The 51,423-nt window shown below is 49.4% G+C and overlaps 3 protein-coding genes across 7 annotated transcripts; 1 reads left to right on the top strand and 2 right to left on the bottom strand.

Moving 5' to 3' along the window:
* Window positions 1–5,848: 5,848 nt before the first annotated feature.
* On the bottom strand, window positions 5,849–10,225 carry ZNF22 (zinc finger protein 22). Its single transcript, XM_046026233.1, has 2 exons — window positions 10,072–10,225; window positions 5,849–7,863 (listed from the first exon to the last, which is right to left on the bottom strand). The coding sequence occupies exon 2, from the start codon at window positions 7,776–7,778 to the stop codon at window positions 7,101–7,103; it is 678 nt and encodes a 225-aa protein (XP_045882189.1). The 5' UTR covers window positions 7,779–7,863; window positions 10,072–10,225; the 3' UTR covers window positions 5,849–7,100.
* A 3,594-nt stretch (window positions 10,226–13,819) lies between these two features.
* On the bottom strand, window positions 13,820–45,640 carry RASSF4 (Ras association domain family member 4). 5 transcript variants are annotated; one of them, XM_046027248.1, is made up of 12 exons: window positions 45,537–45,629; window positions 40,420–40,681; window positions 35,943–36,036; window positions 33,958–34,033; window positions 24,762–24,904; window positions 23,320–23,411; window positions 22,253–22,410; window positions 18,592–18,693; window positions 18,257–18,308; window positions 17,593–17,714; window positions 16,646–16,743; window positions 13,820–15,315 (listed from the first exon to the last, which is right to left on the bottom strand). In XM_046027248.1, the coding sequence occupies exons 3-12, from the start codon at window positions 36,002–36,004 to the stop codon at window positions 15,255–15,257; spliced, it is 966 nt and encodes a 321-aa protein (XP_045883204.1). In that variant the 5' UTR covers window positions 36,005–36,036; window positions 40,420–40,681; window positions 45,537–45,629; the 3' UTR covers window positions 13,820–15,254. The 5 variants fall into 5 exon arrangements, with proteins under 5 accessions (XP_045883204.1, XP_045883202.1, XP_045883205.1 ...); XM_046027246.1 differs by having other exon boundaries at window positions 35,943–36,039; XM_046027249.1 differs by lacking the exon at window positions 40,420–40,681 and having other exon boundaries at window positions 45,537–45,640.
* DEPP1 (DEPP1 autophagy regulator) lies at window positions 27,318–28,842 on the top strand. The gene is made up of 2 exons (XM_046027251.1): window positions 27,318–27,583; window positions 28,163–28,842. Exon 2 carries the CDS (start codon window positions 28,189–28,191, stop codon window positions 28,813–28,815), a length of 627 nt encoding a protein of 208 aa, XP_045883207.1. The 5' UTR covers window positions 27,318–27,583; window positions 28,163–28,188; the 3' UTR covers window positions 28,816–28,842.
* Window positions 45,641–51,423: the final 5,783 nt, after the last annotated feature.

Raw genomic sequence — 51,423 nt, forward strand, 5'->3', positions numbered from 1 at the left:
GGGGGAGAACAAGCACAGGCAGATCTTCCAAGAGCAGAGGCAGATGAGAGCAGAGAAAGCAGCTGTGATTTGCTCAGCCAACACTTCAGATGAACTCTTTTCCTCTTCTACCAGGATAAGAAAGGGATTTACTTATCCCTCTGTGCCTTAGAAGTTACTTAATATCTAAATTACTATAGAAATGGAATGACAATCAGGTAACTTGGATGCAATGTGTCTGATTTTGAAAATTATGCTTTCATTCCCAAAGACATTTTACTGAATCCCAGCTGACTGTAGAGACTAGCCCCAAGTTTTCAACATTTTGAGTAAGGTATTTTCAAAGGAAAATACAAGTTGAATGTGGATCAACAACAGTCTGGTTTCCATTATATCTCCTTTGCTGCCATGCAGTGACAGTTCTATAAACTACAAGAATCCCAGTGTCCTAGAACAATGAAAACTTTGGTGACTGAGTACTTTGTATTTTCTTTGCCCATGTGGTGCCTTCATTGGATGGAGATACTTCTGAGCCTAGGGATTTAATCTGCTGATTTGCATCCGTGGTGACAATCTCCTCGAGAGCACTTACTAAACATGTTTCTGGGTCCTGTACAAAGCGAGGCAAGCAGACCCCTGCAAATGACATGTGGTCCTTCTATAGCTCAAACAAAAAGCCATGAGGACATCATGAAAAATAAGCCCATCCCTGAACACTTGGCTTGTTTCCATATCTGAGAGCTTGTAAATAATACTCACCCTTGTCCCCTTTGTTCTGGAACACTTTACATGGCATACAGGCTTTAACCTGCATTAATAAACTATACAGCTTTCAACATTAGAGAAAACAAGGGAGGGCTTATTGAATGAAAGGAGGAAAGAGGACTGGTATTTGTAATCCTGTCCCTCTGCTGGCTGGTCTCCTGTTGGCCTATGAGGAGACCCAGCCAATAGAGGGCAGCAACATTTTGTTTTTGCTCACTTCCCGACTGAATGCTTTGTCTACAGCCAAGAGCGAGGCCAGACCTGATTGATTAGACCTTAGGTCCCACTGAAATACTTTGCTACAGATGATCTCACAATGCTCTGAGCAGATAGAGGGCAGCCCTTTGCCTCTCCCCAGACCACCATTCATTTTTATCAAGTCTTCAGGAAAAACCATAGGTCAAGACTTGTAAAATTGTCCTTGGAACAGCAGTGTTGAACACTGAGGTCTACATGTAACAGAACATAGGTTTAGATTCCTTTGGTTCTCAAGGGGCAAATAAATCCAAATTTATGGGTGTCTACACAACTAAGATAGACCCAGGCATGGAGCCAGAGGAGATGGAGGCTGTGTGTAGTAGAATCAGCATTCATTCTGTCATTCTATTCTGGCAAGTCTCTTCTCTCTTTGAGGTCAAGGGGGTTTAGGACTGTTACTTTTATTTTTGATAGCCATAAAGATGCATTCATCTCACATGATCTAGGATGGGGTAACAAGATTTTTAAAAGAGACAACCAAAAGGCCATGGATCTTTTTGACCTGTTTGACCTTGAGTAAGTTACCTGAACTCTCTCAGTCTGTTTCTTTATCCAGACAATGGGAATAATATCTGTTGTGAACTGAACTATGTCCTCCCAAAATTCATTATGTAGAAGCCCTAACCTCCAATGTATTAGTATACAGGGCTTTTAAGGAGGGAATTAATGTTAAATGAAGTCATAAGGGTGACACCCTAATGCAATAAGACTATTATCTTTATAAGAAGAGGAAGAGATACAGGGAGGATCCTTTTCTCTCTCTCTCTCTCTGTGCATGCATAAGGGAGAAGCCATGCAAAACACAGTGAGAAGATGGCTGCCTGGAAGTAAGGAAGAGAAAAACAGAAAACAACCCTGCCAGGACCTTGATCATGGACTTCTGGCCTCCAAAATAGGGAGAAAATGTCTTCTGTTTAATATACCCAGTCTGGTATCTCATTATGGTAGCCCAAGCACACTCATACAATATCTGATGTTGCCACAGGATGGTGCAAATATTAATTTCCTTCTTGAGTATCTTCCTTGCTTAGAAATAGATATTCAATTTCCTGTTACACTTGTTCACTCAGATACTACCATAAACATCTCAAGATCAGCATTTCTTAAAACAAATTCATCAACGTCTCCCTCAGGCCTCCTAGTTACCTAGGCTGGAAACCACTAGTGTTTCTCTCTTGCTTGTACCTCAAATATGATGTGTCTCCAGGCCTGTCCATTATGTCATCACAGTATCTCTTACTTCTCTCCTCTTCAGCATTTGCCATTCCAGAACCCCACTTTAATTTCTTCCCACATGGACTATTCTGAGTCCTCTTAACTCTCAGTGATAGCAAGTGGTTTCCTTGCCCCACATCTCTATGTCTCAAATCATCTAAAAAACATTCTCTCCAAATTAGCAACTTAAAATCTCTTCCAAAAACTTTCCAGACTTTCCAATTTTGGAGGGTGTGGTAATGCTGGGCCACAAAACCGATACTAAGAAAATGTGTGTGTGTGTGTGTGTGTGTGTGTGTGTTTTAAAGTCACAAAGTCCTTAAAATGCTCTAGATCTGGCTTTCAGGTGAAAAACACAATATTGGCTCATTTAAAAGTGGAAATGACAGTTGTTTAAAATGATACAGACTCTGTGTATGTGTATTTTATAATTGAAAGAGCATTAGAGAATTGGGTCATTAAAAAATAATCATCCAATTTAAGAGCAGGTGAGGCAAGTGGCCTTCCAGGTCCTGTCAGACCATGAGAATCTCTAATTCTTTAAAGGTCGATGCCATTTTATACATTTGTTCTTTCTTTCATTCATTCACTCACTCAACAAGTGTTAAGTGTGTACCCTGTGCATGGCTAAAGAATAAATTATACAATGAGTAATGACCTCCAAGAGAACAGAAAGATTGAAGAAGAGGGATAAGATGGCAGATGGGGGAAGAGAAGTTCTAGGTGGGACTCTCCAGTTAGGTAGATATGGTAGTTGCCAGCCAGGCTAGAAACTCCCCAAAGCTAACTCCTTACGTCTTTCTTTAACCTTCTTTCTGTACTTCCCTCTTGGCCATTCTTCATTAAAACTTTGACTTGAATGACTACTATTAGCCAGGAGCTCACAGTCTAGTAGGAGAGAGGAAGAATGAGAGATTGAAACATGGATCATTACAATTCAGTTTAAAGGAAGCACATCTAGGGAAGATTCAAGGCTGACTTTATGGAGGCCTCTCAGAGTAGTTAATGGTCAAAGCAGGATAAACAGAGTTACAAAGCAGTTTGGAGATGCTGTCACTCAGTGTGGAGCACGGAATGCAAGATGAGACTTCAGGCCCAAGACAGGAAGTGAAGCTCTGTAGGTCCAATTAGCCAAGTGGGTCTCTCCTGGGGGAGTTTTTCTTCTAGCAACATGGTTGTTCTGTTTCATGGGATGACTGCCTTCCAACCCATGCCCTAAAAACCTTTATGCAACTCATCTTAACAAACTGTTTTACTCCTAAGCTGATATTTAAGTCTCTCCCAGAGGCCCATTCCAGCCTACATTTCTTGGATGAAACTGGACTGTCAATAAAGCAGCTACTGGCTGTTCCCTGAGCATTCTTCTGTGCTTCGAAGCTTCCACTCCATCATGTAGCTCTGCCTCTCCCCTCCTTGCTCCCTCACCCCGTCATACACCGAGGTTTTACTCCTTAAAACTGTAGTCCAAGTGTGGCAAGCTGGAAAGGTTGTGACTTAAAATTTGGATTTTTGGTGTCTCTTGGAAAATTAGGAGCTGGTATGCCTGCGCCTGAATCTCTGCATGGCAACAAGTGGCTGAAATGGAGTCGGGTTATCTTTCAGAGGAGCACATGCCCTGCAGTTTACAGCATGGATCTCTCTGGCTTAGCTGCCTGGTCTCCACAGCCTTTGGGTTTGGGTTTCCATTCCTTAACCTAATAAATGTCATCCCTTTTGTGATCTAAGAATTATAGAACTAATAATGAGGACATGTGCAGCTATATAAGCAAAAAAGTAATGGGAAGAGTCAATGTCCCTCATTATTTAAAAGCAAAACTAATCATCCCTTTCACTGGTCCTTGTAATACTTGTTTTATCTACAAGAACCAAGTTAGGAGTAATACTTTTGTCATGACAATTTTTGATTCCATATAATAGCTTCTCTGCCTCTGGCAACCTAATAAGCTAATCAGTAAATTCGAAACAATGTCCCAGGCTCCATGCTAAGCTCTCTACCTGCATTAGTTCATTTAATTTCCTCCACAACTCAACTACCCGTATCTTCTCCAATTTACCCAAGAGCAATTATTCAAATTGCCCAGTTGTGAGGTAATTAAGATGTAAACCTAAGTAGGCTGACCCCAGGGCTGTCTTCCTCATTAAACCCTGCCCACCCTTACCAAGGAACAATACCCTGTATCTGACGTAGACACAGGGTAGTTATTAAATACTGCCCTCCCTTACCAAGGAACAATACCCTGTATCTGATGTAGACCATTTTATTCAAGCACATCACACCTCCAGTAATGGGTTATAGCAGCAGCTCTCAAATGTGTCCTGGACCAGCATTATCAGCATCATCTAGGAACCTGTTAGAAAGGTAAATTATCTGGCTATAGCCCAGATCTGATGAATCAGCAATTCTGGGAACGGGCCCAGAAATGTGTTAAGAAGCCCCCCGGGTGATGCTGAGGCACCCTGAAATTGAGAACCACAGCTTTCCGAGTTTCTCGTTCCTCTATTGACTACTCATTTAACCAAGTTCCTTAAACTAAGGCCGCCTTGATCAGTTTTATCTCTACCATACTTACGAAATGACTGAATGAATGAATGTGGCAGGCAAAGATATTTAACAACACCCCTCACTCATTAGTGTAGGGTGAATGAGATTTCAGCAACACTTAAAACAAAACAAAACAAAACAAAAAAACCCTGGAGCTTTTTTTTTTAACTCGCCAAGTAAAAACATCCAGAGATTGCCTAAGGAGCCTGTCAGTGGAATAAAAGGATTCAGCTTAGTAAACCTGAGTGATACTGGAAATTTAGCAGAATAGTGAGGGGCAGCATATTTTCAAAGGAGACTGTACTCAGAGGCAGTGCCTCTCAGATTCACATTCTCCTGTAACTCAATTTCCAGTAGCAGAACACATCTTTTAATACTCTGACTTAAAACAGTTATGGTATTTCCCTTGTTAATATGCTCATTAAAGGAGATGAAGGCTGCTGCAGTGCATTAGTTACCACAGAAGGCTACCATGTTACCTACTGGCTTCTAGTTTTAGGACTCTGAAGAACAAATGCATACCACAAACTGGGAATACATAAAAATCTGGAGTATTTGCTTTACTTTATAAAATATGGAAGTCATTCTGGGTAAAAATATAAAACTATGAAATCTAACAATATACAGAGGTCTTTCTGTTGCAGGATGCTGTCAAAATTGGCAAATTCTTCAACTGGTGTTGGTCCCAGTCGGAAGTTGCTCCAGACACAAAACTTCTATACAACTGATGACAGATCCTCAAAATGGCCCTACAGCCATGCCCCTGCTACAAAGTGACTTGCTTGTGATTAAAAGGACACTTGGTAAGTGGTCAAAGATCAAGTCTTTTGTAAAAGATAACTGCAATCACCTCGTACTCACAGAACACTTTGTGGATATTCTTTTGGATGGAACTGTTGTCAGCGAGACTATCTTCTGTGACTTGCACTCAAATGCAAGGCCAGAAGGGAGGCAAAGTTCAAGCTTGAGGAAATAAAAAATAGGCATATCAAGTGATTCTTCCAAAAGCTGTGATTTTAGGGGTTGTCTATATCATTAAAACCATTTCCCAGGAACAGAATAAACAGAAGATAGTAGTATGCAAAATAATCCATTTTGTTTTATTTTTATGGATAACTGTCATTAATACAGCAGGAACTGGTATGATTATAAAAGATACAAAAAAAAAAATCAGAAGAATGTTAGCATTCAATAGAAATTAAAACCTGAGCTGAAGGCTGATAAGAAAGTCTGACACTTGGCACTGTTCTGATGAAAGTGAAGAAACATGTATGCTAGACTCCATAAGTAATTCATATGAACTCAGAGAAAGTTAGCTTACATTTCAAAATCTACACATGGAACTACAAATGCACCAACATTTGAATTAAATGACTTTCGCTACTGGTTTAAACATTTGTTTAAGATAACCAGTGTTACCTAAAACTCTCAAAGGGGGAAAGCAGGGAAGCGTGTAAATTGTAGATTTCTAATTAACAAGCTGAGGTGTGTTGGTGTATGGTTTAATTATTTATTCATGTAGATCTAAAAGGCTAGCTCATTTTGTCAGAGCATAAGAGAATGTCAAAAGACAAAGGCATGGGGATGGATCAACACAACTCCACCCCAACTTCTGGAAAACAAGAGACAGTCTAACACCACTTCAAACAACCATGCTTCTAAGAGTAGACTTGCAGTCTAATTCAGTTCTCACTTTGGCTTCTAGAATATCTCTAAGAATTTAGTGGAAAAGAGGGAAATTCAATTCTTTAATTAATAAGTGTCCATTAGCAGAAGGGGAAACAAAACAAAAAAAGCCAACGAGGGATGGGCTTTGTTGATTAAAGATCTGTGAACATGAATACATGTTAATATGTTGAGTCTTGAGTCATACTTACAAACCAATGGTTAATATACTACAAAACTTTACAAACATAAAATCTCCTCATCAGTTGCAGAACTTCCAACCTAATGGCATTAACTTCTCCCTTTTAACTACTCCTTCCACAGAAAGTCCTAAAGCTGAGGAGTCATCAGAATACCTATACTTTTACATGTGTCATCAAAACATGGTTGTTTTTGTCAAAATGATGCAGGAAGCAATATCATATGAGGTCAAGGATCTTATATTCTCTTAAAACATAGTTTCAGTTTTTTGTATTCCAAGTTACAGTAAAAAAAAAAAAAAAAAAAAAAAGATGAGAACAGTTGGACTCATAGTTTCTTTCAGCCCAATGTCATTACAATGTCTCCATGCTAGGAAAGGATATAGTATTTAAGAGCTCTATTACAAAATATCTCCAGTTCTAAAAGAGAGAGCTTTTATTTATTTATTTTTAAAGGCTGAAGCAGCCCCCTTTCCTTAGCGGAGACCAGCCACTGACTTCCTACCTGTACCAGCTTTCCAGGATGACACCAAGTGAGTTTTTGATCTAATATTTTTGCCCCGGGTTTTACGAGGTTTCTCTTCTTTGTGCACCTTCATGTGCTGCCTAAGATGAGAGCTCTGGCTGAAGCATTTGCCACATTCACTGCACTGGTAGGGCTTCTCCCCTGTGTGGGTTCTCTGATGCTGAATAAGGTGGGAACTCTGGCTGAAACATCGGCCACACTCATCACACTGATAGGGTTTTTCTCCAGTATGAATTCTCTGGTGCTGAATGAGATTTGAGCTCTGTTTAAACCTTTCTCCACACTCATCACATTTATAGGGTTTTTCCCCGGTATGGATCCGCCGATGCTGAATGAGGTTAGAGCTCTGAAAGAAACTTTTCCCACAATCGGCACATTTATGGGATTTCTTTCCAGTGTGAATCTTTTGGTGTTGAAAAAGAGTTGAGCTCTGACTGAAACTCTTTTCACATTCAGTACATTTATAAGGTTTCTCATCCAGGCTTCTTCTCAGTCTACTCAAGCTTGAGTCAAATCGAACGGTCATTCCCCATCTTTGCCGTTGCCGGCCTGTTTTGCGTGAGTTTTCATAGGCTTTTCCTTGGCTCGAGCTCCGAGAAATACTTCCCTTTGGTTTTCCTAACCGCATGGTGATGAGCCAAATATATTCTTAAGAGTCTGCTCTCTTCTTCTGAACTGAAGTTTCACTTCCTAGAGCTACGGAGCTCAATTTTCTGTGTAAAAGAAAAAAATAAAAGCCAAAGTAGATCACTCTCTATTGTTATTATTCAACTTGAACCCAATTATTCAATCTTCAACCCACGGTAACTGCATCCCTGTGTAAACTAAAAATGTATCTGATACATATGAAAACAAGAACAATTCTGGGGGGGGGAATACTTGCAAAATAATTCTAATAATTCCCAGGGTTTCAATTTAATAAATATCCCCAAATTTTGACCAAATTTACCTATGGAGTTTTTGTCTGTCAGGACAGGATAGAAGTGATAAATGGGAAATATAAATTTTTATTAGGCATTATCAAATGAGTACATAACTGAAGGATTAAAAGGTGGAGACACCATAATATCCTAAGAAGAAATAACTCTGAAAGACAATCAAAATTTGGGGATTAGACTATCATTAAATTTTAATATTTACTTCCATGTTAAAATTCTACTTACTTACTGGTGACTATTTAAGTCATCCAAATTAGAAAGAGATGACAAATTATACTACTTTATTAATTAATTTTGTTTATCCTTTCTTGTTTCACCATTCTACTGTCATAGCATGGATATGACTTGGCTCTAACTTTGTAGCATTGTTTTGAAAGTAGGAACTACCCTATAAGGAATGACAACTTTCCATGAGTCAGTTTGGTAATACTGGATGAGAAAAACGTAAATGAAAAGATGCCTTATTGTATTTTTTTCCCCTTTAGATTCTAATGACCCAAGAAAGAGGACAATTCTTTGAAAATGTGAAATAAGTAAATTGTTTCTGGAGAAGAAAAAAATTCAGAAGAATTTTTACTGGAAAATAGAATGAAACTGAGTAGAAACAAAGGGTGGTGAGTAGAACACAAGAAAATAAGCTGACATGCAAAAACAGAAGTTTTAAAATACTCAAATGCTGCAAAATTCAAATAAAATAATTTCATTTATTTATTTATAAGGTTATTTAAAATAATGGCCATAAACAAATAAGTCATAAACTCTAAACAGGTGACAATGTGGGATAAGCTAGGTTGAGAAAGTAATGAAATGACTGAAACTATTTTTCATATCTTGTGTCAGGAAATAGACTTTAAAATGGGAATAATTACCCTGAGTCTTTGCATAAAAGCTTATAAAGCAAATAACTGAAAATACAAATGACATCATTGTTCTTGCCTTTCCTTCATCTTTTTATGTAATTCAGACTCCAGGCATGGTAGTACTGAGGACTTTATTTGGATATTTAATAATTATCTCTGTTGTAATTACAGTTAAGTATCAGAAAGAGCAAACTGAATATAATACCAATCACCGAAGGAGCTCCACTCATTAACTTTGATCAATATTTTCAGAGTATCTATTACAGAATATTTACCTATTTACAGAATATCTGTTTCAAGGAGACATTTGTTAGGTACATAGCGTTGATGTTCAAAACACAGCTATAATGGGAAGTACGCACTGAAAAAAATTTATTTTTTCATGCTGTAGAAGTCAGATCTGATAGGAAACTCTGAGACTATGCAATCCACCTAGAACACTACAGTGAAGAAATCATATTGAGAGGTAGGTACGCCAGACACTGTTCTATAACCTTTAACTCTCACAGCAGCTTTATGCGATGCTTTCCACTTTACAGCTAAGAAAAGGCAGGCCGACTTTGGCCAGGTCCCCAACCCCTAGCAGCCTGATTCTAGAGCCTGTCCTCTTAGTGGTCGAACTGATGTCCAGCGCCCAGACCGGTGCTCAGCATAATTCCTCCGCAGGTGCGGATATTACGGTAAACCTGAGCGATGGAGCTGCAGTCGTGCGAACGCGCATACCCGGAATGGACCTGCTTTTTCTCCTACATAAAACCGGGAGGACAACAAAACTGCGACACCGTCGCGGTGTCAGAGATGTAAAGGAGTCCGTATCTGCGGCTCGCTCCTAACAGCCCTGTACTACCCCAGCATCCGATCCAAGGATTTAGTCCTGAAAAGCGCCGGCGATAGCCGTCGTGGGGACTGCGGCCCGAACCACAGGCGCTCCCATGCAGGCCTCCGCCCTCCCCAGGCCTCCGCCGGCCGCTCCTCGCAGGCCAGGCCCGCCCAGCTCCCTCCGCCCTCACCCCCGCCCGGCGCCGAGCCTTCCTAGCGGACCCGGGTCTGCGCCGCCCGGCGGCTGCTAAGCGACGCCTGAGCCGCCTCCGAGCACGGGGCCGCGCACCCCCAGCCCACTCACCGCTCAGCGGGCCGCCCGCCGCCACCCTGGCTCGCTTGCTAGCTGGGCGCCCCTCGCGCCGCCGGAAGTGCGGGCCTTGCCGTCAGTCTGCGCCGCGCGGCCGCTCTAGGAACGTGGCGGGGGCGACCCTCTATGGTGCTGGGCCCACCGGAAAGAAGAACCCTTTGCTTCCTCCAGTTAGTTTTCTTTTCCCGCCATGCTGAAGTCCTCCGGAGGGCCCGAGGAGCGCGAGACCTGTGGCTGGGTCCCTTTGTGTGCGCGCCGTGGCCTCCGGGGTCGGCTGAGTGCAGCCCGGTCAGTGGGGGCTTTTGAAAGGCGGCACCGGCCTGACCAATCCCTAGACCTCATTCTGCCCATAAGTATTGAGCATTTACTAATTGTAAAGTGGTACTCTGGAGATCCGAAATTGTTACTGATACTGTCCCCCGTGCTTTTAAAAGGTGGTTTGTTGTTGTTGTTTTTTAACCAAGTAAATGTCAAGATTTTTTTTAAATTCCAGTATAGTTAACTTACAGTGTTATATTAGTTTCAGGTAAATTTTAAGATCTCAGTTGGCTTTCCTAAGCAATTCGTGAATGGGTAGCATCCCATCTAGGAAGTAAAGATGTTCCAAGGAGTTGTACAAAATGAAAAGTTTTTATAGGAAGGAGGGTAGAACAAAGAGTTATTAGCGAAAGAAAAAAAAATTGTTATATTTTGGTGGGGAGGGAAGGAAAGGCAGTTTTTGTCATAAGGGTGAACTCAATAGTGCCCCTAAGGAACTTTCAAATATTACAAGACCACATTCCTGGGATAGGTTGAAACTGTAACTAAGTCTTGGTTTCCTATGGGCAGAGGCGGGAGGGGTGGGGGCAAATGACTCCATTTTGTGCTTAACTCCTTAATTATCACCAGAAAGCCTCTGGAAGATGGGAATGATCATACTCTATAGATAAGGAAACCAAGTCTTAGAGAAGTTTGCTCAAGTTCCCACAGTGTGTTAAATGGAAGAGCAAGGGTTGGGAGGGCTCTTTTTGGCACCAGAGTCTCCTGATTTTCAGTATAACCCTCATTTCTCTTTAAGCATGATCTCTCCTGGTTCTCCTCTCTTAAAAGCTCCTCCTCCTCCATCAGCCTGGCAGGGGCTAGGTCATCTAACCTCTCCTCCTTTCTCTTTGCCCTCATTCCCCTGTAGAGCTGCTCCAGTCTGATGGCTTTCAATACCATCTGTTTACCTAAAGACTCCTGACTTGATAACTCTAGTCTGACCCTGGGATGCAAACAGTATTAAACTCCAGACCTGTATATATCCAATTGTTTACTCAGCTGCCATTTGCATGTGTGCCAGACATCCTGAACCTATCCTGCACCACAGAGGAATTGCTGACATTCACCCAACCTGTTCCTTCAACAGTCTTCATCCCAGCAATTGATGGCAACTCCTTCTTTCTAGTTGCTCAGGCCAAAAATCTGTCTTTGTGTCTTTTTTCATCACAAATCCAAACCCAATCCAACCCTGAATTCTGGTGTCTCTGTCTTCAAATATATCCTGAATTGAACTGCTTTCAGCACCTTCACTGCTAACCTCCACCAAGCTGAGGCTTCTCTGAGAAACCACCCCACAGGGACCAGTGTGCCCTTGAGCCTAGTTGTATTTGAAGAGCTCGTTCTAAGCAGAAGGGTGTACACACATGACGTGGAAAAGCCCCTTTTTAGCAGGGAGCACTGCTGCTTTTGCAAAGACCACAAGACAGGCCGGTCACAAGTGCAGTAACAGCCCTGGTCCATCTCCCACAAAGGGACCCCGACAATGGCTCTGTCCACCAAGCCCGAGACTTTGCTTTCTGTTTCTTTTGGTTTCCCTGGGAAAGGAAACTCTGGGGATTCCCATTCCTGGGTTTGCAGAAAACATCTCTATTAAAAGCATGGCCAGGAGGGAGCAGAGCCCCACCCTGCATGCTGTGAGTCCAGGGGCAGGTCAACAGCTGGCTTTCTTCCAGGCAATCTCAGCTTGTGGGGCCAAAGTACAGCATGTGTACACGTGCTGTTTTTATACTTAGAACAGTTTGGCTCTGACTGCACTTCCTGCTTGATCATAGTTGAGGGACTGAGGCAGGGGGGGCTGCTGCCCACCCGGGCACCTGGGAAGGATATCCCGCTCCTTCTCCACAGCTGCAGAGTGCCTGCCTCCTGGCCCACGGTGGCACACATTGTGCTTTGCTGGCTCCTTGGCAAATCACCTGGTCAGAAGGTTGATAAGCCTTGTGCTTTGTTTCCCTGGGACTAAAGGACCAGATGTATCTTGGGTGAACACATGGCTTTATTGTGACAGTGGGAAGGCCTTTAATCCATTTTCTGGTAAACATTCCTGCAGGTGGCATATGGTTATCACATGAGAAAAACAAGCTGTTTTGTGGTTTTTTTTTTTGGTTCCTTCTGATGATTTGTTCTGGGCAAACCACCCTGTTTTCCCTGAGTCCAGTCCTTCTTTTGCAATCCTGTTGATTTCATCCTGTGCTTATTATTATTCTCCGGTTCCTGAGACCTGACCTGGGAAGACAGTCCTGTTCTAGGAGAGGACATTCACTCATACGAATCTGTACTTTGTTTTTGGATACTTTTGTTGTCTGAGATACTAGTTAGTGAGGGAGCACATGAGAAATACCGTAAGCTCTATGGAGAGAAGAAGAGAGTTCCCACACAAACCAGCAGGAAGCCACAGAGCTAGCAGAGAAAGTCTGAAGCGGTGGCCGCACAGTGAGCTGAGTTAGCAGCTTTTCAAATTGCCTCTGAAAAACAAACACACTGTTGGTGAAAAGATTGGCTAACTAACCCCTTGGATGACTGTAGAAATGTGCATTTTTCCCTTTCCTGTGCAACTTACTAGTGATTTTTCTTAGCTATGTTTTGATAATGTCTAGTTCAAAAGTGGTATCTATCTAGGCAGGCCTTAAATAATATTGTAACAATTGCCAAAAAAAAAAAAATCCTAAAATGAGAAAAACTATAAAACAAAACCAGCAAGTGCTTTTGGAGGGCCTCTGATGGCTTCCCATGTGCAGGGCCCTGTCTTGCTCCTAAACCAGCAGGTGTTTCTCAGGTTGGAAAGCCACCTACCCCAACCTGGGCTCAGCCTCTAGGCCTCCTTCCAGGGACCTACACCAGCTCTATCATCTGTTGGTCCCCTGACCCTCCTGGATATCTAGCCTGCTTCTCCAGTTGAGGATAACACCAAACACCTCCTAGTGAGATGAACCGTGGCTCCGTCTTTGTCCCTCCTGAACTGAGCACAAGCCTGGCACAATTACTCCTGAACAGTGGATTGGCAGTTGAACTAGACCTGAGCTTGTAACTATGGATTGAGGAGTAAAACAGCCTGGAGAAGGCTGTTTGATTTGTTTTCTACCCTCCCTGAGGTACTACTGCTGTCCCATCGGAGCCCCTGCCTGGAAGATTCCTATGGTCCTCCTGATGCTGAGATTCTGTGAATCAGGGCGATTCGATTGTTCACCCTCCAGGCCGCCCACAGACCCCCACAAGTGATTCTTCCTCTGTGCCTTTTGGGTGCCTTTGTCCTCAGGCCCACACTAGTCCTCAGGCTATGCACTGAAATGAATGAGTCACATTGGGGTCCAGAGCACCAGGATGTGGCTCAGCTTTGGCTCTTTTGCCAAATTTGGCCACACATATTGTAGGATCAAAGTTTCAGAGGTTAGATCTGGGAGTCAGGATAGACACATACACAGAAAGAAGGCTTGGTCCGAATTCCTTCAGTTCAGTACAGTGCACCTTTATTGAGCACCTAGGAAACTAGGAAAGGAAGGGAGAGCAGAGATGACAGATACGGCAGGTCGTCTCCCTAGGGCACTTCTGGGTGTCTCCATGATGATGGAGCTAGGCCGGGGAAGTCCTGGCATGAAGCTCACCTGGAACTGTGAGTCCACACAGCGTGGCTGTTCCCAGACTCTGCTCTTTCTGGGTGGCAAGAAGGAGCCAGTGCATGGAGCAGAGCTAGACTGTCTCTTTTATTTGGAAGACTTTATAGTTCTTTCCTTTAAATCCACTATCCACAGGCCCCAGTGGGAAAAGAATACGGTCTTTAACTTGCTCTGTTTTGGACAAACACTTCACATGACCAATGTAAACTGTTGCATAGTTTTGCAAAGGCCTTCCAGTTCATTCCAGAAATTCTCCATCAGCTGACAAATCCAAATTGTTCTGCCCTCAGGGAATTCAAAGCCCTTTCTCCTCAAATAGACATTTCTCCTCATTGTGCCCCTTTGATGGGAAGTGTAGAGAGTGAAGGAATAAGTCCAGAAAGGGCAGGAGGCACGCAGGCATCCACGGGACAGTGGTGATGGGGACTAAGCATTGCCTTCCTGAGCCACTGCCTGAGACCTGGACTCTGCTGCACAAGGGCTGACCTCCTTCCAGTGCCATGGGGGCCACCTCCTTTATGGGATCAAAGCACCTTGTTTCCTGCAGCAAGCTCCTTATAAGAATTCTTCTGGTCCCAAGAAGAAGTTAAAAGCCAGTGCTTCGGAGAGAGGATGGGATGCTCATGGACTTGTCCAGGGTCTGAGCTCTGCTGCCAGCGTGCTAGGCTGTGTAATGCTCAGAGGGTGGCATCGAAGTCTTGGAGGCCAGGATTGCTACAGGGAAGCGAAGACCAGAAGCAAGGCACATTCCCTATCTGCTGGCAGCCCCTGCTTTTCCCAGCAGAGCCTTGAGCAGCAGCATGAGGTGAAGACAGACAGGGATCTCATGGTTCATGTGGATGAAGAGGTCAGGGGCTTGTGGCCAGGCAGAAACTCTGGGTCTAGGCCCTGGGAAAGCAAATAGAGCACACACCCCATGGGCTCGATCACATACTACTCTCCTGAGCAAGAGAGGGGTGGCAGGAATAGGACTGGCCATGCCATCCAGCCACATCATGTGGCCAGTGCCCCAGCTTCAGGGCTGCGTACTGCCTGGGCAAGCCTCAGACATAGACCGCACCGAGCAAAGTCGTGGCTCCTCAGGTCCTGGCTCTGGGCCCCGTGAGTGCTCAGCTTGGAGCCAAGAGCCAGGGACATGGTACACATGGCACTGAGGCAGACAGACACGTAGAAGCGCAGGGGCTGAAATTCCTCAGTCAGGGCCTGGCCACCCGCATGCAGGTGCACTGGCTGTGGGGGGCTTCAGAAGAGGCCGCTGCTAGCTGGCTACTTGGCCTCCACCAGCTGCTCCAGGCGCTGCAGCATCGTCAGACGCAGGGCTTGGAACCTGGAGGGAGACACAGCCAAGAGGCCTCACCGACACAGGAGGACACAAGGAGATGGGGACAGAGCAAGGGAGCGCACGGATAGCTCGGCCAGTAGACCTGAGGCTGCTCAGCGGCCACCATCTCTCCTCCGCTGAGGCTAGGGAAGAAGAGCCAGGCTCACGTCTTGCCAAACCAGCGGCTTAGAGGAGCCCGCACACAGGGCTGCAGATGCTGGCAAGCTTCAAACGCAGAATGTGCTGTTTCTATTCCAGGGATTCTCTACTATAAGACAGAGTGTGCTCGAGGGGACAGGGTGGCAGAGTGGGGATCAGGAAGCCTGCATTCAGGCCCAGTCTCGTCAGTGAACTGTGCTGCAACCTTCTGCACCTCAGGCCTCGGTTTCATCTCTGTGCTCTGACTGCACTAGCCAGGTGACCCCCCACGTCCCCTTCTAGCTCCCAGACTTACAGAAGACTGCATGGTGGACTGTCCTCTCTGACCAGGTGTCTCTGTTGACCTCCTGAAAGGGGCCTCACTACACAGATGGAAGGCTGGGGTGAGGGTTGGGGGAAAGGCTGTGGCATTCCAAAACTCATTCAGCCAGACACCGGAATCCAAACCAGTCCCCCAACTGCAGGTCCTCTCACCATGAGCAGACTGCCTCCTTCCCTTCCTAAGGAGGACCCAGAACCTGGCCCTGGCTGAGTGGCCCACATGTTCCCCCACCCCCACCCCATCTTTCACTCTACAGAGGAACAGACCAATTATTGGCAGGTGCAACTTGGCTAGCCTCACGCAGCCAGGCCCTGATGTAGCTTCCCCAGGAGACCGCAGGTGACACCTGCTCACCTTTCCATTGAACAGGTCCCCTGCACCTGAAAACACCAGCTGGTACAGAAGGTTCCAGCAGTCACCGTTCTTTGGCAGGCTCAAAATTCCCACTAGCAGGAAAGGCCCAGACCTGGTGGAATATGCCCCGAGCAGGCCCTCTCCTCGGTCACTCCTCCAGGGCTATGTCACCTGTAGAGCTCACGACCCTGGTCCGGCGCCCACCCCTGCTCCTGCCTGACTCTCCCAAGCTGTTTCAACAGCAGCGCCCCTCCCGAGCTGGCGAGGTGCTGAAGCCAAAGGGGTGGTTTGGTCTGCCTTCTGCCCTTTCCACAGGCTACCACCCCAGCTTGCCCTCACTACAGAGAAGGGAGCCAGCGGGCGGTGCTGGGCAGCCAGGGTGGGCAGGCCTCCCTACTTTGGGCCAGCGCCATGCCCTGGAGGGGAGAGCTCGCCCAGCCCCAGCCTGGGGGCTTTGCCCTGCACACTTGACCCACGACTGGCTCTTTATGTGCTGCTTACTTCATGGTCAGTTTGATTATTTCTCTTTCCTCCTCTTCTTTTAATTTTTCAACAAAACTGTCCAGCACCGGCATTTCAAATTTAATGTACTGAGCGACCTAGAAAATCCAAGAACATTTTAATGTGCTTTAAATTAGAAGCCAAAAATGTGTTTTCTTTTCCTCAGGGTCTCCACAGCTGCCGATTTAGCTCTGTCTTCTAGCCTAGGAAGGGGCTACCCGTCTCCCCACTCACCCCCGGCACTCAGTCTGTACTAGGACGGAGAACAGAGAGGCCCATGTTCATTGCACAGCCTATTATCCCTGGGAGGAAAAATGAAGCTGGATATTAGGAAAAGTATTCAACAGAGAGTAGAACCACACTGGGGGCTCTCCAGGGCGGGGGAGCAGAGCACTGGGAACGCCCCCGTTTCTAACCATGGAACAAAGCTGCGCTAGTCTGTGAGTGGTCCAAGGGATACAGGGTCACTGACCTTCACCTTGGCCCAAACCCTATAGGCCTTTTCTGTGCAAGAGAGCTCTGCAGCATGCTCTTTCCTAGACCAGGACGCAGGCTGCAATGGGCCTTAGGCACCTTCCACAGGCCCCGGTATCTGTAGGCCCCGAATAAGGAGCCCCTGTGAGAGTCTTTAGTGTAATGACAACTAAACACACTCTAACGAAGGAAAAGTTTCTGCCTGCCTGAGGGGGGAAGCTCAGGCAATGGTTTTTGAGGACTCAACTTCCTTTTTCCCCTAAGCCAGCAGATGGAGTTGGTGGTCACTGACAGGAGGAGGGAGGGCTGGAGCCATCACTGTGCTGGGCTCGGGGACCTTTGGGACAGCTGGGTGAGACGTCACTGCAGAGGGTTCTGGCCAAGCGCATCTTCAGAGCCCTTGGGAGTCCCCCATGCTGTCATGCGGCCCCTCCCTCAGGAGCAGGTCTCCCTGAACCTCAGCCCCGACTCACATCGTGGGGAACTTCCTCGCCCAGGTCAGCTTCCATCAGGAATATCCTGGCGATCTTCTCACATGGCCCATGCAGGATTCTGGAAATCAGTGGATACTCACAGTCTTTTAATTTTGTTCTCTCTGAAAAAGAAGGTCATTTACAAAATTCATGGGGCATTAGGATTGCCCCTCTTTGTTCTGGGGTGGGAATGTGGTAGAAAAATGGAGGTCCAAGGGGCCGGGAACTTTTTCCAGACCTTGAAGAGAAGGTTGTCCTGAATGATGTGTGATTGTGGCATTCAGCAAACACAGTCAGAACAGGAGCCCAGGGAGTAGGAGAGAGGGGAGCGTGGATACAGGGAGGCCAGGCTGCTCAGTTACAATGGAGCAGAACCCTGCACAGAGGGACATGTGGGTCCTGCAACCATTTGCAGGGGGTGAGGGGTTTCATTTCCAGCTCACAGCCCCTGATGTGTACCCCAACCTCTCTCAACTGAGTGAGATCAAAGACAGTGGCCTCCCTTGTGTTTTTGGCAGGATTCTGTAAGGGGCAGAGAGTGTGCTTGGGTTTGGGGCTGGCAGAGCATTCACAGTGGCCGTGAGAGAAGGAGTGTGGTCAGTGAGCTTGCCACATGGACAGAGACTTTGGTGTTTATGATCTGAAAGCACAGGCAGACACTTACCCCCAGACTCATGAACAATGTAGAGCGCAAACTCACTGGGGCCATTTTCCACCTGTGTAGGCAAGAACAGGAAGTCAGACCAGGGCTTTATGAGACAAGACAGGAAGGAATCCCTGGCAGGAACCAGACCCCCAGCACCACATGCACAAGTCCCCGAGGATCCTCCCCTCTCTCTCTGCTTAAGATCCCAGAGATGCAGTGTCAGCAGAGGAGACGTTGCTAGACCTTCTACCCAGGAACCACAGGCAGCTTCCCCAGCCTTTGCTAGCTCCCCCAACAAGAGAGCAAACCACCAGCCTCCCAGGGCAAGGCCGCTTGCTCACGGCCAGACTTACTCGGAACTTGTTCAGCAGCAGGGTGAGCACATGCACGGTTGTCATGGTGCTGTTGACCCTCACGTTGGTCACTGACCCATAGGCAGGAGTAAACACTGAGGTCTGCAGAGGGATGTGGGCCATTTAGGGCAGGGCCAGAGGGACACGGAGCTGACATCACACAGGGTCTGGGCACACTGTCAGCCAAATGGTCTGAGGCCGCAGGTGAACCTGGGCTCTGGAAGCACCTGTGCCTGTCCAGTACAGATTCACACACAGCTGTGCCCACATCTGGAGCACTTGGGGAAGCTGCAGCAACTCCTGTCTTACAGAGGCCTGTAAGAGGGATGCCTCCAAAGCTATGAGGGCCTGCTCTTTGACCCTAGCATCCAGTCCCATGGAAGTACTTTCCAGTCTCCTTCTCACTCTTTCTTTGGCTCATATTGCCGAGTGTCTGTTGATTCTAAGACCAAAAGTTCTGGAATCTATCCACTCCTCCGCATTCTTCCAGCAGTAGAGGTTCTCAGTTCACACTGCATCAGCATTCCACCTCTCCCCTCTCAATCTCAGCACTTTCCACCCATTCTCCATGCTGCTGCCCCAAGGAACAATCTTTTAAACTCCAAGAACTCCAAGTGTGTTCTGGACCAGCTGCATTAGCACAGTCTTGGCTCCCAGCCCCAGATTCCTGAACCAGAATCTGCATTTTGAGGAAACCCCCAGGTGATACTCTCTGTACAGTGTGATTTGAGAAGCACTGTCTTCTGGCATAGTTCTAGTTAGAAGTATCTGAAGGCTTCCCATAGCCTAAACAATACCCTTGCTTCCTCCTCTCACTGTTCGCACACATGATATGATGATTCTCTCCCTCGTGCCCTGTGGTCCAGCCACACAAGCTCTTCATGGTTTGGGGGACCCATTATAGTCCTGCAGGTACCTTGCCTTTCCACGTGAGACACCATATATACAGGCAACCAGGGCACCGTCTGAAGCTTAATAAGTCGTCACAGAGCACGAGCCAAGTTACAGACCTGCCAAGCATTTCACCTAAAACCTTTGATTTAATCCTTACAACAGTTTTTTGAAGTACCTGTCATTACTCCTTTTAAGAAAGGACACAGAGCCTTGGAGAGGTCAAGTCACTTAGTCATGGTCATCCATCTAGAAAGGGCAGAGCCATTGGAAACCCCATGCTTTACCCCTGAGGCACTGGGGCCTCCCTGTGAATCTCACTTCCCTGAGGTGAGCTCTTCCTCACTTTCCAAAACTAAATTCAAATTTATACATTCCTCCTCTATGGTCCTAGCTCTGTTTTCCCTGGGATGCAACTAGGGCTCAGGAATAAGAATGACTTGTTCAGTGTCCGCAAGAACCAGAGTCAGACTCAAACCCAGACCTGCTTCCTCCATAGCTGACGTGCAGGGTGACTCTGTGTTACACAGAAAGCCAGACGAGGCTTTCAGTCCCCAAGAAATATGGAATAGAGGAGTCAGGCTATTTCAAGAAGAAAGGTCTTGTCAACAAGACATTATTAGTGTTTCTTCTGCCTGGAGCCTTTTCTCAAGATGATACTGACCAGCTCCAACTAGAAACAAAGGTCCCATGGCTGCTTTGCCATCTCTAACCATAATGGTTTCTCTCTGATAGAACATATTTGAATCTAACAGCCCAGGACAAAGCAATGGGACAGGTACCAAGTTTTACTGAGTCTGGAAATCATGCCAACACTACTGTGAATCAGAATACTTTTGGAAAATGATTGAGTGAGGTAACAGTGTGCAATTCTAAGAAATAAAATCCAGAATAACAACCTCAGGAAGTTAATTATAGGTAATTATTTTTTACTTCTTGCCTGTGATTCAAGTACACACTGTTACCTGATTTCCTAGGACACTGATTCCGAATAGATTACAAGGAAGAGAGAGAAGGAGCCTCTTACCCAGGCCAGAGATGGGACCCAACTGTCCAACACACCTAAGATACTAGTTTGCCTGGAAGAATGAACCCATCTTCTGTAGGTAAATCTGTAATGGGGAGAAAAAGCCACCCAGACTGGAGTCCAGGCTAGTGTGTTGAGTGTGGAGCTGGCTGAGGAGCCCTTCTTGCCATCATGGCTCCCACAGACATGAAAGGCTGTGACAAAAGCCCTCATTGTTCATTTCTGTTCATTTCAAAGGCTACAGAGTCCTCAGACATTGCCATGTCTCGGGGCATTTGCAATGACTACAAAAGGTTGAATGTGCTTAGAGAGGAATGATTCCTTTGGGGGGGAGGAATGTGCTGGAGATAAACCCCACTATTTGTTACCTTGAGTCGTGGATCAAAAGCTTTCTTTTTTAGGATCCTAGAACTATGAAGAGGCTAACTTCATGCAAATATTCTTTTAAAAGTTTTTAATAATTCTTCAAAACAGCCTATATAGAGCTAGTATACTTACTGAACACTTTACAGACTAAACCCATTTGGAACAAGATTTAAGGAATATCTAGGTCAGATTGTGGGTCCTTTGGCTAATCTAAATCATTCTTAATCTCTGCTTCATTTCAACCCTGCACCCTTTCGGGAAACTACTCTCAAATAGTCCTGGGATTCCCTGCACTTAGCAAAGATAATGTAGTGTCACCCATGAACACACATTGCAAACCCAGACCAGAGTGGGGTGGGGGTGGTCCTCTTAGTAAGGCAGAGTCCCTTCTGCCTCCTTGTTGGATCCTTCACCCCAAAGTCCAGGGTCCCCCCAGAGCACTTGAATGGCTCCTGGCAGACCTAACCTGTGTAACTGTTCCTCAGGTCTGACCCTGGGAGCTGCCTTTGCCAGCACCCTCCCCCTCCCATGAGTCATCACCTATCAAGACAGGCAGCTGCTTCAACTGGAAACCTCTGCTTCCATTTCCCAGCGCTGCAGGAAACTGTGGCCCAGTTACAGGACGCTCCCTCCAGAGCCTCACCCAACCGCCACTCATGCCATTTATAGAAACAATCAACTTCTCCTTTTACAGTTGGGTTTGTTTAGGGACTGATGTCATCTGGGGAAGGAGATCTTTTCCTCAGGTCAGTACAATACATGCTTGGACAAAAGGCTAAGTGCTGGGAACCAGGAGCAGTGTGGGTTCTCTGGCGCCCAGAAACACGTGCCCCTGGGCACACCTCAATCCAGAGCTTCTTGACCCAGGGAGAAAGCCAGCAGCACATCACGTTCCCGTGAAACTATCAATCGAGCTTGGGTGGAAATCTCAGAGAAAACTGTCTAGTTAGACATAAATATGGCATTACTTTCCAAAAATCCACACAACTTGGGGAAATGGATTGACAGTGAGTATATGGTAAAAGCAAAAACAAAAACAAAAGTAAAAACAAAAAACAAAAGCCCCCAAAACAGGCTTTGGGGTGACCAGCTGGAATGTGTTGGTTCGTTCTTCCTTCCTTCCTTCCTTTGTTCTCTCTCTCTCTTTCTTTTGACTGTTATTTTGATGTCATTTTGGGAAAGCTATTTCTCCTCCCGAGCCCATTTATTGGTGACGACGCAGCTGTGACCACACCAGCACACAGGGCCACGGCGAGGGGGGAACCTCTGACAAGTCTCTGGTGGGGCCTGGCCATCGGAAGGCCCAGCAGTGCTTGGGGCCCCCTCCCTGTGGCCTCAGCTTCAGGGCCCAGGGGGGAGGTTGGGCAGGAACATCACCTTGTGGTTGTAAAAGTGCCCGTTGATGGAGAAGCGATGTCGCCGGATCCTCTGGGCCTCGCCAGGCGCACGCGCCCGGGGCCTCCTGTGAATCACGCAGGCTGCGTCACTCTTGGTCCGCATCAACTGGGGGGTCTCCTCGTCCTCCTCCAGGGGCTCTGTAGTGAAGAACGGGTGAGAAGGTCAGTCCGGGGAGGAGCACAGGGGCCTGAGAACTGCTGAGCTGTAGCGGTCCCGCGGGAGGTGGGACTTGGTTCCCTGGAGCTCTGTGGTGACGCCATGTCGCAGGGGAGGGTAACGTCACTGCTGTTTCCGTGACAGAGCTTGGGGGATGCCCACCTTGCAGACAGGAAAGGGGACCCCCAGATAGCATCACCTGTGTCGCCATGGCCTGGGCCTCCATCTCTGGGTGCCCAGGGCAGGTCTTGGGCAGCCCCACACCGACCTCTGAGCCCCCACTGAGTGGGAGGGGAGGACACAAAGAGGTCCGATGAGCAGTCTGGATTCCAGAGTGTGAGGGAGATGTGTCCCAGAGGCCCTGCCTGCTGCTGCTGTTCCCTCCTCTCCAAACAGCAGGGGACTCAGGCAAATCATGCCAAAGTCACCTCTGCCAGCCTCTTTCCTTTTCTGTAAGTGAGGAGCTGAGGAAAGGCCTTGGACTGAGGTGGTTATTTAGCAAGTGAGGAGGTGTTAGCAAGGATTTAGCAAGATAAATAAGGCCTCTCTGTGCTCCTTCTGGCAGCTGGTCTTCCTTTTTTTTCTTTCTTTCTTTTTTTTTTTTTTTTTAAGAGTAGGGGGAGTGAAGGGAGAAGGGGCAGAGGGAGAGGGAGAGACAAAGAACCCCTAGCTGTCTCCACGCCCAGACAGGAGCCCACCTCGGAGCTCAGGCTCACAGCCCTGAGATCACGACCCAAGCCAACATCAAGTGTTGGACACTTTAACCCACTGCGCCAGCCAGGTGCCCCAACACAAAGCTGTCCTTCAGAGATGGTGGTCATGAGCCAAGCCCCTCCTCTGCTACCCTAGTGAGCAAGAGGTGTTCCCAGGTAGCCTGAGGCCCCGCTTACCTGAGCTGTCTCGGGAACTCTCAGCCCCGTGTGCAGTCTGAGCACTCGGCTCCTGGGCAGGGACCCTGCCATCCTGAAGAAGTGGCTCCTTTCTGAAAAGACAGTCAAGGTGCTCAGAGAGCTGCTGAGAGAGAAGAGCAGCTCAGGTCCCAAAGAAGAGGCCGCCTGCCTCTGTGGACGGGACACAGGCAGAAGCAGGGCTGGCCGAGGTAAGGCTCTACTTCACACCAAGTTAATGTAAAATAGTAAAAGAAAAGCAAAGACTTGCCACGGTATCTGCTGGAAGGAGAGGGAGTGTGTCCTGCAGCCCTGAGAGGTCTTGTCCCCGCTGCACAGACACAGGGACTAGCTGTGTGCCCATGGACTCCTGGGCACCAGGCTGAGGGAGATGGTGTCTGCGGCCAAGTGGTGAGTGGGCTCTCCGGGCTTCCCTCAGGCCCAAAGGAGAGTCTTGAGGGGCCAACCTCGGGCCTCTGGGCTAGGCAGAGTCCAAGCCAGGGAAGCTGGTGCCTGGCTGGAGAAGGGGATGCCTCACAGCTACTTCCTCACAGCATAAGGGAGCCGGGGAGGGGCAGGCAAAGAGCAGAACCCAGGCCCAGAGGCCTCTGAGGGTCCTCCTGTCGGTTCCCATGGCTGCTTTTACCCTGGGGGGTGGGACTCACGAGTCACACTTGTCGCCTTTCTACGAAGCCCATCCAGACATTATACTCTAAGTCTGTATGGGGTGTCAAGGTGCTAAGTGCCCTCAGGATAGCAACTCTGCTTGAATTTCTGAAAGGGAAATGGTTTTGAATTTTTGCCTCTTGGAAGGATTCATTACATGCAAAAGCAAGCAAAACTCAGCAACTAACTGCCCTTTATTGGGGGGGGAGGGGGAGAGAAGGGGCAGATGTTCATTAAGTTGTAAGGTAGGAAACGGTTTCATCATGACTGAAACATATTTCTGATGTTAAAATAAACCTGATATTAAGCTCTAATAAATTTATAAAAACAAATTCTGATACTGAAATGAAAGTAGAGCCATATGAGGTTAAATTTGTGTGAATTTTTAAGGTAGAACAGGAGATGCTAAGAAGTGTTTGTTTTGCCCAGGATGTTGGAAGCCCCTGCCCACGCATAGCTCCTCTCCTTGCAGATAAGGCAGCTCCTGTGAATGTATGAGGAAACACAGCTGGAGGCAAGGGGAGTCTGGAAAATTCTCCAAGAGCGAGATGGTTTGGTCATCATCTAGAAAAACCACTATTGGCAGGTGAGGCCGCGGGCTCAGGCAATCACAGGGTGACAAGGATAAGGCTGGCTTGTGCTCTCATGTACCCCATTCGGGAGCAGGTCTTTGCCCTGAGATAGAGGACACCACCCCGCAGACAGCCTAAACAGTATACTTGGGTTGAACCGGTGTCAAGGACGACACCCGGCCCTGCCTCCACCATCTGAACACTCACAGGGGGCAGCCAGGCTGTCCGGATGTCCAGGAGGCTGAGGAGAGGTGCACGCGCTCCCTGTCGTCCTGTATCTGGAGCCGGATAGGCCGCCTCAGGCCCCAGGCAATGTTGAGAAGCCCCTCGATGATCAGAGCACCTTCTTCCTATGGGAAACCCACACAGTTTAGCCTCTTTCCCCGGAGCAGCCCTCCACAGAGGTCACTGCTCACCCTCCCTGAGCCCCCTGAAGGCCCATGGTCTCCCCTGAACCCTCTTGCCGCAAACACAGCTCTCCTCCTTGGGATCCCATCTTCCCCTGGGGGAAGGCACACAAGCCTCTAGGTGCTCCAGGGCGTGAGGCTATGGGCTGACCAGAGGAAGCCTGAGGCGTGCCCTTCCACCACTCTGTTCACGTCTGGTCAGGGGCATGGCCTGGGGCGGAGCAGCTGAGTCAGGCGTCCCACAGGAACCCAGCTGCTATCCAGCAAGCACGTCCACACGGGTGAGGAAACACGTTCCAGAGAAGCATGGCCACATTGACCCTGTGCCGTTTAAGGGTGCCTTCCCATCCCCCTCCCCCAGTGCACCTGGGGAAGGGGCCCTATGGTCACCAAGTTCTATCGCGAATGTGCTGCGGGCCCTGGATTCCATGCCCACCAGAGCAGGGTGGCTGCTCCTCGGGGCTGTGTCTCAGTCTCGCGCTTCTGCCCACGCTGCTCCCAACTGCCCCAGAAACCACTCGAGTGGGCTGGGCCCACCCCGATTTCTGAGCTGCCTTCTTTCCTGATGGCCAGTCTTGCTTTTCTCACCACCTGCCCATTGCCAGCCTCCATGCTCCACTACCGGCATGAACACTCAGAACAGCTACAAGAGCTCCCGTTCTCTGTCCTCAGCGAGTCTTGATTTCCCAGGGTCTGCGGATGGTACAGCTATTGCCCTCCCGCCGAGCCCCGAGGTCCTGACTGACAGAACCCTCCAGAGGCATCCTCAGCCAGTTTCCCCTCCCAAACCTCAGGTCCTTGATTCTGTTTCTGACTTCTTTCAGGCTCCTATCCATGACTGACCACCTCTAGGCTCTCTGCGCCCAGCCGAACTGCCCCATGTGTCTGCCTGGCCAGGCTGCCTTCAGGGCATCTGCCTAATATCTTCTCAGCCCCGCTTCCCCCAGAGCTGTGATCCCCCCAGCTACCTGCTCCCGAGCTGCTTTGATACTAGCCATTTCCCGATGAACGTTAAACATCGTTATCTTTTTCTTTTCTTTTTCTTTTTTTTTTTTTTTGAGCACTGGTCGTTATAATCCCACTGCTATCTTGAACACCATTTTAGACTCACAAATTCTCTTTCTTTCTCCATATAGGCACTGAAAGCCTTGTGAGAATAAGAGACCTTGTGGAAATGTCTTCTTTTCCCCAGAAGGGCTTACAGAGGTATCCTGCAGGGTCAATTTCATGGTAAGTTAGTAACCGCTTAAAACACCCCGTTATCCACAGAGAAAATAGTTCCACTCTGTTCAAGGTTATCAAAAGTACTCATTGCTTTCTGGAATGACCTTGCACTGTTTGCTAAAATAGAAAACAACAATAATAAAAGCAGAGGACTTTTTGATAACCACTGACATTAACACAGTCACAGACAGGTAACTAACACTCCCTACGAAGAAAAGACTGGGTTGATTTGCTGGAGTTAAAGGGGGCAGTAAGCAACCCCAAAGTGGGTTTCTGTTCTTTGTTTTCTGTCTTGGCCTCAGATGCCTCTGTCAGGCATCAACACACCCCCTCCCCCAACACAGCTCAGCAAGTTCATTCACAGAGCCCCACTGCCTACTGGTCCTATGTCGGACCCCATGTGTGAAGGAGATCAAGCAGTCATGGTCCTGGGTCTGAGAGTTAGGAGATCATTTAGAGCTCCAGGGGGCAGGAGAAGAGAGCACCACTGGGCCAGCAGCAGTGGGGCTGGATACGCTGGGCTGGGCCTTCAAACATGCCACAGGAAGGCTCTGGAGACTTTGCAATGAAGGAGGCAGGAGGAGTTGCTCCGGAGCTGGGAGCCAGGGGCGGAAGCAGAGCTGCTGTCTTCAAGGTCAGGGATCAGCTATGTTGGGGTCTGCTGGCCTGATGTGACTCAGGCCCCGTGTCCCTGCACAGAGAGAGTGTGTGTCCCCAAGCTGCCCCCGACCACTGTTCCACTGCCCTTCAGCCTGGCCCAATCGGGATGGAGGGGAGGCCCCATCAGGCTGCAGCTGTCTCTGTTCAAATCAGGGAAACTGGAGGAGGGCAGAAGGAGCTCCAGGCTCCTGGGCAGCCCTCGCGATACAGGCAGAAGCAGGACTTGAATGTGGGTCCCACAGTCTCCCATTTTCGTAAGTCCAGAAGTCATTCTGGGCCCTCAGATTCTGGGTCCCCTCCTCACTGGAGCCCCCTACCTCTCCCTGGGCCTGAGGTTACTGGAGCGGTGCCACCCCTCCCCAGCCCCGTGGAGTAAACATCCACGGAGCCTCCCACCGCTCCAGGCTGACAGCTGGGCCAAACCCCGCCCGCCAAGCTGTTTTCCCTCTGAGAGCCTTCCTGTGTGCTGCTATTTTTGGCCCTCGTGACAGTAACTGGTGGCTGGTGAGGAAGTATAAAAGCAACCGCCAGGCCTCCAAGTTCACCAGATAGCTCGGGGACGCTTGCACACCGGACAGTGGCCTGTCGTCCCCACCACCCATCTCCTGGACTTTCCACGCTGGACACAGGGCTCCAACGGCTGGGCCCCCAGCCCTCCACCCGAGCTTCCTGGGTTTTCCAAAGGACTGTCCTTGCTTATCCAGCAGCCCTGTGAGCCCCAGGTTCCCTCGGCTACAGGTAAGAGAGCAGCTTCCCTCTGGTTAGAGACACGACAAGAAGGTTTTATTTCTCTTTGAGGGCGGGGTGAACAGGGCCTGACTAAGGGACAGAGACCAGGGCCTAACTGCAGGATAGAGACCAGGGCGTGCAGTTGAGGCAATGATAATAGCCGCAGAGGGCTTCGCATCAGCAGAGGGATTTCCCGGGAGCTGTCATCCCATGCGTTTCTTACAACACCCTTTCCGGCGGGGATTTATAACCCTGTTTTATGGATGGGTCAGGGGATGCTTGGCGAGGTGACTTTGCCAACGGTCCCCACCCAGGTGAGGAAGTGGCAGAGGCTGGTTTTACCCAGGTTCCCTCTGACTCCAGTCTGTTAGGCTGGGTTCTGATTTGTACGGGTTCAATAACAGTAAAGATGGATTCCTGAGCTTTCAGTGTTAACGGGAAGGAAGAGTCCAGGAGCCCAGGTTTGGGTATGCAGACATCACTCCACTCTCGGCCTATGAATCACCCGGGCAGCCTCTGCTGAGAGAGGGGACTAGCAGGGGTGACAGAAGGCAGACCCCTCACCCCCAGTCCTCTGTCGATCAACAGGTTGCTGCTCCGCATCGCCGACCGCCATGAGGTCCCGGCTCCTGCTTCCCGTGGCCCACCTGCCCACGATCCAGGAGACGCTGGAGGAGATGCTGCCTGGGGCGTCCGGGCAGGACCCCCCGGCCTCCCCCAGCCTGGATGACTACGTGAAGTCTATCTGTCAGCTGGCTCAGCCCACTTCAGTGCTGGATGTGGCCACAGCCAGGGCCCAACCTGGTAGAACCCCCCGGCCAGCCCGGGCCTTCAAGAAGAGCCCTCCTACTGAGTCCCTACAGGACATTACTACCCGCTTCAGTGGTCAGCAGCCGGCACTGCCTGGGGACGGCCCCGCTGACCCCCTGGACTGGCTCTTCGGGGAGTCCCAGGAAAAGAGGTCAAGTAGGAGGGACCAGCCAAGGAGGACTGGCTCCTCTGCTGACTCCTGGGGTCCACACAGACAGATGGACTGTGGCAAGGCACGAGGGACCCCCAGAGGGAGACCCTGGGATGCCAGGGTGCAGGGACACTCTCTGGCAAGACCCTCAAGGGACTGGCACCAGGGCTCCTGGGCTTCCAGGCAACTCTGTACGGATGCGACCTCCCCCCCTGCCCCCCGCCCCAGCAGCACCCTCAGAACTCTCTATTTGCACCTCCCAGTGATCCATGAACTCTAACCCCTCCCCAATAAAGACTTCTGTACAGAGCACGCTGGTCTTTGTCACCTCCCTGCCCCCGTCCCCTGAGGTGGGCACCGTCCCTGGGAGGTCCCCAAGAGGGAAACACCTTTCTGCAGGGGCTGCCTGCCTGGGCATTTTATAGAGAAATCCCCTCCTCTGAAGACTGAGAAGAGCCCCATCTGGACTCATGTGGTGTTACTGGTCCTGGTCGCACTGTTCCTTGCTGGCTGAGCACCTTGGGCAAGTTACTTAACATTTCTGTTAGTTGATTTTTCTCATGGGTAAAATGGGGGTAATTAAAGGGACTTGCTTTCTAAGCTGCTCTGGTGAGTAGATGGGATAAGAGCCACATGTATTATGGGTGCATAAAGCCTGCACGCAGGCTTCTACACATGTCTGTGTGGTTGCTTCGCAGGCAGTGACGGGAGGTCAGTGGCGGGTGAGAAGCAAAGCTCTCAGCCACACAAGGATTCCCAAGCAAGGCCTGCACCCTCTCAGGTCAGCCTCCTGGCCCCCACCCTCAGAGCCTGTGCTCCATGCAGCCCAAGAGGAAACATAATGGTTTCCCCAAATGTACCTGCTGAGTTTGGGGGGAACCTGTCACCAGGGCACCTGGGGTATCTCCGTGGCTCCAGTTTACAAATCCTGTTGTGTCATTGGGAGAGTTTTGCCCATGCTGAGTTTTGCCCACATCTTGATGCCCAAGACAGCCAGTACCAGCTCAGCTGGCAGGATGTCAAACCACGGGACCAGGTGGTCCTGTTCTCACCATTCCCATCCCTCCCTCCACCCAGGGGGCTTCTCAACCATCGGACAAAGTGCCGGCCATTGGCCGGCTGACCTGCCCGTAGGAAAGCCCAGTGGCCAAGGCCTCACTCCCCAGGTCCCAAGGTCTGGGCCAGGCCTAGGTCTTCCAACCCCAGTACCTGGAAGCATCTGGCAAGGAAGGAGATGAAGGTGAGGAATAAGGGAAAGGGGAGGTCTTCCTCAGAGAGGCTGGTGAGGAGGCATCAGAGAACTCAAAAGGACCAGCCTGAGGACCCATCACCCTGCTCCCTTGGGCCAGGTCAGAGCTGGCTGACCCTGATCTGGGCAGAAGGGACAGAGTGGAGAGGAGGAGGACACAACTGTGGCCGCAGCCCAGCTCACAGCCTGCTTCAGTTTCCTCCATCTCCTTGCTCTGAGGAGTATCAAACTATTTTCTTCTTCCTTTCCTTCTTTTGTTTTAAAATTTCTTTGCACTTGTATGCGTGTTTTGTGGGAAGGCAGAATGTAAACCAGACATTTAAAAGTTTCAGAAGACAGTCTGCTTATCTGTAAAATGGGGACACCACCCCTGCCTTCATGGGCTGCAAGGTTCGTGGAATGGGGCACAGGCTCTTGGAGATGGCATGGAAACCCCACAGAGGAATGCCTGCATCCACCGCAAGCCACTGTGTGTCTAGCCTGCTCAGACCTGCCCGTCCCTGATGTTTGCTGGCAAATAAGTGCAGGGCAGCCTTTAGCCAGAACACCCTTAGAAGGCATCGGGGAGGGCTGACCTGGGAGGGGGTGCTGGCCTGTGACCATGTGGGCTGGGCTCGCCTCACTGTGGCCCCTTCTGTGAAGCTGTGGGAAACCAGGTCAGAAGGAGGCAACTAAGATGAGGCTGGCCAGTTGCCCACAAGCTCAAAAACCACATGGCTACATTTGGGAGGTCAGATAGGGCTCTGAGCTCCTCTGCTCATATCCCCTGATGTAAAAGAAGTTAATGGCACCTTCATGAAGGGCCAAAACAAAAATAATTGAATAAAGGGCCAGGGGAAGAGGCTTTTGGCATTCCAAGCTTCTCACGGGACAGAACAGCCTAGCAGAAAGTCCCTGTGATGGGGGCCCTATAAAGCAGTCTCCTGCTCACTCGCCCCTGGAGTTGGGAAGGGACACAGTGCCCCGACCAGGGGGCAGCCTGGGAAGCAGTTGGGAGCTCTCAAGGGAGCACGTCCACTCCCTGCGGAGTACTCACCTGGGTGCCAGTGATCTGTCAACTGCCCATCATCCCTGCCTTCAGGCGTTAAAAGAAGGGGGATCATTATAAAAGGGAAGAGGATCCTGACTTTCTCCACCCTGGGAGAGGCAGAGTGAGTGAAAAGACACTCCTTCCCTTTCTCACTCAGCTCAGGAGCTTGGGACAGTGGAGGCGGACTGGGTGTGATGTGCACTCTCGACCACCAGGGGGAGCACCAGAGGCCGCCTCCCCTAGCCCACTGCATGCAGGTGCCCAACAGGAGGGTCCTATTTTTCATCGCAGTGATTATTTACTCACTGGTATTTCTGGGTGGTCCATTTCTCTCTCGAGCAATTAAACAGCCTGGTTAAAATGCTTTGCTCTCTTCAAAAGGCACAAATTGCTCCAGGTTGCTCGTGCTCTCCTTTGTAATATAAGCAAAAGGATCCCAAAGGCAAAATTTACGATAGAGGAGGCTAGTGCCTGGGCCTCCTCCGACAGAGGAAGCTAGTACGGGGAATCCCTTGCCCTTTGGAAGCTGGGGGAGAAGTCACAGGGATACGCTGGCCCCAGGGCGTGGCCCCTGCTCCCTGACACACTTCATAGTTCCACATTCTATGGACCCTGGAAGAGACTGTGGAAGAAGAGGGGTCCCCAAACTGGAACAGCCAGGCCACCGTCTCTCGCGGGGAGGCCTAGTGACAGCAGGGAGTGGGGTCTCCTCTGGATCCCCACAGGGCTCTGTGAGGGCCCAGCTGGTGCCGAGCCCCTCTGCAGCTGGGAGGCACCTTCTCTTGGTGACTGAAGGTAACAAACCCCTCCCTGCGTCTCTGAGGCCTGCCAAAGCTTAATGCTGGCAGTGGGGTCGCTGTCTTACAAACTTCGGTGCTCAGGCCTTGGAGCAAGGCTGGCATCTTATGGCAGGGTTACCTTGCAGGGGAGACTTCCAACTCTGAAAGCCTCAATCTCTTTGTCTGGGAAATGGCCATTCCCAGGTCACACGGCTCTTGTATTACAATAAATAACAGAGGGACAAAGTGCCTCGTGCCTGTCTGCCTTCAGGGCCTGCAGTGCCTGAGGAAAGGCCAGCCCAGGTGCCTAAGCTGTGAGTCCCTGAGGCCCAGGAGGTCCCTGGTCCACATCTGAGAAATCGAAGAGGCCTGAACACAGGGTGGCGGGTGGGTCAAGGAGGTACTTGGTGTCCAGGAATCAGTCACGCATTTCAGCATCAGAACTCTGGGCTGCCAGGCCTGCAGTGCCTTTGTGCTGGCGGTCACCCCCCACCCCCACCAAGATGTATACTCCCTCAGGTTGCTGCCCCTTGGCTGTTAAGGCTGTGGAAGGTTCCTGAAAGGTACTTTCTGGCTCTGGGGAGATCAAGTCAGATCCTCATACCTTCTTTAGGTTCGGAGCAGGAAAATCCCCATCTGTGGGGTGTTAACTTCTTACCACAGGAGGCTGTCGAGAACACCTCTTCCCCTTTTTGGAGTCTCTCACTTTTCCATATGGACTCTCCCATCACACACAAACACAGGCATAGCTTTGGGGCTTCCCACTCCTCCTCCCCACATGACTGTTCCTACAGAAGGGACTGTCTCCGGGAATCCCAAGGGCCAGGTTCAAGCTCTTAGAGTAGCAGTTCTCAAACTTGGCCTTCATCCCAATCCCCTGGAGGGATCGTTAAAACTCAGAAGGGAACAGAAGGAGTTTCTGATTCAGCAGGCCTGGGGGCAGGAGGGCGCTCCCAGGTGAACTTGAAGCTGCTGGTGCGCAGACCACATGTTATGAGCTGCCAAGTCTTAGATGAAGCACTGGATGATGGCCCAGGGCTGAGGAACAGGGCACAGCTAGAAGACCCCAGTGCATGCACGTCCCCAGCAGCACTGCTGGGGTAGGTTTAGTTCTCACTTAGCCTTAGATCAAAACTGCCCAGTGCACTAGAGCTCAGGACCCATCTCAGCTTGCCTGGGCCTGTGCGTTTATCACCCAACACCTATGCTGGGCTGGTGCACTGTGCCTGGCCCAGGGATGCAAAACTAGCAGGGCACTTGGGTAAGAGAAGAAATAGCAAAACCAGAGATGGCAGGACGGTGGCATCAGAGCCTGGCCAGCAACAGTGAGGAGCCGGGCTGCGGGGTGGGCTGGTGAGAGAGGTGTCAGAGAACCGCTCTGCCCAAAGAAGGGTGGGGGGACGAGGGGGCGGGGAACAAGGCCCCATGCAGGCTGAGCAGGCCTTGGGGAAGTGGAGGGTGAGGTGTGTGCTGTTCCAGATCATCCCAGCAGCCCCATGCTACCTGGACCACAAGCCAGCAGCTTCCCTCCCACCCAGGCTCCCTAGCCTTGAGCATGACAATAGCCTGGTCCAGGCTGCACTGTGCCCAGGGAGTGTTTTGTTTAACCTGCATGGTGTTTCGAGGTTTAGTAAATTCCACATGAAATTCCGGATATCTAACTTCTTTGGGAAAATTAGAAAGAACCTGGCTGTCTGGAGCCCACGTCCCTGCACAGCCGTGTTTGCAGCTGGGACGTGCTTTCCCGCACCCTCCACTGCCTCTCCCATTCCCACCTGCCTGGCCCCGTGAGCATCCTCTGGGGAGCTCTCCTCCATTTCAGGCCTTTCCTCTGATGGTTATTCTGATTGGCAAACACAGAGAATGCTTTCACTTCTCCATTGCCCTGTGACCTTGGGCAAACAAGAGCCCCACATTGAGTTCCTTATTTGTGCCGTGGGGTGGGATGGGCCGAGAAGGGACTGGGCTGTGCGGTCTCAAAGATTTCAAATTCCAATGTCCCCGGCAGTTCACCCAAGCAAAAGTCCTGGGTGGAAGAGGAAGACTGCAGGCAATTATTCCCACCTGCTCTGAACACTTGCCAGGTGTGTGTGGGGGGGGGGGTGCTCTGACCCTCAGCACCCCTTACAGGACTTCCAAGGAGACGCCCTGGTAACCTAGTCTCCAACTCAGCAGATGGGTGACCTCATAGTTTATTATCCAAACTGGGGCACCTCTGAGAGTGAAGCGAATGGTCTTAACGATGGCCCTGGAGTAACAGGTATAAACCAGGACTATCTTCAGCAAGCTGGGACAGATGCTCTAGAATGTTAGCATCTGCTTCTAGATGGTGGCCTATGAATAAAGAAGAGAAATAGGCCTTACCTCTCGGTGTCTCAGCTGAAAGCTTCTGCCCTCATGGTAGCAGTTATAAGTTTTTAGCAAGCTTAAGAGCTCCGACCTGAAAATGTAAAGACACACTTAGTAACCTTGGGGTGTGGCAGGGCTTTGGACAGTAATGACAGATGTCTTGCTAGCCACACACAATCAGTTAAGAGACTAGACTCCGCCATCAGACACACGCCTTCCAGGCTTCCAGAGCTTTCACATGTCAACCCCTGTGGACGTTGTAGGGGTGGGAGGAGGGTGAAGAGAAACTCACAGACGGCCCACATAATTGTGCAAATTGTGTGTACACACTTTCGCCATCACAGATCAGAGTTCCTGGCAATCTCTCTATACTTTGAGTCACTTCCTCAATAAATCCCCTTAGATTGGGTTATTAGCATTTTAAAGACTCTCGCTCTTTCCCCCCATATTACTTCCGGTAAGGGCCTTGTGCAGCCACTGTGCGGGCACCATAAGGGGTGTCTGCCTCTTCCTCGTCCTGCCTTTCTGGAGGTACGATCCAGAGATGAGGCTGACAGCTGTGAGAGAAGATGCTGAAGGTCTCAGGGAGGCCACTCTGCCCAAAACTCCTTCTCCCCAGAATAAAGGGAGGCCGTGGCAGAGAAAAGACCGTCCCCGCACCAGTGGGGCTCTGCAGGGGCGTGCAGTCCTATACATAAGAAATGCGAGCCACACATGCAATTTTAAATCTTATAGTCGTCACATTGCAAAGGCAAACAAAACAGGGGAGATTCGTTTTCATAATGTGTCCTGTTTAATGGCACAAGATATCTAAAATAGTATCATGTCCACATAGAATCAATATAAAAATTATTACTGGGATCTGGCTCGTTATTTTATTCTGTAATGAGTGTTTGCTAGCTTTCTTTTATATTCCCTATTCCTCTCCAGCTGTAAGTCAAGTGCTTGGCGGCCACCGCGGCTCATCACTCCGGAACCGGGAAAGTCCTGCTCTAGAAGGTCTTCAGGCATTGCCTTGGCTGCCATGGGGGTTCCCCAGGGTGTGGATGAGCAGCACTTGCCATTGGTGCTCTGGGGTGCTGCCCAGTGTGGGGGTGATGGCAACTGACAAGGGAAGTGCGGCACTTGTGATTCAATGAATGAGACGCCCTTAACACAGCAAGATTAATGTTGCACGTTTGCTGTGCCTGTGAGTGTGTAAATGCCGGACATAAACTTGTTAGGACACATATACATGAAGTTAATCATGTTGTGTATGATTATGACTTTTCCCAAAGTTATATTTAATATTATTCTCATTATAAAATTTAAACAAGGAAAATGATGGTGTGGGCAGCACAGTGCAGGGAAGGCTGTCTGTTTTCTCAGGTCTCTAAGAGGAGGACCCAGGAAACAGGTCAGCGAAAGCTAGGAGCCTCGCTTGTCTTCAATGTGGCAGACAGGAGCTGCCCAAATTTAGAAAAGATTTGGACTCAGTACTCAAAAAGCAAGATAATATAAAAATATATAACTTTTCTTTAGCTCAGAAATAAATTTGAAAAACCATGCTAAATCTTTATTTTATGTTAAGACAGATGGTAAATGGAATTAAAAATAAGCAGAGCTAAAAATCAATAACAGTACACTTTTTTTAGTAAAAACTCCAAACCTATTTTTGAGGTGTTTTTTTTCTCCCCCCCCCCCAGAACTGTTTAACACAATAAGAACGTTAGCATTGCTCTAGCTTTTGAATCAATTAAATGCCATCTGTGTAGAATCATGGCAGACATTGCCACGCTTTCCTGCCTTTGTGGGCCTGAGTGGGCAAGGGTCAAATCCACACCCCAAAGAGATCCTTGATCTCCAAGGAGACAGACTTTGGAAAGAAGTGCCCCCATCACTGTCCCTGGGGCAGGCTCATCGTCATGTCTGTGAAAGGTGCCCAGAATCCCTCCACCCAAAGTCTGTCTGTAGCAGGAAGTGGCCACAAGAAGATCCCCTCCCTGTATGCAAAGGCTTACTTCAGGATGGACTTGCTGTCACTGATGGGGACGTGAGAACTGGATGGGCAGTCTTCCTTCATCTTCCCCTCTTGTCTGCAGTCTCGGGAGTTACCTGCTGGGAAGAGGAAGGACAGAGAGGTGAGCGTGGAGAAGTGCCGGCCAGTGCAGTGTCCAGAGCCCTGGTGTGCCGGCCTGTGGCTTCAGCCTCACCTCCCAACCAACCTGCCTGTACCCTTCCTCCCTCCACTCCTCGGCACAGCGCGGCCACTGCTGAAGGATCAGGCTCAGAGGACTTAATGGGGCCCCACACCCCACACACACAAGCTCCCCTGGCGGATGGGGGGCAAGGTCAGAGCTGCTGAGCTAGCTGGAACCCAGTACCAGCCTCCCTCCCAGAATCTCTCCACAGTCCCTAGGGATCTGGATCAGTCTCGTCATTTTTTCAGACCACAAGCTCTCTTCCCTCAGCCGGGACACCCTAAAGGGTGGTTTCTGCCTCCATTGCTCCTCCAAACCCCTAAAGCACCCTGGGCCTTTCTTCTCCATTCCCACCGAGCCCAGGCTGGCGGCCCCTCCTTGCCTTTAGAGTCAGCACACCTGGGCTGGCTCTCCTAGTGATGGGTTAATCGGTACTGTGGTCACCACATCCAGGAGGCTGTGTTGAGCATTTTCTATGAATTATCTTATTTACTCCTTCCAACAACAGTACAAGGTAAGTGCTAACCTATTCCCATTCTATGGATGAGAAGACAGAGACAGAAGTGGAGTACTTTGCTCGAGATTCCTACCAAATCAGTGGCAGTCATTATTTGAACACAAGCATTTAGATCCTAGATTTTGGTCTCTTAAGCCCTTCTCTGTGTTAATCTCACACAATGACTTAAACCCTCCAGCCTTCTTTTCCTCATCTATGCAACGGGGTGATCTCTGCCTATAAAATTGCTAGTTGACTCACATACGGAACCGTGTCTTCACAGCCTAGGAAGCTTTGTGGAGCTGCTCAAACCCTCCCAGCAAAATCCACTAGTACTTTCTCTAGCTTGTTGCTATCTTCTGCACAGATTTCAACTTTTCTCCCTCTCCAACTTATTCTGGCCAAGAACTCTCTTCTCAAGGCATGCTGTGTGTTGGGCAGTGAGGCACAGCTTCTCTCTCTCTCTCGCTGTCTCCCCCCAACCTTGGCCCTGTCTCTCACTTTCTCTTCTCTCAAGTTTCTACTAGGATGCTGTGGGGTTAAGTCACATGGGGAAATAGCCCAGACAAGCTACACAGCTTTTCCTTAGCATCACAGAGTCGCTCCTTCACCAAACCCCAACGTCTGTTTACACAAACCTCACTCAGTCAGGTCATTCCTACCTCTGTGTGTGTGCAAATGTTCCTGGAGGTTCAAGGTCAGGTTTGACTGCTGTTGTATTCATGTCCTCAGAGCACTCCCTCCCCTTGGTCCCTGACTCTGACCAGCTGAAGACCTTTGATACCACCCATAAACAATTCAAGCCTGCCTTCAATGATGGCATCAGGCCTGAATGACCATTTGATTCTGGAAACAAGGAAACATGGAGAAGGGGGACAAACTGAGGGAGGTGGGCTTCTCAGTGACCTCAGAATCATCCTATAAATACTTCCGCTCTGCCTGGGTGTAGAGCGAGGCAAACCATTGCCTAGAGGTTAGGCTTCTGGCTATAGCTGCGGGCGAGGCCCTCCCTCCATCGTGCACAAGGTTAGGCACCGCGGGGGCCTGGCTTGGGGCCTCACTGTCAGGCAACGAGATTTCAAAATCGGGTTTCAGTTCCTCAGCTCCTGAGTCTGCAGTGGAAAAAGTGATCTGCCAGGCTCCCTCTCTGGGTAGTTCCTCAAATACTTCCATGCAGAGCTGGGTTCAGTTCAAGAAAAGTATCTGGGCTTTTCACTCAATGCTGCTTCTGTGGGCTCATGGCACGACTGTCTCCCTGTATGCAGGCTCCTCGTAAGAAGGGCCCAGAAGTAAGAGCAGTGGTATTTTCTCTTGCCTCCTCTGCAGCCAGATTCTCTCCCACCCCTCCTCACTTCTTGCTCAGAGCTCTAGCCTCCCTGAGCTGTTCTCGTTTTCCTCATGGGCTTTCCACTTTGTCCTCCTTCTGGGTCTTCATGGTGCTGTTCTCTGTCCAGAAAACAGCCTCCTCCCTGTCCTATACTCTGCCATGAGCTCCGCCAGGAAACCCTTGCCGGAGCAGCCACCTCCTCAGTATCAGGAGAGGCTCCTTTCCAGTCCAATGCCTGCTCTGGGCTCCTGGCTGTGCTGGGCCTTCAGGGCCTGACCTGTGTGTGAGGGAGCTGACAGGAGGCTGGGGGAGTGGGATAGGGAGGAGGTTAAAGCTGCAGGCCTCCACACCAGGGACAGTACTTTTCTGGTTCACCTCCTGTTTCTAGCCCCAAACCAGAGCCTGACACACAGCAGGAGGTCCATGGATGGCTGTTAAATTATTGGATGAAATTGAGAAGCCTCACGGGGTCTTCCAAAGTCAACTTTCCCAGAGTTGTGCATATCCAGCTGGAATAAAACATGCAAATGTTTCCAGGGGTCAGGGTAGTGATTCAGCTGAGACACTGGTCAGTGGGGTCCATGGGGAATTGAGGGACACATTCTTTGTCTGGAGGGTCAGCTCTTCTGGTGTGTCATGAGAAGACAGAGATCTGGATTTGCATGTGCTATATTTCACTGCTTAAAGGTGGACGCTGTGGCCAAGACACTGATCTCCCCTGGAATGACCCATGCTAGCTCACACTCCTCTGCCGCCTCTGGAGCCTGTGACTAACTCCTCACATGTCATACATAAGAAGGGTTGTGTGTCGCCCTCAGGCTAAGGCGTTTGAGCCATGTGTGACCTTGTTCTCTGTTATGGTGACCCAGAAAGTCACATGTCCCAGTTGGTGCAGCTTCCAGATGGTCAGCCTGGGTCCCGGAGTACCTCTGTGGCCCCGAGTCCTCTGCTGACCCACTGTGGCTGTGGACTGGGAAGGAGAAATAATGCTCTGCTGGGAAGAGCTGCTGGGGTCTCAACGATTTGTTAGTGCAGCATAACCCAGACTATACTGATGGATGCAGGGAATTATTCCATTAAAAGATACATAGTTAAAAATAAAATGTAGCCAGACAAAACACACTTGCAAGACAGATAGATGCCCTAGGTGGGGCTCTAGTGTGTGACTTCGGATTCACCACAAAACCTAGTTTACAATACTTTGTTCTCCATCAGCATGTGGGGAATATGCCAATTTTGCTCTATTTAGTAGGAGTGCTTACAAGTGGAACCTCTATAAGTCACGCAGTGATTAGTTATTAATATGCTTCCTAAAGAGCTCTGGGCCAGAAGCTGCTAAAGACCCTCATGGCTTCAGTTGCCAGCCTTTTCCTCTCTGTGCCGTCACCTTCCTATCTGTACAATGGGAATATTGATCTTCAAATTTCTCGACTGTAGAACTCTTTGTTCAAATGGAATATTTATGCAAATCAGATTAAAAGGGGCTGCTTGTGTCCACAGTGAGGTGGGTGGTAGGGAGCACCATCCAGGGCTTTGCTTAGGAGTCTGGATAATATTATTTGCAAAGCACAGTACGAAGTAACACACGAGCCCTTCCCTGGGCTGATCCTCCAGAGAGCTTCACTGTCCAGAGTCTGCCCTTTAGAAGGACATGACCAACATGCTGAGCGGCTCCAGCTGGAGCTGGGTGCCATAAGCTGGGGGAAGGAGTCAGGAGACAAGCGAAGGATGGTCTGGGATTATGGATGGTCAAGTGAAAGGAGAAAGGGGAAGGTGACCCATAGGGTCACTGTGCATTTGTGCTTCCTTTACCAGACTGAACAGTATGATAATTTTCATTCATTCTGATAATCTCTATGTCTTGTAGACTTCTAAGTGAGGTGTACGTGTAACTCAGAGGTACCCTAGAGACAACTGCAGAGTGAGAGAGCTGCAGGGCAGGGGGAGGGAGAGCAAGCTAGCAAGCAAGCGCATACCCCCCCAGGAAGAAAGCAAACAGAGATCCCTCTGTGTTCAGAAACATGCTCCTGAAACTGCCCCTTAAACATTCACTCTCCTTATGCCCTGGACAGGGCCTTGGAGAATCTCTAATGGGTGCTTTTCAAACTTTAATAAAACACACAATCTTATTTGTAAAGGCAGAAGCCCAACGCACAAACAGATTAAAGCAAGGCTACTCTGCTTGAAGCTGGAGTGGGGGAGAGGATGGGCTGGAGACAGCCTGCCACCCAGGGGCAGTCCAAAAACCAGAGTGACAGATGCAGCTGGGCAAGCCAAGCCCTGCGGCTCTGGGAGTCCAGCCCTCTTTGTCCTGGCCTGCTCCCTTCCCCCCAGCGGTCCCTGGGCACTCAGCTCAGGCCTCCATGTTTCTCCCCAGGCTGGAGGAGGCTCTGTTAGCAACCAGAGGACTCAGACTGCAGCGAGGGCTCCTCGTCCCTGGAGAAGGGGCCCCAGGGCATGCCAGTCGCGGTTACCTGTGCCAGTGAACAGGCAGGGAACTGTTTCTGCTTTCCACTTCAGCGGCTGCTCTGCCAGCCGTGCAGGGGGGCTGCTGGGGACAGCCGGCACCACAGCCTGCCCTGGCTATTGTCCCTGGCCTTTGATTGGGGACAAAGGACACTGAAGCCTTTACAACTGAGAGGCTTGGCCCGTCTTGCCCTAGTTTGCGGTCACAGAGCCAGTTATCGCAGAAGAAGGCAGCTTTGTGGCTCTTCGGGTCACCTCGGCAGCCCAATCCTGCAAAGGAGAAAAAGGCTATGGGAGTGGGGTTTTCATGAAGCCAAACTGAGTGCATCTGACGGCCTTTTCTTTCGGGAGTCTGTGCTGCCTACTTTTTTCTCTTACAATGCCCTCTCTTTTTATAAAAGGATGGCAAAAATAGATGGTCATTGTCCTCACTTGGCAAAATGGCAAGTGCATCAATATCCGAATTTAAATGTTCTGGGGATGTCTGTGAGATCTGGTAACCTCCAATACTTGACAAAATTACGATGCTTATTTTATTTTATTTTTTTTATTTTTTTTTTTTTTCAAGGTTATGCCCCATTTTATTATGCATATGAAACACCTTAGAAGCTTGTTAAAATATAGTTGCTTGAGCCCCAGCCAGATATTCTGAATTAGCATCTTCTGGGTTGGGTCTTGGGAATCTGCCTTTTTTTTTTTTTTTTTTTTTCCCCTTTTTATTTATTTATTTCTTTTTCAGCGTAACAGTATTCATTCTTTTTGCACAACACCCAGTGCTCCATGCAAAACGTGCCCTCCCCATCACCCACCACCTGTTCCCCCAACCTCCCACCCCTGACCCTTCAAAACCCTCAGGTTGTTTTTCAGAGTCCATAGTCTCTTATGGTTCGCCTCCCCTCCCCAATGTCCATAGCCCGCACCCCCTCTCCCAATCCCACCTCCTCCCAGCAACCCCCAGTTTGTTTTGTGAGATTAAGAGTCATTTATGGTTTGTCTCCCTCCCAATCCCATCTTGTTTCATTTATTCTTCTCCTATCCCCCTACCCCCCCATGTTGCTTCTCCATGTCCTCATATCAGGGAGATCATATGATAGTTGTCTTTCTCCGATTGACTTATTTCACTAAGCATGATACGCTCTAGTTCCATGCTTATTTTATTTAGGCATGATTAAAATTGAATGTGTAAATAGAGTGACGTGGGAAGTGAAAGAAAGGAGGACAGAGCTGTTGGGCCCAGCTGGGAGCCTGGGGCCCAGGCTGCCTCGACTAGAAGGAGGCAGGAGGCTCAGAGAGAGAGAGGGCAGGTGCAGGACACCACCTCACATTCCTGAGACACCTAAATTCCCTGCTCTGTAGCCCATGACCACAACTTCCAAAGGCCAGCCTTGGGTGGGGGGGGGGGTGCGCAGCAAAACATACTGAAAATAAGGAGCCTTAAAAGCACCCCCCCGCCACTCCTCCTCCAGCACCTGTCAGCCAGCAAATGGCAAGAGCCTTAGCCAGGGAGGAAGCTGCAGGGCCTGTTGCCGGTACCAGCTGCCTCTGAGAGGGGGCCCGGCTGGTCACAGGCTGCCCCCAGCAGCACATGTTTGCGGAGAAAGCCAGTTGTTGGGATGCAGGTGGCAGGCAGCGACTCAGCAGCTGCTGTCCCTGCCCCTCCACAGGGCTGTCCTTAACCCCCTCTCCAGTTCCACAGGCCAGACCCTCCCTCTGCCACCATCTGCCCTGGGGTCCTTCACGCCCCTCCCCTCCCACAGCACTGCGCCTGGGGGGGACAGGACACACACTGCAATGATGCTGGGCACAGTCCAGATGGAGGTGATGGTGGCTGAGGGAGAGCAGCCTCTCCCACCACTGCCTTCTCCTGGGCTGACTCAGGGACCCCAACTCACCTTTGCTCCTACCTCCCCACCTCCGGGGTCCTAGGCCCCCACCCGCAGGTCTCCTGGAGCCCATCCTGACACCCAGGCCTCCCGGACACTGGTGCCCCTCCCTCGGAGGAGCTTGGGCCTCCGCACCCTCACAGGCTGGTCTTCCTCGCATCTTCCGCATCTTCCAGACAGTCCTATCTCCTGGGCAGAGCCTCACCCATGCCCTCCCGCAGGATTTCTGGTTTCTGCCCTGGCTTTCAAGGCGTGGCAACCTGAGGCAGCAAAGACATCTCCCATCCTCCTGCCCCCTCTCTCCTACACACCCCACGCCAGAAGGGCCCTTCCTGCTGAAACCAGGCTCACCTCTAGCCTGTGGAAGAGAGAATCTACGGGATCTACGAAAACAGGAATTCTCTCAGCCACACTTTTTGGGCCAGAAAGGTGCTCAGAAGGATCAAGATCCTGAGCGCCTGGGGCCAGAGGTGGGGGCAGTCTGTGGGGAGAGCCCTCCAGGTCCTCAGTGCCCACAGCTGCAGGGCTGCACTGGGTCGCCTCCAGGTCTGTGGGCCAAGTGCAGTCGCTGGAGGTGCTTTCCTGTGAGACATCATGTGGCTCAGAATCTTCTGGAATCAGAATCTCAGAATCTTCTTTTGGAATCTCTTAAAAGCGTAACACACACTCCCCGGGGAAACACACACATGTGCCTGAGTGTGCAAGTATGCACATACCAAATTTGCCTACCACCGCAGGGGCCTCAGGCCCCTCTTCATGTGCCCTTGGGTCTCCAGATGTCAGGTTAAGAACTTTTGCTGAAACGTGTCACAGTGAGAGACACGAGGCCAAGGTGCCTCCCGGAGAAAAGTCTGGATGCGGGTTTTGCGGCAGCATCTCCCTGGCGTGGACAGCACTTTGTGCTGTCCCTTGGCCTCAGTTTAGCCAGGATTATATGGGGAGCTGGTCCAGAATGTCTTCAGAGCCCTTCCCAGCTCTGCAGCTATGGGGCTGCCTGAGCACCCGCCTCCCACCCCCTAGAGTCAGGCAGGGCAAGCGGAAGGGGTTCTGAGTCTCTCCCTCAGCAGTGCATCCTGGGGAAGGAGGTCAAGCAGCCAGAAAAGAAAACTGAACAAACTGTAAGTTCCCCTTTAATAAGAGAAGAAGCTCTGAGAAGTGCAGTCACTTCCTATTTGACCTTAATTTACTTTAAAACAATTCCAAAATATTTCCTTCAATGTACTCTGTGACCAGATAACCACCCTGCCTTTACAAGGATCTGGGTTTAAAGCTCTGCTCTGTGGTTCGTCAGCTGTGTGACCTTAGGCAAAGTCTCACACTCTCTCTCTCTCTGGACCTCAGATTCCTCAGTTGAATCACAGACTGCTGCGAGATGCGTCTCACATGGAACTCACCCTCAATAAACCGACGGTCCAGGACAGGTCACAGTGGGAGTCAGAAGAGATAGCAGGTTTTGGAAATGGGGATGTGGGACTCAAAGAGGAGGGCAGTCCTCCCAGCTGGAGTAGCTGTGAGCAAGGACATCTGGCTGAGTTTGCTCTCAGAACCAAGCCCCAGGTCCCCAGGGGCCCAGTCCAGAGTGCCTTCTGGTAGACCTCCGAGTCAGGGTCTCCCTGTGAGGCTTTGTGTTGACAGGATCTGAACTGCGACATGCTGAGTTCTGCTCATGTTCTTGGTTTTCTAGCATTGTCCAACCGACCTTGACTCAGGGGACCCTGGACCTTCACTCTGTTCTCCACCTCCAGGCCACCCACTGGAGTCTCAGGGTGGAAACAAGGCCTCCCTTCCCACTTTCACAGGGGCTGTCTAATCCGAGGCCTCAACCTCACTTTCCCTAAGTCAATTGCTAATAGACTGCTATTCCCTAAAAGTCTTGAACCACCAGCACCACACACAGAGAGAATTGTGACAAGAACTACTGAAAATATACTTTATCACTGACAAAGTGCTGAAACACACCCCATTACAACTTCCAGCCAGACATTTTTTGACCTAAGTTTATTGTGTTCCACCCCACCACCTACCCCTTCCCCTTTTCTCCTCTCTCTTCCTCTCCTCTTGCCTCCCCCTCCAGCCCCAACCTTCCTCCCTCTAGCACCTCCCACCCTGGTGGCAGCAGCTCAGGAATTACACTGGGGAGCAGGAGGCCGGCAGACCTGCATTCACCTGTTAGTTCTACCAATTCATTGCAATTTTTCTTTTTTTTCCTAATCATGGCTACTGACAAGAAAGTTTGATTGCCCCTTGAGCAGTTTAAAACTACAGAGAAGCTAGCAAGGGTTTCTTCTGCCAGTCCAAGTATGTGGTTTTGGAGTCTAACGTGCTTGGGTTCAAATTCCAGAATCCCAGCCCCATTTGCTGCAACTTTATTTAATTTGTTTATGAAGTGAGGTTACTAAAGATCTCCCTCCAGTGTTTTAAGAAAGCACTGGCCAGCACTGGCCTTGCACTGATGGTGGTGTGAGACAGGGCCCTCCCTCCCTCAGGGCTGTGTCACATTATAAAAACTTGGAAACATCTCTCCAGAATCGAAGACTCAGGAGCATGGCGGGGGGGTGGGGGGGGGTGGTCACGGTGCTCTCTGAAGTCAGTAGGTGAAATGAATGAGGAGACTCAGCACAACAAAGTCTGAGTTCAAATCCTGACTCTGCCACTGACTCATCTGGGTGAAGCTGGAAAATTCCATAACTCCGTAAGCCTCAGTATTCTCGTCTGATAATAGGGATAATGAAAATAATCAGGGCTATGAGACGTTAGGTGCCATATTGTGCTAACGCCCTTTGCACAGGTCTGGAAATCAAGCAAAACCTTTATAAATAGTGTGGTTAGGCAAGCCCCTCCTTCTGCTATTATCTCGGCGCCTGGCGCCGGTTTTCCATCTGTGAAATCTGAGAGTTGTGCCAGAGCCTCTTTGAGCCTTTCCCCCAACTAAGACCAATGCCTAAGATGAGGGACAAGGTGAGCAAAGGTGTAGCCTGCGGCCGCTCTCACCTATCATGCCCAGGTTTGAGACCCTGATGTGCCTTCCCCCTGGAGAAGGTGACTGGCACAGTGCCCACTCTCAGCAATGGACCTGAGGCCCAGGCTGCGCCAGGCTGGCAGGGGGAGGGAACTCTGCACGCGGCAGCCAAGGGGCACCGGTGCGCAAGCTCCAGAGTCCACCGCTGGGGGAGAGTGCGGGCTCGGGGAGGGGAAAACGGTGCCCCTGGACGCCCCCAAACTCCTGCCTGTGCATCACTCACCCTCCGCTCATCGCGCAGTCCAGAAGCCGCTGCCCGCGCTATGCCCTCGCCGGCACACGAGCTGTGTCGGCAGCGCCTAAAGCCCGGGGTCCCCGGGGCTAGGCGCGTAGGGCCCGCCCCTCCCCGCCCCTCGCCCGGCTCTGGCCAATGGATCGCCCCATCTACTCCCTCTCCGCCCCGCCCCTCCCCGCCTCCTCTCCGCCCCTCATCGCTCGCAGGCCAATGACACTGCCCCGTCCTTCTCGCCCCGCCCCCGGCACACGGGGAAGAGTGGGCTCCGGGCGGTGCCCGAGGGCCGGCGGGGAAGATTTAGGGAGTCAGACCCTAGAGACGACGAGGGCACCGGGAGGCGCTTGGAGGAGGCAGCCCAGACTCTGCCGGCAGGGCTCGGGTGTGGGCGGAGTCCGGGACTCCGGTTTCCAACAAAGGCCGCTGCGTGGGTGCCGAAATTACTAGTGTGCCCTGGAGAGGACGTTATCAGTTAAAGCCTGAGCATTGTTATCTCTTTTGCCCAGGGGCCACCTGTGTGGGGCCCTGCTGTTTGATTGGCATGGCCTCTCTCAGCTCCACCGCGTTTAAGAAATCGGATCCGATGGGCAAGAGGATATAAACTTCTCTTCCAGTCACCCCCAACTGAATGAGGATCTGCCTACACCGAAGCAGAGGGGACGGAAGCCCACAGGCCTTTTGGGGAGCTCAGACAGTTCAGTGTTTCTGGGGTATAGGGGTGGCTGGGGTGGGGAGCAAGCTGATGGAAACATTTGCAGTTTCTGTTTGATATCACCATCCCTAGTCCTGACCTCTGGACCTCTTTGCCTCCACTCTCAACACAAATCATTTTAGTGTCATTCGATCTGTGTGGTTCTTAATCTTTGTAGAAACAGATGGCCAATTTAGAACCTGATATATACTTTCTAGCAAACCGCAGGTAAAATCAGCCTGGGATTTGAGTTTATGGGCCCCTGGATCCCTCTTGAGAGGGGCTGTGCTAATCTTTGTTGTCAGGGCTGTGGGATTTGGGACCAAGAAATTGAGCTCTGCTGTCTATTTCCTGTATGACCTTGCCATGTTGCAATTGCTCTGGGCCTCAATTTCCCCACCTGCAAAAGTGAGGAGACTAAAGATGACCAACATTCTTCAACTTTGCCTTTGCATGAATCTGTGGAGAATGACCCATCCTTGGACAGCTCAGGGCTTCCCTGTGGTCAGGGACCCCCCACCCCCACCCCCGCAAGTCCTGCACAGCCCAAAGGTCTGGTCATCAAAGCTGAGGCCAGTAACTGGTGTTTCTGAAAGTTTCTCGAAAACAGTGAACAAAATTCAACAGAGCCCTTAACCTCTGAGTATTCATTTTATGCCCAATAGGTAAATAAACACAGCACCAGGGTAGCATACAATTTCCCTGGGGCTTTCCAGCACTGGAGAATGAATCATTCTCTCTTATCTAGTTGATGCTATGTCTGGGGCCCGAATAGCCTGGAGAGATGATTGTATTTGAGGAAGCAACCTGATGTGTCTTGCACTCCCACTGTGTGTCATGAACCCACACAATCCCCTCAACATCCCCGGGGAATGGGTATTTCCTGAATTTTACAGGGAACACAAGTGTCCATCATCAGGTCCTTAGTTCCTCCTGAAGGAGGATCACTTTTCCTTCAGCTTTCAATGTAACTATATTTTGTCTCCAGCTCATTTATGGTGGGTGTTGTGGATATTGTTAATTGCCAATCCGTTACCCATTTTCTTCTTTGGAAAAAAGAAAGGAAGGAAGGAAAAGAACAGAAAAGGAAAAAATTGGGGGCGCCTGGGCAGCTCAGTCTGTTAACCGTCTGCCTTTGGCTCAGGTCCTGATCCCAGGGTCCTAGGATCGAGCCACGCATCAGTGGGGAGTCTGCTCCTCTCCCTTGTACATTCTCTGTTTCTCTTTATCTTTAAGAAATCTTTAAGATTTCCTAAATGAAATCCTTAAAAAAAATAAAAGGAAAGAAGTTGAGGGGCAGGGGGAGCCGGTGACTTCTTTGGGTCATGACCACTTGCATTTTTCACACGGCACTTGTAACAACCCAACAGTGGGTATTGAAATTAAGTTAGTAGATGATGTGACTTGTACTTTTAAAAAAAATGGAAGAGAAAAATAAGTTTACAGCACACAAAGTAAATATAAGTTGTGTCTTATTAAACTTCTGTTTGTATTATTTATGTTTCAGGCTGATATGAAATATGTTTCTCACTGTGGGCTATGGTCTGTATTAGGCTGATATGAAATATGTTTCTCACTGTGGGCTATGGTCAGAAACATTTAAAAGCCCCCTCCCTGTCTAAGTCAATCTTGACGATGTTTTCCATGGCTTTCCCAGCTTCCTTTAAAGCTAGTGGGGCCATATGACAGACTTCTGGGTGAAGAAACAGGGAAAAATGTGCCAGGGGTGGCGGTGTAGTCAACTTTCCTGGTAGAAGGAACAGATATTCCTTTCACATGCCTTTCTGTCTCAAATGTGGATATCATGTGTAATTTCTGGAGCACTGGCAGCTGTTTTGAGATCATAATAAAACATGTCGATATGCTAAGGCTAGTGGACCAAAAAGATAAAAAGAGTCTGGGTCTTATTAACATCATGGGGCTATTGCACCATGCCTGCACTGCCTACTCTAGACTTGCCATGGAAAAACAATAAACCCCTATTTGTTTAAGCCAGAGATTTATGTTTTCAATAAAGGTCCAGATCGTAAATATTTTGGCCTAGTTGGCTAAATGGTCTGTGTTGCAACTACTTAACTCTGCTATTGTCATTTGAAAGCATCCATAGATCACATGTAAATGAAGGGACATGGCTGTGGCTCCAGTAAAGCTATTTACAAAAACAGGTGCGGGTCACACATGACCTAGGCTATAGTTTGTTAACTCTTTTCCTAGATGACCTTGTCCCCTTTATACTCTCTGACCTCATCTCCTCCTATTTGCCCTCCTCTCTGCTCTGGTAATGATCTTTTTCCTACATAGGCCTACTCCCACCACAGGGCCTTTGCACTTCCTGTTGCCTCAGCCTGGTAGCCTCTTCCCCAATGTTCCTTTGCCATCTTCAGGTCTTTATTCACAAATCACCTTCTCTTCAAGGTCTTTCCTGGTCCCCTAAATAAAATGCTCCTCACTGGCTTGTGCATACTACTCTCTGGCAAGCTGTATGTTTCACTTCTTTACCATGAGCCCCTTGAGGGGGGAGACTCATTAAGACTCTTTCTGTTTCCTTCAATATTGACTCTGTCTGGAATGGGTAGTGTTTAATCAATATCTGGTATATGATTTCTCCCTTCCCCTTTCTGCCAGATTCAGGTAAGCAAACAGACTCAGAGAAGCTCAATACCCCATCCCCGGGGACACAGTGAGTAAAGTGGTAGGATCTGGTTTTGTACTCTGATGGCCCCAGGGGGTCATGTTTGTGCCACCAAGGAATGAGAGTAGAACACCTACCTCTGTTGGAAGATCTGGCCTCAGGGGAGCTGAGGCCACAGAGAAGTTTCTGCAAGACTTTTTGCCTTAGCACATGGTCGTAATAGAGGGGCCTTGTAGGAGTCCATTAAGGAATGGGGCATTAGCCTGTTCATCTTGAGCAATTTCACTTTTTATAACATTCTTGCATTAGAAAGTCTTTAGAGAAGTCATTATTTTTTTATTTTTTAGAAGATTTTATTTATTTGACAGAGAGAGAGAGAGAGGTCACAAGTAGGCAGAGAGGAAGGCAGAGGGAGAGGGGGAAGCAGGCTCCCTGCTGAGCAGAGAGCCTGATGTGGGGCTCGATCCCAGCACCCTGAGATCATGACCTGAGTCAAAGGCAGAAACTTAACTCAGTGAGCCACCCAGGTGCCCCGAAAAGTCATTATTTTTAAAACAGTACAGACTTGTAAGATCCATAAAAAGCCAAATGGAAAAATTCATGATCCAACATTTTTAGTTAAGAGGGAACCACAAGAATAAATTTGTGTTTGAGTTGCAGGGGGCTACACTTAAAGGAGCCCTCGCCTGATAAAACGCAGGAGAAGTCTTGCACCAGATAAGGCTGCCCCTGGGACAGGGCGCAGGCTCAGCGCTTGCTCACCACTGCTTAGCACCAGTGAAGTGTTCCAAGAAGGCTGAGAAGGCACCTTCTTTCCTCTGGTTTTTCGACAGGCAAGTCGTGAAAATGCCTGGGTATGATCACATGTTTTTGAGATGCAACTTAGATTTCTCTGAGTCTTGAAATATAGGTTTTCGTGATTTAACATAAATGTTATTAATAATGAGGATTATTTTCTAGACCATTCTCTGAAAACGGTAAAAGAGACTGTGAATTACAATTTCTGGCTACCTGCCTGGATGACTTGTATGATTTTTTTCCCCCTTTACTGTCTCTGACATAAGAACAAGTGATTTTTAAAGCATTTGTCAAAGTCTTCATGATTTCAAATGTATATGCTTTAGAAAACAGTTGGATGATTGCACTTGACTGAGGTCTGTGAGACCCAGTTTAAACCAAGCATCTTTTCTTTGCCTTTAATGGGCTCTGTTTTATTAAGCCCACCAGCAGGAAGAGGCCACTTACGGAATGCTTCTTGCACCACTCGCTTTGATGGAATCCTTGGGTAGTGAGGTCATCCCACTGCATGATCCTAACATAAAGAAGGATTTGCCATCGGTTTCCAGATGATTTCTCAAATAATCTGCATACCATCTATCCTTCTTCCCTATGTGAAATAGTTTTCATGAACTTCGTTTGTTAGCACAGAAATAATAACTTCAGGTTAATATATGGAACTCTACAACCCATGCTAAAAGCAGGCTGAAAATGAGAGTTTATTCGCCCAATGAACATAAATTTGCATACTGTATGCCACATAACTGACTTCTTGTTAAACAGACACACACACACATATGCACATCCACACGTGCGCTTCCCATATGACATATTATTTGTCCTTTATGGTTATGTTTTGGAAAAACTTTGTATCTCACGTCACAGAACTCTTCTTAAGTGCCTAGGCACAGGGTTTCCTAGGAGGGGGAGAGCTTGCCTTTAAAAGGTGAGATAGCTAAAAATTGTTCCTGAAACTTACTTTTGGGGAAAAATACTTGCTTAGCTCAAGCCCTTTCTCTACTTCCTCTTGAGAAAAGGATGTCACTGACCCCAAGCCTGCTCTAAAGACATGTGAGGACAAGGACGGCATGAACATCTCTAGGCACAGAGCATAAAGAGGTCTGGTTTGTAATGAGTCAAAGGTTTTTCCCTTCACCTTCTCTTCCCTGGTTTCCTGACATTGGAGACACACACACACACACACACACACACACACACACACACACACACATACGATTTTGGTTCACCCAACAGTACCAATCAGGCTAAAGAAGGGACACCTTTTCCCTTCCTTAGTCTTTCCCTGCCGTCCCAAGCCTCCCACAGGTCTATGTCACCTCCCCATCCACCCACACTTTACACACCCTGCCGCCTTCTACTTGGGCTCTGCTCCTGAAGGATGCTGACAATGTGTGGCTGCCAGAAACTCAGTGATGATGAGTGGACATCGTAATGGCCATGAGTTGCTAACATCTCAGAAAGAAGATGAAGATACCTATGGCAATGCAAGACGTCTGAGAAAATTACATTTTCAATGTAACTATAATTTCAATAATAGAAAATGACTTTATGCTCTTCAATATTTTGGTTCATTTAACAAATGGCAAGACTCTTGGCTGGACATGACCTGAAAGAGTACAAGGGCAGGAGGGTTTACAGGACAGTTTCTCACAGTATAATGTCTTAAGTAAGGAATTCCCTCTGCAAAGAGTCTGGTGTGGCTGGGGGGCCAGAATGCCTGTGAATAGCCAGACACTGACTGAGATCCAAGGCGGCAA

This window comes from Meles meles, chromosome 13 (genome assembly GCF_922984935.1).
Source record: "Meles meles chromosome 13, mMelMel3.1 paternal haplotype, whole genome shotgun sequence".
Lineage (NCBI taxonomy): Eukaryota > Metazoa > Chordata > Mammalia > Carnivora > Mustelidae > Meles > Meles meles.

Bases quoted from the DNA above. Each gene is read 5' to 3' on its own strand.
- RASSF4 (XM_046027249.1), bottom strand. From the start codon at position 36,004: ATGAAGGAAGACTGCCCATCCAGTTCTCACGTCCCCATCAGTGACAGC. The intron at 18,309-18,591 runs GTAAGTCTGGCC...TTGCCTACACAG, and splicing joins TGCTGCTGAACAAGTTCCGA to GTGGAAAATGGCCCCAGTGA. The intron at 15,316-16,645 runs GTAAGCAGCACA...GTCTCCCTCCAG, and splicing joins ATAATCAAACTGACCATGAA to GTTCCAAGCCCTGCGTCTGA.
- ZNF22 (XM_046026233.1), bottom strand. From the start codon at position 7,778: ATGCGGTTAGGAAAACCAAAGGGAAGTATTTCTCGGAGCTCGAGCCAA.
- DEPP1 (XM_046027251.1), top strand. From the start codon at position 28,189: ATGAGGTCCCGGCTCCTGCTTCCCGTGGCCCACCTGCCCACGATCCAG.